The 72,089-nt window shown below is 45.1% G+C and overlaps 1 protein-coding gene across 1 annotated transcript; it reads left to right on the top strand.

Moving 5' to 3' along the window:
• The first annotated feature begins 23,590 nt into the window (after nucleotides 1–23,590).
• On the top strand, nucleotides 23,591–32,347 carry LOC141107142 (olfactory receptor 1L6-like). Its single transcript, XM_073597891.1, has 2 exons — nucleotides 23,591–23,912; nucleotides 30,714–32,347. The coding sequence occupies exons 1-2, from the start codon at nucleotides 23,591–23,593 to the stop codon at nucleotides 31,313–31,315; spliced, it is 924 nt and encodes a 307-aa protein (XP_073453992.1). The 3' UTR covers nucleotides 31,316–32,347.
• Nucleotides 32,348–72,089: the final 39,742 nt, after the last annotated feature.

Consider the following 72,089-nt stretch of genomic DNA (forward strand, 5'->3'; position numbering starts at 1 on the left):
AGACATGGCCCCGGAAACCACGAGAGGCGGCCATCTTGATCCACCCAAGCTGCTGTATCCACAAACGCTCCTGATTTCCTTCACCCCTCTGAGCCTTGATCACTACCTGCACAGCCACAAGAGTAGCCCAGCAAGGTCAGCGCCCACCTGTGGTCCCCGTCCGTACAACTCTGCAGAGAAGCGTGACCGACCATGTCTGGCTAAAGAAATGAGCTGCTGAGCTCCATGGCTGCCTGTAGCAGACAGGCTATACTTCAGCCATCGCACATCCTTGAAAAGCATGTCCACGCATAGTTCTCGATCTACTGAGTCCATGGATCTACAACACAACACAATCCAGCGATACCTGCTCTGCACATCTCAACCCGATCCCCGCACTCCCAAAGACAAGATGACGCCCGCTTGAAACCCAGGGAAGGTCAAGCCTCCTCCCCCCGCTCAGCCGGCGACAGACAGCAGCGAGGAACCAGATGACCCCCCAGTCCGGCACTCTGACCTACCAGCTGTAGCGTTCAGATCTGGGACCTCTATTGCCCCACTTCCGGACACAGGCCCTGGAGATGTGGCTCCTCAAGCCTCAGGAGAATTGCCTATATCTGAAGCCTCCACCCTTCTGGCGGCCTTCCGAGCGGAGTTTGAGTCCTGGGCGGTCAAAATGGAGACCTCACTCCACAAGGATCTCCAGGCCCTCCAGCAGCAGGTCTCCACTAATCAGACCGCAGTGTCTGCCCTAACTGACATTCAATCTGACCATGCAGCCCGCATCACATCCCTCGAGCGGGCCTCCAAGGAGCACTTGCACCGTATACGACAACATCAACTACGCATAGAAGACAGAGAAAATAGGAGCCGCAGGAATAATATACGGCTACAAGGCATACCGGAGGCCACGGCGGGTACAGACTTGAAACCTTCTGTCACTGCCATCCTCAACCAAGTCCTGGGAAGAGAGGCTTTGTCCCCTATTGAACTAGACTGGGTGCACAGAGTGGGGGGGCCGAGGAGAGAACATAGTGAACATCCACACGATGTCCTTTGCAGGGTTCACTATTTCACCCTCAAAGAAGAACTTATGTGCAAGGCATGGCGTTTGGGTCCAGTGGACTTTGATGGTTCTGCTATCCACCTATACCCAGACCTCTCTCGCAACACTCTCCACATGCGCCGCATGGTCCGCCCACTGCTAGCCCTGATACGTCTAGCCGGAGCAACCTACACATGGGGACACCCCTTCAGTATTAAGGTGAACAGGGCTGAGCATAAATTTGTCCTCTCCGACCCGGATCAACTCCCAGCCTTTTTCAGCTTTCTGCAGCAAGACCCAACTGATGTACCTAACTGGCTGGACCCGCCAGACGACCGTGCCAGGGTGCAAACATGTGACCCTCTCCCACAACGACACAGGCACCCGAGGTACGGATCACACTCTATTGAGCCTAGAGCACATCATCCTACCTCTCCGGAAGATTAAGGTAACTCTAAAAAGTTGCTTGAAGCCACTTCAACGCTCCCCATATGGCTAGCACCATCCTAGTACACTGCTTATCTTTTGTCTCCTGGACAGGTCAATGTTTGGAACCCCTCCCCCCAAAGAATTTTTGGGGGGGTTTTTTGTTTTCTTTTTACATTTTTCCCCATCTGTTCCACCTGATTACAGCCGGATATGTTACGATGGGAGACTAGATGGCCTGATACGTTCCCTAATGCCTTAGGACAGCTGGTGCACCAAATTGGCAGGCCTTCTCCCTGCCCTTTGCTAGTGTGCTGTACCTAGCCGGGGTTCGGGAGAGGCTATGGGACTGCAAATTTCTAATTTTTGATTTGGATATGCAATTGTTGAGCTTCTGAAATATTTTACCGCACTGGTCTAATCTCTATGTGTTTAGCGGAAATGTCCCACCTGTATACGGGTGGAGGGGCCGACAGATGGACTGACTGGGTCCACGGTCTCTTGCCACTATCCACGTGGGCTCCTATAGCTCTCAGTATACGGTTTCTCATACACCGACTAGTCTCACTTTAAAATGTTATTACACATTGTTACTGTTTACAGTGTTACTACACAGATTTGTTTCCCTGGGCCCCCTGTTGGGGTCTATGGATAGTATGTGTTGAAAATGTTTGCTTTCCCCTCATGATATTATCTCACGGATTGATATCTCTTCTGTGAAGGAGAGAGGGTTGGCTTATGTGGAGCTATTTGCCCACGTGGACCGCCACCCTCCTTCACAGATGATCTGTTGTGTGTTCTGCTGTTTAAATGTCTTGTTACACTGATGTGCCTCAGTTAAGCTATATATGCCTGTTATGCTACTGGGCTCACGGCTCAGATTCTCCATCTCGACCTCCCACCCCCCCTACTATAATCTGACTTTCTTTTTCTCATTCCACTATGGCCCACATAGTACTATCTCATCCTCGCCTGAAATCTTGCTCCTACAATGTAAATGGCCTCAATATTGCATCCAAGAGAGGGCAAATCCTCTACCAAATGCATAAACAACAGGTCAATGTGTTACTGTTACAGGAAACTCATTTCCACACAAATTTCACCCCTTACTGCTCCAACAGGTACTTTAACAAATGGTTCCACAGTACAAATCCCTCTCAGAAAACCAAAGGCGTTTCTATTGCCTTTCACAAAACGCTTCCGATTGACCTGATAGACCAGCTTTTGGACCCCCAGGGAAGGTATGTGTTCGTAAAGTTCTCCTTATGGGGCACGAAATTCACTATTGCCAACCTTTACCTACCAAACACTAATCATATATTGTCTGCTCTGCAGTACATGAGGATTTTGTCAGAATTCGCAGAAGGTAAACTAATCATAGGCGGGGATTTTAACACCCCCCTGGATCCATTCTTAGACTCATCAACCTCTCTCTCATCCATCTTCTTTACCAAGCTAAGGGCATTCAAATGGGCTATTTACGACCTTTGTTTAATCGACATTTGGCGGGTTCTGTGTCCAACAAATCGCAACTATACCCACTTGTCACAGGTCCGTCACTCTTATAGTCGTATTGACTATTTCCTTCTTGACCATAGCTGCTTGGATTGGTCACCTGAATGCAAGATAAATTCAATGGTCTGGTCTAACCACTCACCTATCTATCTGACACTATTGATCCCTTCCACACCAGTGAGGGAATGGACGTGGAGTCTGAATGATTCCCTTCTCAAGAACCCTGACTGTTCCCACAAGGTTTCAGAAACCATTTCTAATTTTTTAATGGATCATGCCTCGGACACTACCTTGCTACCCTTACAATGGGGGCACTTAAAGCTGTCCTGCGAGGTATTTTTATTCAGATGGGGACTCGCATGAAAAAGGCTTGATCAGCCGCAATAACCTCAGTAATTCAAAAGCTTTGAGACCTTGAGACCCAACATAAACGAGCCCCAACGGTGGTGACTCTTACAGAGGTCTCAACGGCTCGATCCCAACTTAAGGACCTGTATGAGGCCTCAGCTTGTACCTATGCGGACAGACTTGCCTTACATCAGTACCGATTCCGATATAAATGCGGTAGACCATTGGCTCGCACCCTACACTACCCTAGCCTGTCTATATATTACCCTAGCCTGTCCATGTACTACTCTAGCCTGTCTATATACTACCCTAGCCTGTCTATATACTACCCTAGCCTGCCCATATACTACCCTAGCCTGTCTATACTACCCTAGCCTGTCTATACTATCCTAGTCTGCCCATATACTACCCAAGCCTGCCCCTTGGAATTGAACATAATGGTATGTCATATAATTTTGCATATAGACAAGGTGCTGTTGCATGTAAATCTGACTTCCTGATAAATTAAATTTTAGTTTTAATTATCATGATATAAAATAATGGATGTGGGGGCCTTTTGGTGGCATAAAGGGTATCCACACTTATTTCTAAAGACTCCATGCAGTGGGCTGAGTAAAAACATACTGATATGCAGGGCTTTTTTTCAGGGGGAACTTGGTGGAACTCAGTTCCACCGCCTCAGGCTCAGACCCTTGGGGGGGCCTACTCACCACAATCACTTGTAAACACAGAAGTCCTGTTTCTGTGTTTAAAAGTGACAGCTCTGCACTCTGTGTGTAACATCCCTGAACTCTGCACTCTGTATGTAATGCAACCCTGGTATTTATTGCCCCTTTAAGACCCTCCTACTGTTCGTGAAATTTGGCTGACCACACCCACTATTTAATGTGATTTGGAGGGTGTTTGCGGGGGGAGGGGTTTTGGGGGGTCGTGGTTGAGTTCCAGCACCTAGTGTTTGAGAAAAAAAGGCTAATGAGTATGCTAATGCACAGGAAAGCGCTACCTATTTTTCTAGCACTGTGACCTCAAGATTATATGAGTGTGAATTTACCAATGCTGCAAATATAAAGGACTATTTTCTTTCTCTAAGGCCACACTACCCAGATAGCAAGCAATTGAGCTGCAAGCTTGAAAATGACTTGCTAAGCTATTACTAGACTTGCCAGGCTTCACAAGTTTGTTGCACAATTGCAGCAAGTCTGCATTGGATGACTCCAGATCAACTTTCTTTGCAAACATTCTGCAAGACTGCTGCGAGTTCTGGTTCAGTTATGTTGTGGAATTGTGATCCTACCAAAGGAGTCACTGTGACCTGCAGAGCTCTTGCTGTAGACTCACCATTGCAACTTTTCTGTTACTGGAGACTTGCCATGCAAATTTGCTTCAAAGTGGAAAAGTGTCAACTAGAACTTGTGCTTCAGGTGCTCTGTAAGTGTACAACTTGCCAGTGAAAATGTGCAGCAAGTTAACAAGACTTATAATTCAACACTGCCACAAATTTGTGGCAAGTTATCCTTGCTATCTGGCAGAGGGGGCTCTAGGCTTTGTGGGCCTTAGGCAAAACTTAGACATGCGTCCCCACTCACGCCCATAATGGTAAAAATAATTCTGCAAGGCTCGCTTAACCACTTTTCGACCAGGCCACTGCTGAATGACAGCTACAGTGCGGTCGGCAAGTTCTGGGAGGGCATACATTGACGTCCTCCTGAACTCGCGCTTCCCACGCACCCACTGGGGCACGCATCTAGAAGTGTCCGTGCTTGCCGGGTCCTCCAGACCCAGCGCATCATGGATTGGGGTTAAAAGCCAATGACAGCAGCCCTTTACCACGTGATTGTTTCATCCAATGATGGAGCGATCACTTGCCAACAAACCAGCACATGTCCGGTTTAGCTCTCTCCTCACACCGATGGGTACAGCATGTGAGGAGAGGAGGGAGCCAGTGCAGCAGCGCAAGTAGGCTGGATCTGAAGTGCCCACAGCGCTGATCCATGCCCAATGATGCCTCATTAGTGCCCATCCATGCCTCATTTGTGCCCATCCATTCCTCATTAGTGCCCATCCATGCCTCATTCCAGCCCATCCATGCCTTATTCGTGCCCATCCATGTCTCATTTGTTCCCATCCATGCCTCATTCCAGCCCATCCATGCCTCATACATGCTCATCCATGCCACATCAGTACTCATCCATGCCTTATCCGTGTTCATCCATACCTCATCCGTGCCTCACCTGTGTCCATTCGTGCCTCATCCAGGCCACATCTGTGCCCATCCATGCCTCATCCGTGCCTATACATGCCTCATCAGTGCCTAATCCATGCCAAATCTGTGCTGATCTATGCCACATCCGTGCCTCATCCTAGCAACATCCGTGCTGATCCATGACCATCCATGCCACATCAGAGCTCATCTGAGCCTTATCCGTGTCCATTCATGCCTTATCCATGCCACATCAGTGCTCATCCATGCCACATCAGTGCTCATCTGTGCCATATCCATGCCACATCAGTGATTATGCTTCGTTCATCCATTCCACATCCCTGCCACATCAGTTCTCATCCATGCCTCATCCGTGCCACAACAGTGCTCATCCATGCCTTATCCATTCCACATCAGTGCTTACCCGTGCCCATCCATGCCTCATATATGCCACATCAGTGCTCATCCATGCCTCGTCTGTGTCCATCCATGCCTTATCCATGTCACATCTGTGCTCATCTGTGCCTTATCTATGTCCATTCATGCCTTATCAATGCCACATCAGTGCTCATCCATGCCTTATCTGTGCCACATCAGTGCTCATCCGTGCCACATCCATACCACATCAGTGCTCATCCATGCCACATCAGTGCTCATCCGTGCCACATCCATGCCACATCAGTGATTATCCTTGCCTCATGCATTCCACATCCATGCCACATCAATGCTCATCCATGCCTCATCCATGCCACATCAGTGCTCACCCGTGCCCATCCATGCCTCATATATGCCACATCAGTGGTCATCCATGCCTCATCCATGCCACATCAGTGATTATCCTTGCCTCATCCATTCCACATCCATGCCACATCAATGCTCATCCATGCCTCATCCATGCCACATCAGTGCTCACCCGTGCCCATCCATGCCTCATATATGCCACATCAGTGCTCATCCATGCCTCATCTGTGTTCACCCATGCCTCATCCATGTCACATCAGTGCTCATCTGTGCCACATCAGTGCTCAACCGTGCCACATCCATGCCTCACCCGTGCCCATCCATGCCCAATCCATGCCACATCCGTGCCATATCAGTGCTCATCAGTGCCATCAGTGCCCTACAGTGGCTCACAAAAGTGTGATAATTAGTCATTAAATTAGAAGTGTATTTTATGTCCCTAGAACACCTGAGGGTGCTCCCTGCATGTTGGGCCTCTGTATGTGGCCAGGCTGTGTAAAAGTCTCACACATGTGGTATTGCCATATTCAGGAGGAGCAGCAGAATGCATTTTGGGGTATAATTTTTGCTATGTGCATGCTATGTGTTAGAAATATCTCATAAATTGACCACTTTGTGTTAAAAAAAAATGAGTTTTTTCATTTTCTTTTTACATTTTCCAAAAACTTGTGAGGAAAAATGACATGTTCAAAAGACTCATTGTGTCTCCTAGATTATGTGTTTGGGTGTTTGTTTCTATTGCCCTGGTGCTCCAGTTCCTTCAAAAGTATAATAGGTAGTCAAGAAATTAAATGTGTAATTTATGTCCCTAGAACACCTGACGGTGCTTCCTGCATGTTGGGCCTCTGTATGTGGCCAGGCTGTAAAAAGCTCTCACATGTGGTATCGCCATATTCAGGCAGAGTAGCAGAATATGTTTTGGGGTGTAATTGTAAGCATGTCATGTGAGAGAAATAACCCATTAATATGACAATTTTGTGAAAAAAATATATATTTTTTTAATTTTGCAAAGTATTGTGGGAAACAGTTACAACTTCAAAAAACTCACCATGTCTCTTACTAAATACCTTGGGATGTCTATTTTCCAAAAATGGGTCATTTGGGGGGTATTTGTACTGTGCTGGCTTGTTAGAGTCTCAAAAAATGAGATAGGCCGTCAGTACATCAGGTGTGATCAATTTTCAATGATTGGTACCATAGCTTGTAGACTCGAATGCCCCGTACACACGATAGGATTTTCAGACGGAAAATGATCTATGGGAGCTTGTTGTCGGAAATTCCGACCATTTGTAGGCTCCATCGGACATTTTCCATCAGAATTTCCGTCACACAAAATTTGAGAACAATTCCAACGCACAAAGTTCCATGCATGCTCGGAATTAAGAATTTTTCTCGGCTCGTCTTACGTGTTGTGCATCACCGCGTTCTTGACGTTCGGAATTTCCGACAAGATTTGTGTGACAAGATTTGTGTGATTGTCGGAAAATCCTATCGTGTGTACAGGGCAAAACTTTCACAAAGACCAAATAATATACATTTATTTGGGGTATTTTTACCAAAGATATGTAGCAGTATAAATTTTGGGAAAAATGTATGAAGAAAAATTACAAATTTGCAAAATTTTATAACAGAAACAAAGAAAAATGAATTTTTTTACAAAACTTTCGGTCTTTTTTAATTTATAGCGCAAAAAAGGACAAAAATGTATTATGGCTACAGTATTGCATGGCTGAGTAATTGTCATTCAAAATATAAGAGCACTGAAAGCTGAAAATTGGCCTGGTTAGGAAAGGGGTATAAGTGCCCAGTGGGCAAGTGGTTAAGGGAGACAGGCTCTTAACGTTGCACAGCAGCATTAAGGTCCCTTGTCCCTCAAATCCCTCCCCATTGGAGGGTATTGGTGGAGTTAATTAACCCATTTGTGCTGCATTAGGGGCCACTTGAAGTGTTTTTTAACCCCTTCATAAAGTTGTTAATTAACACTGATGGCACTAATGCAGCACAAAGGGGTTAAATAACTGTCACCAGTCACTATTGGACCAGTGACCAGTGTCAGAACATTAACCCCTTCTTGCTGTGCTTTACTGACTAACGAAATTGTTAATGAATGAACCCCTTTATCACCTCCAGGAGTTAACTAATCCAGTTCACAAGAAAGAGAGACGGGGTGAGGGTAAAAGAGAGAGAGGCAAATGGGGTGAGGGGTGAGGGTGGGGTGAGAGAGAGAGATTGTGGCTGAGAGGGAAAGGGGGTGAGAGAGGGGTGAGAGAGATAGAAGGGTGAGAGAGAGGGAGGGAGGGGAAGAGTGAGGGGGAGAGAGAGAGGGGGGCTGCGAGGGAGAGGTGAGAGAGAGAGTGGGGGCTGAGAGAGAGGGGGGTGAGAGAGAGAGGGAAAGGAGGTGAGAGAGGAAAGGGGTTGAGAGAGTGAAAGGGGAGAGAGAGGGGTGAGAGAGAGAGAGAGAGAGAGAGGGTGAGAGAGAGAGAGCGAGAGGGGGGAGTGAGAGAAAGAGAGAGGGGGTGAGAGGAAGAGAGGGGGAGTGAAAGAAAGAGGGGGGGTGAAATCTGTCAGAAGACAGAATAATAGCAGCAGACAAATCCCTGTTCCCCAAATCTCTGGAAGAACATGCGAACCAATATGCACCGGAATGTGAATAAATATGCACATGTGCGCACAAATGTGCGTGGCGCATCTTGTGACAGATAAGGGCGCCAAATGGACTATTTAAGCTAAATCAGAACCCAGGATCAGTGCTGTCTCGTCTACAGCGTTCTGTGATTGTCTTATTCCCTGTTACCTGCATCCGCTCTTGAAATACTGAACAGGGGCCAGAGTCAGAGGTGTAAGAGAGGCCTTCCTCTGCATAGACCAGGCTCTACCCACCAGGTATGTGACTGGCAGTGAGAGGGGGTAGTGAGAGAGAGAGGGGGTGAGAGAGATGGGGGGCTGAGAGGGGAGGGAGAGAGAGAAAGAAAGGGGGTGAGAGAGAGGGGGAGTGAGAGAGACGGTCTGAGAGAAAGAGGGGGAAGGGGTTTGAGGGGGGTCAGAGAGAGAGAGGGGGGGGCTGAAAGGGAGGGTTGAGAGAAAGGAGGTGAGATAAAGAGAGGGAGGCTGAGAGAGGGAAAGGAGGTGAGTGGGAGGGGGAAATAAGAGAGAGGGGGAGTAAGTGAGAGGGGGTGAGTGAGAGAGAGAGAGGGGTGAGAGAAAAAAGGAAAGGGGATGAGAGAGAGGGGAGGGCTGAGAGAAGGGGTTTGAGAGAGGGGAGGGCTGAGAGAAGGGGTTTGAGAGAGGGGAGGTTAGATAGAGAGAAGGAAATAGTAAAAATTACCCAATGCGGTTTTAATGCTAGCAAGACACATGATTGAAGAAGATATCTCTTTATATCAAAAATGTTTTATTATAGTAAAAAATGTTCTAAAAAAAACACACAAAGACATTTGATGTATTAAAACATGAGCTGAAAAAGCGTACACAGATAGAGAGAAGGGGCTGACAGAGAGGGGAGGGTGAGAGAGAAAAGAGAGTGAGAGAGAGAGGGAAAGGAGGTGAGAGAGAGAGGGGCTGAGAGGGAGAGTTGAGAGAGAGAGAGAGTGGGGGGCTGAGAGAGAGAGGAGGTTGAGACAGAGAGAGGGAATTGACAGAGAGAGGGGGGAGTGAGAGAGAGGAAAATGGGGTGAGAGAGAAGGAAAGAGGGTGAATGAGAGGGGGGAGTAAGAGAGAGGGCTGAGAGAGAGAGGGGTGGTGGGAAAGAGAGGGGAGGTGAGATAGAGAGGGGGCTGAGAGAGAGGGGGTGGATAGAAAGAAGATGGCGAGAGGAAGAGAGAGGGCAGTAAGAGAGAGAGGGAAGGGGGTGAGAGAGAGAGAGGGGGAGTGAGAGAGGGGGCTAAGAGAAGGGGGTGAGAGAGGGGAAGTGATATAGAGAGAGGAGAGGTGAGATAGAGAGAGGGGGGCTGAGAGAGAGAGAGAAAGAAAGGGGGTGAGGGACAAAGGGAAAGGGGGTGAGATAGTGAGGGGGAGAGGGAGTGAGGGAGGAGGGAGAGTGAGAGGGGAGAGAGAGTGGGGGGCTGAGAGGGAGAGGTGAGAGTGGGGAGGTGAGAAAGAGAGGGGCACTGAGAGAGGGGGGTGAGAGAAGGAGGGAAGAGAGAGAGAGGAGGCCGAGAGAGAGGGGGGAGTGAGAGAGAGAGGGAAAGGGGTTAAAGAGAGGGAAAGGGGTGAGAGAGTGAGGGAGAGAGGGGGGCTGAGAGGGTGAGGTGAGAGAAGGGAGGTGAGAAAGGGGGGCTGAGAGAGGGAGGGAGGGTGAGAGAGAGGGGTTGAGAGAGAGAGAGGAGGACTGAGAAAGGCGGTGAGAGAGAGGAGGGCTCAGAGAGAAAGAGGAGGGTGGGAGAGAGAGAGGGAAAAGGGCTGAGAGAGACCCCTAGCCCTGTCCCTATCTGCAAAGGCAGTGCCCAGTCTCCTTCTTGATCGGAGGTGCTCTGCTCCTTCCAGCGGCTTCCTGGCAGCCTCCTGCCCATCCTCGTCTTCAAGGCCTCACTGTTGATTTTGGGGCGGAGAGGAGGTTGGAGGAGTCCAGGTTCTGTGATGCGACTGGGATGCTGCACCACCTGCTGCTCAAATCTTCAGGGTCGGGGAGGCAGTGGAGCTAATTTCCCTCCCTGGTTCTCACAGGCCTAGCTGCCCTCACTGTCCACCTTCCCTGTCTGCGTCCGTCTGCGGGACTGCCTGGCGCCCGCATCCTGATGACGCCACTGTTTGCTGCCACCAAACTCTCCATGACAACAAGGGACTCAAAGGGCAGTGCATTTGGCAAATTAGGCGGCCGCAATTCCCCTGTGATTACGAGGCCTTAGGCGACCACCTAATTTGCCTAATTAAAGAGCCGCCTCTGCTATCTGGGTAATAGCATACTATATGAATTCCTAACCCTTATGCTAGTACTAAACTAACCTTAAGCCCAAAATGATCCCTTCCATCAAGTTGCATCAAGATGAACTTCAGCCAAAAACTATTTTTGATGTGTACTTTAAAAATAAATGCACACTTATGAAGCATGTCCCATGTGTCTAGGTTGCAGTGTTATGTACAACTCTGACTTGTAAGTTGCAATATATGCCACATTCTGATTTTTCCCCAGAAGAGGAATACAGGAGAAATCGTCCAATGTGGAAGCTACACTATATTACCAAAAGTATTGGGACGCCTGCCTTTACATGCACATGAACTTTAATGTCACCCCAGTCTTAGTCCGTAGGGTTCATTATTGAGTTGGCCCACCCTTTACAGCTATAACAGCTTCAGCGCTTCTGGGAAGGCTGTCCACAAGGTTTAGGAGTGTGTCTATGGGAATGTTTGACCATTCTTCCAGAAGCGCGTTTGTGAGGTCAGGCACTGTTGTTCGAGGAGAAGGCCTGTCTCGCAGTCACCACTCTAATTCATCCCAAAGGTGTTCGATCAGGTTGAGGTCTGTGCAGGCCAGTCAAGTTCCTTCACCCCAAACTCGCTCATCCATGTCTTTATGGACCTTGCTTTGTGCACTGGTGTGTAGTCATGTTGGAACAGGAAGGGGCCATCCCCAAACTGTTCGCACAAAGTTGGGAGCATGAAATTGTGCAAAATGTCTTGGTATGTTGACCCCTTAAGAGTTTCCTTCACTGGAACTAGGGGACCATGCCCAAAAACAACCCCACACCATAATACCCTCTCCACCAAATGATTTGGACCAGTGCACAAAGCAAGGTCCTGACCTCAACTGATAGAACACCTTTGGGATGAATTAGTCCAGGCTCTGGGAGGTGCTGGGGATGCTGCGCCTGCTGCTCACCTCTTCAGGGGTCAACACTCGCCGTGTGGAGACATAGATGCCCGCACCCCGAGGATGCTGCTGTTTGCAGCCACACTTTCACCACCACCGGACCTGGACTCTCAATGACAAGGGGCTTTTGCCCCCCACATTAAAGGTGGCCCTGGGACCCAGCACTCTCGGAAACAGTGCCCCTCTAAATTATGCTCCTTGGGCGGTCGCCCTGATTCCCCCCCAACCTACACCACCGCTATTAGCTAGGGCTAATAGGCCAGCTCTTGTCAATAAAAGGCATGGGTAGCTGGGCACTGCCATGTGGGACATGAACCAATTTCAAAGTTTATAAAAAAAATTATCCTTACACAGAATTGCCAATTCTCGCTGACAATATGGCTTCTGTGGGCCCAAATTTTATAGATAGGTGGCTGAGTTATCCATCCCTTTAAATTATTGCCTCTTGTACCTCAGATGACCCGGGGAAAAGGCTTTTAATTCAAAAAAAATTGACTAATCTGATCCTCACCCCTAAATCTAAGATTAATATGTGAGTATTAGAACAAGGACTCACTCCTCTTCTAATCAAATAATGATTTGTTTTCCATGTATAGCTGACAGCGAGGAATTATAATTGTGCCATGTGGGAGATGTTGAGATCTCTGAGGATTCCAACTGTCAGATGTGACAAGAAGATCTGTGTCCTGTCTGTTCTATAAAACCAGCGGAGGGTCAGACATTACTTTGAATGCTTCCCATTCCCACATGTTGTGTATAAAACTGCAGTACAGACCTGGGAGGAGAGGAACATTACAGAGTGCTACAGACAATAACTCAATGCCCAGGCCAATGATAGGTAAACAAAGGAGGGGGGGGGGGGGTCAATGATAGGTAAGCATCTGAATTATGATGCTAAAAGGTTAAAACATAGAGATCTTTTAGACAGGCAACAGTGCTTACTGCCCTCTGAAAAGCAATCCATGGTAGATCGCTCTTCAGAGGGTGGTATAGCACTGGCTGACAGGACTTGAGGGGATGCTATTGCCACCTCCTGGTGCCTTTTTTTATTATTCTTTCTTAATTCCTTAATGGCAATTTTACATAACTGTGACTGTGAGCCAAGTGTTTGGCTCACGGTTGCGGTGGGACCCCATTGATCTCAATGGACGAGCTTGACAGGTAGTGTCGCCTGTCAAACTCTGCAGCCTAAGTTAAAAATTCCACAGGCCAAGAAGCAAAGCATCGCAGCCGTGGTTTGTACACAACCCTGTTAGGCTGTAATGTTATAATTCAGGTGGGCGGCCGGGGGTAAAACATCAACTCATCCACCTGTTTTTACTGCTCCCAGCCATCCATGTGAAAGAGCCAAAATATTTATTTTTTGCACAAAAGTTTAGAAATGTAATTTGTTTGTAAGTTATTATAATAATTAAAGAGTATGTATAGCCAAAACTTATTTTTGTTGTGGATAAGGATAGGATATTCTGTCATCTGTATCCCATTGGGCAAATTTCAGTTCACTGATGTGACATTGTACTAATTAAATAGTGTAAACCTTTGCAATGGAGTGCTGGGGATGTCTCATCATTTCACTGGAATTAGAACCGTTGTTACGTTTTTATTTATTCCCCCTCTGTTTGTCCTTGTGACTATTATTACCAAGACAGAAAATGATGAGAGAGCCAACATTTTACACTTAAGCCCCCTATTAGTGTATGTTACTATTTATTTAAAAAGTTTACTTTAATCTATAAAAGTTTCAGGGTCAATCAGCGGATATGTAGAGATCCAAAGCAAGCATATAGAGTGCTTTGAAAAAGTATTCATTCCCCTGTGAAATTTTCCACATTTTGTCATGTTACAACCAAAAACGTAAATGTATTTTATTGGGATTTTATGTGATAGACCAACACAAAGTGGCACATAATTGTGAAGTGGAAGGAAAATGATAAATGGTTTACATAATGTTTTTACAAATAAATATGTGAAAAGTGTGGAGTGCTTTTGTATTCAGCCCCCCTGAGTCAATACTTTGTAGAACCTCCTTTCTCTACAATTACAGCTGCAAGTCTTTTTGGGGATGTCTCTACCAGCTTTGCACATCTAGAGACTGACATTTTTGCCCATTCTTCTTTGCAAAATAGCTCAAGCTCTGTCAGATTGGATGGAGAGCGTCTGTGAACAGCAATTTTCAAGTCTTGTCACAGATTCTCAATTAGATTTAAGTCTGGACTTTGACTGGGCCATTCTAACACATGAATATACTTTGATCTAAACCATTCCATTGTAGCTCTGGCTGTATGTTTAGGGCCCTTGTCCTGCTGGAAGGTGAACCTCCACCCCAGTCTAAAGTCTTTTCCAAACACTAATGCCGCGTACACACGGTCGGACTTTTCGTCTACAAAAGTCCGACAGCCTGTCCGACAGACTTCCGGCGGACTTCCGGCGGACTTTCGGCGGACTTGCAGCAGACTTTCTAACAAACGGACTTGCCTACACACGACCACACAAAAGTCCGACGGATTCGTACGTGATGACGTACACCGGACTAAAATAAGGAAGTTCATAGCCAGTAGCCAATAGCTGCCCTAGCATGGGTTTTTGTCCGTCGGACTAGCACACAGACGAGCGGATTTCGGGGTCCGTCGTAGTTACGACGTAAAGATTTGAAGCATGTTTCAAATCTAAAGTCCGTCGGATTTGAGGCTGAAAAAGTCTGCTGAAAGTCCGGAGAAGCCCACACACGATCGGATTACCAGCCAGCTTTAGTCCGTCGGCGTCCGTTGGACTTTTGTAGATGAAAAGTCCGACCGTGTGTACGCGGCATAACAGGTTTTCTTCTAAGATTGCCCTGTGTTTGGCTCCATCCATCTTCCCATCAATTCTGACCAGCTTCCCTGTCCCTGCTGAAGAAAAGCAACCCCACAACATGAATGTGCCACCACCATGTTTCACAGCGGGGATGGTGTGTTCAGGGTGATGTGCAGTGTTAGTTTTCCGCTACACATAGCGTTTTGCTTTTAGGCCAAAAAGTTCAATTTTGGTCTCATCTGACCAGAGCACCTTCTTCCACATGTTTGCTTTGTCCCCCACATGGCTTCTCGCAAACTGCAAACGGGACTTCTTATGGCTTTCTTTCAACAATGTCTTTCTTCTTGCCACTCTTCCATAAAGGCCAGATTTGTGGAGTGCACGACTAATAGTTTTTGGGTGGACAGATTCTCCCACCTGAGCTGTGGATCTCTTTTTATAACCTAACCCTGCTTTAAACTTCTCCACAACTTTATCCCTGAACTGTCTGGTGTGTTCCTTGGCCTTCATGATGCTGTTTGTTTACTAAGGTTCTCTAACAAACTTCTGAGGGCTTCACAGAACAGCTGTATTTATATTGAGATTAGATTACACACAGGTAGACTCTATTTACTAACTATGTCACTTCTAAAGGCAATTGGATCAACTAAATTTTAGTTAGGGGTATCAGAGTAAAGGGGGCTGAATACAAATGTACACCACACTTTTCAGATATTTATTTGTAAAACATTTTGAAAACCATTTATCATTTTCCTTCCACTTCACAATTATATGCCACTTTGTGTTGGTCTATCACATAAAATCCCAATAAAATACAAATGTGGAAAATTTCAAGGGGTGTGAATACTTTTCCAAGGTCCTGTAATTATCTGTGGACATCTCATTCATAGGTCCAGTCCATGCTGGCCAGCTCATTGGGGTGCAATATCATAACTTCACGGCTTTGTACCTGGCTGTTTAAATAGTTCAGCAAAAGGCATAGCTAATAGCTATAGTCAGAGAAAATCATGCCATTGACATGGGGTCCAGATATACAGGAGGACAAAAGGTGTCTGGCTATACAGCAATTGAAGTGACATGAAAGCAGGGGCGGACTGACCATTGAGCCACTCGGGCACTGCCCGAGGGCCCTGGGCCACTAGGGTGCCCCATCAGGGTTTCCAGCCTCAGTAAAACCAGGACAGTATGTATAAAGCTGTGTTTTTTTTACATCTGTCTGTGTATACTGTGTGTACATGTATGTGTATACTATGTGATTGAATACTGTGTGGCCTCATAATCTCCTATTGCCCGGGGGCCGCATGAGTTATCAGTCCTGCCCCTGCATGAAAGGTTTGGTTCTTAAACAATAAAAAGAACATGTTATACTTACCTGCTCTGTGCAATGGTTTTGCAGAGAGCAGCCCCAATCCTCCTCTTCTCTGGTACTCCCCCCGTGCTCCAGGCCTGTCCTTCCTACCTAGTACCCCCATAGCAATCAGCTTGCTATGGGGGCCCCCGAGCGGGCTAGCTCCCAAGCCACTGCTCTGTGTGTCCATTCACACATGGAGCATGGCTTGACCCCATCCCCACTCTCTCCTCATTGACTCGCTGGCTGTTATTGACAGTATTGGGAGCCAATGGCTACCAATGCTGTCTCAGCCAATGAGGAGGGAGAGACCCAGAAGAGTCAAGGCTCTTGTGCAAATTCCTGGATTGAGATGGGGCTCAGATAAATTTAAGGGGGCTTGGGGGTGCTGCTGCACATAAAATGCATGAAGGTAAAAAACCTTGAGCCTTTACAACCACTTTAATGCAGGTAGCAATAACATTTGTCAAATACATTTGGATGAGATGAATGTATATGCTGTGTATTTAGGAACCTATATACAATTAGCATTGTGTATCACTAGAGAAGCTAGATAATAGAGAGGTGGGGGGGGGGGGCTTGGTATGGGGCCTTATGTGACAGGGGTCCCCTAAGGGTTTTGGTGTAGGGCCTCTTCACACATGGTCCGGATTCTAAGTTCTACCAAATATGTAGGGGGTGGGGGATTGGCTACTTTTCTTGGGTTTATGCTAACAATACACACTTCTGAGGCCACCAAAATGTGTTGTATTTGGTGACATGCACATACGGTGCACTCTCCATAAAAATAAAATGCATTCTAGATCACACAACCAAGCCAGCCAGTAAACAGAATGGCTCTGAAGTGTTTACGCAATTTAAATATACTCAAACAGATGCCATACCCTAATATTTTTTGCTGAGTATCCTTTATAAGATGCAGGAGCCAGGGGTGTGACTACAGGTGATGGGTTACATTTTTTTGGGATAGCCCTAGGTATGTGAGTCTGGGGTGTGGTTGGTTGTCACATCCACCATCATAATTCCCAACTGTCCCTGATTTTGAGGGACTGTCCCTGATTTGGAACATAATCCCTCTGTCCCTCTTTCCTCTTCATTTGTCCCTCATTTTGGTCTGATCTATATAGTTGTATATTAAATGCACTATTTATTTTTCAAAAAGTGTTTCCCAGTGTTAAATTTTTCATCCAATTTCCAAATTGCTGCATTTGTAAATGTTGAAAGCCAATATAAAGGAATACTAGTGGTTAAAAAAAGCACTTGTGGGTTTAACTAATTATTTTTTTTTTTTATAAGTCTCCTTTAAGGGGGCATGGCAGGGGGTGTGTCCTATGTCTACATACCTTTGCTAATAGGTGTCCCTCGTTCCCATCTCAAAAAGTTGGGAGGTATGTCCACCATGTTTCCCTCCTTGTTGGGTGCCAAGCAAGGGTCACACGAGAGGCCTACCCTGGGAGCGGGTTCTTCTGGTGTACGCTAGACACTTAGGATAGGATTCCTGCCTTACACAGTGCTGGAATAGCCAACTGATCTCTAATAAACTGTTTTGATGTTACAGTACATCACCACAGTCATTTGTGCATTTAAGAGGGACATGCAGGGCCCTTGCCCTCACCACCTGTCCAGTGTATCACCGCTCTCCTAGTAATGGTATGGAGTCCTGCCGTATACCTAGCATGGACTCCATGGACACTTCACTTAACTCTTCCTCTTCCATACCTGTGTAGAGAATGAGGCCCTGGTGGTGCAGATCTGCTATGGGAGACGGATCACTGTGAAAGGGGTGGCGACAACATTTCCTTTGGTGCAAGAGGCTATCTCAACTGTCACATGTACACTCTTATGACAGGCTGCTAGAGAAATCTGTGTTGTAACATTGTATTAACTCTTGTACTGTTATCTTCATACCCCAATGTGTTTCGTGACCTATCCTGTTTCCCCGAAAATAAGACCTAGCGTGATTTTTGGTGATGGCTGCTATATAAGCCCTTCCCCCCAAATAAGACCTACCCTGTTTCCCTCGAAAATAAGCCCTACCCTGAAAATAAGACCTACAAGGACTTTAACTAGGGTTTATTTGGGGGGTAAGGCTTATATTGCAGCCATCACCGACAATCATGCTAGGTCTTAATTTCGGGGAAACAGGGTAAGCAGTAAACTATATGTGCTGGTTACTTGCATTACATCCCTTAAGTAACTTCAGACCCAGCAAAGGCAAAGTTTCAAACACTTTACTTGAATAAATTAACATGATAATAACAGATACAGACAACAGTCCAAAATAAAGTGCAGTCAATTCCCTAATGTCCCTAGAGCATAACCTAGGCTTGTGGCTGCCCCAGCATGCCTGCATAGGAAAGAGTCCATTCTTGGCAGAGTCCATGCTTGGTATCTTCAGGATGGACTGCAAGTCCCAGCAATCCTCCTAGGCAGCGGGAACTCCGACCTCGGCATATCACTGGGAATCCAGATTCCAGCTACGGCAGCGAAAGTGTTCAACCAGAATGCACCGTCCAGAACCAAATAGAATAGCAACAGGAACCCCCAAGGTCCTGGGCCTCCATACCTAGCACACAAGGGCTGGGGGGTCATACCCAGGAAAAACCCACCAAGAAAGACCTGGGAAACACAATTAACTCCCAACTTCCCGGCTGGGGCAGAGTTAACCACTACCTGCCTATAAACCTCCCTGTTGTCATGATCTTATCATTAAGTATGTTAAGCAGGCAGCAGGAGAACTGTCAACATAGTCAGTACACTAAGGCCCCATTCACATCTGAGCGTTTTGTAGCTTGAAGCCTGAAGCTACAAAACGCTGGAGGGGAAAAAAAAATCAATTATTCTCTATGGAGATGGTTTACATCTCCATTACAAAACTCTAATAGGGCCCAAGAACTGTGGACATAAATTTTCAGGTAGGAGGGGGCATCAGTATACAGAATTAACTTTTAACCCTTTCATGACTAAGCCTATTTTTGAAATTTGGTGTTTACAAGTTAAAATCCATATTTTTTGCTAGAAAATTACTTAGAACCCCCAAACATTATATATATTTTTTTAGCAAAGAATCTAGAGAATAAAATGACGATTGTTGCAATATTTTTTATCACACGGTATTTGTGCAGCGGTGTTTTAAACGCAAATTTTTGGAAAAGTGACACTTTCATGAATTTTAAAAAATCCAAACAGTAAAGTTACCCCAATTTTTTTGTATAATGTGAAAGATGATGTTACGCCGAGTAAATAGATACCAAACATGTCACCCTTTATAATTGCACGCACTCGTGGAATGGCGACGAACTACGGTACCTTTGAATTTCCATAGGCGACGCTTTAAAAAAATTTTACGGTTACCAGGTTTGAGCTACAGAGGAGGTCTAGGGCTAGAATTATTGCTCTCGCTCTGACGATCGCGGCGATACCTCACATGTGTGGTTTGAACACCGTTTACATATGCGGGCGCGACTTCCGTATGCGTTTTCTTCGCTGCGCGAGCTCGCGGGGACAGGGGCACTTTAAAAATTTTTTTTTTTTTTTTTTTATTTAATTTATTTATTTTTGTACTTTATAAATTGTGTTTAAATTTTTTTTTTTTTTTTTTTACTTTTATTGCTGTCACAAGCAATGTAAACATCCCTTGTGACAGTAATAGGTGGTGACAGGTACTCTTTATGGAGGGATCGGGGGTCTAAAAGACCCCCCATCCCTCCTTTACACTTCAAAGTATTCAGATCGCCGAAAACGGCGATTCTGAATACTGTGTACTTTTTTAAATTCGGCGCCATTGGCAGCCGAGTAAACGGGAAGTGACGTCATGACGTCGCTTCCGCATTTACAAGAAGAAGGCTGGAACGAAGCCGCTCGCAGCTTCGTTCCAGTCCGCCCCCAGCCGCCGAAGGCAGCGGACCGGACACCGGGCCTCCCGATCGCACGGGAGGCCCGGTAACAGCGGCGGGAGGCGGCGGGAGGGGGGGGATGTCCCCTCCCGCTCCTCCGGTATAACAACCGAGCGGCTTTTAGCCGCATCGGTTGTTATATTCGGGTAGCCGATCGCCCGCTGAAAACAACGGTACCGGGATGATGCCTGCAGCTGCGGGCATCATCCCGGTATAACCCCGGAAAGCCGAGGACGCATATATGCGTTCGGTCGGCGGGAAGGGGTTAAACATCATTTTCCAGATAAGTACTCCGTCCTCTGTAGTTTATCAGTCTTTTTCAGCATCTTGGAGTCTTGGTGTAAATTTTTGCTCTCCCACCCCAAGCAAGTGCTGAAAGATGTGGTCTAGTTGTAAGGTGCAGTCAGGGCTGGCCCAAGAATGAAATGCTGCCCCCCCCCCCCCCAAAAAAAAAATATGCCCACCAAAAGGCCCCCACATTCATTATTTTATATCATGATAAATAAAACTAAATTTATCAGAAAATCTGATTAAAAATGCCATAAATCTATTCCCTATTTTGTAGACGCTATAACCTTTACATAAACCAATCAATATACGCTTATTGGGATTTTTTTTAAACAAAAATATGTAGCAGAATACATATTGGTCTAAACTGATGAAGACTTTTTTTTTATAGCCAATATCTATATGAGGGGTTTCCACCATCCCTGCTAAGTTTCATTTTATACAATATGTATTATTTTTATTTTGATGTGTATTATATGTATCAGAGACCGGTATTGTTGTAATATTGAAGCCTATTGAGATTTCCATACATTAGAAGGTTCCACCATTATTGTTAAGTTATTGATCAGTAAGTTAGCGCTGCACTTTTTTTGTGGTGTGAGAAAACATATAACAGTTCTTAGCGGCAGGCCTTTTACTGACACTTTTTTTTTTTACCTCCAGTAGTTTATTGCAAATAATAGTGTACTAAACAATACAATACAATAATAGTATACTAAAGATAGGCATGTGGAATTAATAAACATCAACAGATTTTAGTTGTGCCCCACCAGGCCAGCCCCCCATGGACAATGTGCCTGTCTGCTGAGTTCATCGTCCCATCCCTGCACTCAGTGCACTGATTGGCACTGATTGGCAGCACTGACAGGCAGCAATGATTGGCACTGATAGGCAGCACTGATTGGCACTTATAGAAAGCACTAATTGGCAGCACCAATTGGCACTGATGGGCCCTGATTGACACTGATAGGTGGTACTGATCGGCACTGATAGGCAGCACTGATTGGCACTGATAGGCAGTACTGATTGGCAGCATTTAGTGGCACTGATTGGCAGCACTGATGGGCACTAATTGGCAGCACTGATGGGCACTGATAGGCAGCAATGATGGGCGCTGATAGGTGGCACTCATGGGCATTGATTGGCAGCACTGATGGGCACTAATAGGCGGCCTTGATAGGCGGCACTGATTGGAAGCACTGACACTGATAGGTGTCACTGATTGGCACTGGTAGATGGCACTGATTGGAAACACTGATTGGCACTGATAGGTGGCATTGGTTAACACTAATATTAGGCAGCACTGATTGGCACTGACAGGTGGCACTGACTGGAAGCACTGATTGGCACGGACAGATGCCACGGATTGGAAACACTGTTTAGCACTGACTGGCACTGACAGGTGGCACTGATAGATGGCACTGATTGGAAGCACTGATTGGCACTGACAGGTGGCACTGATTGGAAACACTGTTTGGCACTGACTGGTGGCATTGATTGGCACTGACAGGTGGCACTGATTGGAAGCACTGATTGGCACTGACAGGTGTCACTGATTGGAAACACTGATTAGCACTGACTGGCACTGACAGGTCGCACTGCTTGGCACTGACAGATGGCACTGATGGGAAGCACTGATTGGCACTGACAGGTGGCACTGATTGGAAACACTATTTGGCACTGACTGGTGGCACTGACAGGTGGCACTGATTGGAAACATCGATTGGCACTGACTGGTGGCACTGATTGGCACTGACAGGTGGCACTGATTGGAAACATTGATTGGCACTGACAGGTGGCACTGATTGGAAACATTGATTGGCACTGACAGGTGGCACTGATTGACACTGACAGGTGACACTGACACATGGCACTGATTGGTACTGACTGATTGGCACTGGCAGGTGGTACTGATTGGCACTGGGAGGTGGCACTGATTGGCACTTACAGGTGGCACTGATTGGCACTGACAGAAGAGAAGGAATTTCACATTGAGCCAATACTGACGCTTAGTGAAATTGTGCGTGACACTGTCATATAATGTAACTGCATGCAGAGAGAGACCAGCTGACAAAATTCAGCGGTGATGTCGGGGGTGGGCGGGACATGGGGTGGGTGGGACCCAGCAGCTATCAAACACCAGCCAATGATTGGACTGCTTAAGAAAGAGGGTGGGGCCACATACACGTAGCGGCTCGCCCCGTCCACATCGCATTGGCTGGTGTTTGATAGCTGCTGGGTCCGGCCCACCTCTGACATCAATGCTCAATTTTGACAGCTGGCCTCTCTCTGCATTCAGTTACATGACAGATTCACACACTGAGCGGCTCTGGCAAGCATCAGTATCGGCTCAGTGTGAAACTGTCTCACAGGCAGCAGGGGCTGCACACTCATTGGATGCAGCCTTTCACAGCAGTCCGACAGGCAGATCTTGGGAGACAGCTGGCACGGGTGACCGTACGGGTACAACTTGTCACTGCTGCCCCTCTTAAAATGCAACCTGAGACCATGGGCCCACTGGGTCCCATGGTAGGGCCAGCCCTGGGTGCAGTAGTAAGTAGAAGAGTTTTAGTAGCAATAATAATGACCACTGCAATATTTTATAGTATTAATTAAATAAAACTTCCTAAAGCTCTTGTTTTTTTTTTTTTTTTTTTTTACAAACTGCTGTCTTGTCAATTTTTAACTGAGGAGACACTGGGATTTTTACAGTCTGAAGAAGATTGCTTTAGACATATGCAGTTCATTTCAGTGCTGGCCGGCTTGACCCCAGTGAAATAAATCTACAGGACAGCAGCAGCTAATCAAATTACCCTTCCTTCATAGCTTGTAAAGGGGATCTGCGACTAGTGGAAACGGTTCTGCGGTTTCCTCCTGTACATCTGCTGTCTTCAGGGTACAAGGTCAGTGTCAACAGCATATTCTCAGATCTTTAAAATACAGTACTGAATTTGTGATATCTTCAATATTTTCTATATTTAATTTGCCTCAACAGCTCCCTTAACGGGGATCAAGTCCACCCCCAGGCCCCACAGAAGTTGTATGGATTGCTATGACTATTGAAATCCCTCTCGCAAAAGCTTACATAGCTCTCACCTAATAAGTACTGTACATGTGTGACTTGTTCTTCACTGTTTTTGACTTTGGTTTGCACTTTCATCCGATGTGCTGTATCCTGTAATCTTTGTGTTTTTATCATATACACATGGAGCTTCATGAAAATAAGACTTTTTCTGGTTTTGTGCTGTTGGGATTTTCCGATACACCTCATCTTATTTTGCCTGTCCTCTGTTTCTTCTTGGTTGCATATATCCTCTGCATTGCAGGAAATCTGTTTATTTTTGTGCTGATTGTGTCACAGCGCCATCTTCACACACCAATGTACGTCTTGATGGGGAATCTTGCCTTTGTGGATGTATGTTTTACCTCTACAATCATCCCCAGGGCCTTGCATGGTCTCCTGTCTGGGGACACCCACATCTCTGTCCATGACTGCTTTCTCCAGCTTTTTCTCTTCCTATTAGCGGGCACTAGGGATGAGCTTCGTGTTCGAGTCGAACCCATGTTCGACTCGAACATCGGCTGTTCGATCGTTCGCCGAATTGCGAACGTTATGGGCCGTTCGCGCTAAATTCGTGTGGCGCGTCACGGCCCATAATTCACTGCGGCATCGCAGTGCATTGCTGGCTGATGATTGGCCAAGCATGCACTATGACCCGCATGCTTGGCCAATCACAGCGCTGTCAGTAGAGAGAGCTGTAATTGGCCAAAGCCAGGGTGGCTTTGGCCAATTACGGCTCAGGGCATTTAGTACACACCCCACACTATATAAGGCCGCCTGCACGGCGGCCCTGTGTAGTGTGTGTTCCGGTGTGCTGAGAGATAGAGAGAGAGAGAGACAGTGTCATTTGATTTGAGTTAGATAGATTAGGCAGAACAGTCAGTCAGTTAGCTGCACTTACAGTGTATTGTGTATATATATGCATCCCAGGTGTTGCATATATATATATACACTGTATTCAGTTTAGCTAGATCCGTTCCTGTTATCTTCTATCTAGACTATTTACATTTAATGCAGTGCGTCCTGCTCACAGTGTTCAGCTAGATCCGTTCCTGTTATCTTCTAGACTATTTACATTTAGTGCAGTGCGTCCTGCTCACAGTGTTCAGCTAGATCCGTTCCTGCTATTTACATTTAGTGCAGTGCGTCCTGCTCACAGTGTTCAGCTAGATCCGTTCCTGTTAAATTCCTACTGACCGGCAGGCTTGTCTGGTTACAGTATATAAAGCTACCTGAAGAAAATTACAGGTGTTCTATTTGATCCTATTAGTACCACGGTCAGGCAGCTAGACTATTTACATTTAGTACAGTGTGTCCTGCTCACAGTGTTCAGCTAGATCCGTTCCTGTTAAATTCCTACTGACCGGCAGGCTTGTCTGGTTACAGTATATAAAGCTACCTGAAGAAAATTACAGGTGTTCTATTTGATCCTATTAGTACCACGGTCAGGCAGCTAGACTATTTACATTTAGTACAGTGTGTCCTGCTCACAGTGTTCAGCTAGATCCGTTCCTGTTATCTTCCTACTGACAGGCAGGCTTGTCTGGTTACAGTATATAAAGCTACCTGAAGAAAATTACAGGTGTTCTATTTGATCCTATTAGTACCACGGTCAGGCAGCTAGACTATTTACATTTAGTACAGTGCGTCCTGCTCACAGTGTACAGCTAGATCCGTTCCTGTTATCTTCCTACTGACAGGCAGGCTTGTCTGGTTACAGTATATAAAGCTACCTGAAGAAAATTACAGGTGTTCTATTTGATCCTATTAGTACCACGGTCAGGCAGCTAGACTATTTACATTTAGTACAGTGCGTCCTGCTCACAGTGTTCAGCTAGATCCGTTCCTGTTATCTTCCTACTGACAGGCAGGCTTGTCTGGTTACAGTATATAAAGCTACTTGAAGAAAATTACAGGTGTTCTATCCCAGCTTAGTGCAGCTACAGGCCATTAGTATGTCTGGAAGGCCAAGAAGGAGAGGCAGACAGTCACAAGCCAATAAGAGAGGGCAAGCAGGCTCTGTGTCTAGTGCTGGTCGTGGAGACGGTGCATCCTCATCAGCACGTGGCCATGGGACACGCTTGGCCTTTTTTTCGGCAGCTGGCCATGTTGAGCCGCAACATGCGGAAGACTTGGTCGAGTGGATGACCAAGCCGTCCTCATCCTCCTCATCCTCTCTCACCCATGCCCAGGGTGCTTTGTCTGGCAAAGCAGCGGCCTCTTCCCTCAGCTCAATGTCATCAGTGACTCCTTCCCTAGCTCCACCATGTCCTCATGAGGATTCCCTCGAACTGTTTGACCACAGTGTTGGGTACATGCTCCAGGAGGATGCCCAGCGTTTGGAAGGCTCTGATGACGATACTGAGCTCGATGAAGGCAGTAACATGAGCGCGGACAGAGGGGGTGCCCAAGAAGGACAGCAATCTGGCAGTCATGCTCCCCCTGCTGCAGCATACTGCCAGGTTTGCTCCAGTGATGAGGAGGGAGGGGATGATGAGGTCACTGACTCAACGTGGGTGCCTGATAGGAGAGAGGAGGAGGAGGAGGAGGAGGAGGAGGAGGAGGAGGAGGAGGCGGCAGCACATCACCAACGAGGCAGGATGCCCTCCAGGGGCCAGCCTAAGGGCAGCACATTGACTGCATCACACCCCAAAGCTCCACATGTGCAGGGCGCTGCAGTCTCTGCGCGTTATTCAAAAAGTTCTTTGGTGTGGGCCTTTTTTGAGACGAGTGCATCAGATCGCACCGCTGCTATTTGCAACATATGTCTCAAGCGTATCTCGCGTGGCCAAAATATCTCCCGCTTGGGTACCACATGCTTGACCAGACATATGTTGACCTGCCATGCAGTTCGTTGGCAAGCGTATCTAAAAGACCCACACCAAAGAACAAAGAGGATCTCTCCTTGCTCCTCATCAGCTGAGATTTCCAACCCCACTAGACCTTCAGTCCTCTCTGAGACCTACAGTGAGAGGAATGAAGGTGTAGAATTAGGTGTGTCACAGCCAAGTACTTGTGGGCAATCTGCTTTTGGTACACCGACGTCAGATTGTACCAGGCAAATTTCCCTGCCCCAGCTGCTGCACCGCCGAAAGAAGTTTGCTCCCAGCCATCCACATGCCCAGCGGTTGAATGCTAGCTTGGCAAAATTGCTAGCACTTCAACTGCTGCCTTTTCAGTTGGTAGACTCTGCCCCCTTCCGTGAGTTTGTGGAATGTGCGGTTCCTCAGTGGCAGGTACCCAAACGCCACTTTTTCTCACGGAAGGCGATTCCGGCTCTCTACCGGCATGTGGAAGGCAATGTCCATGCCTCGCTGGACAGGGCGGTCAGCGGTAAGGTGCATATTACCGCTGACTCATGGTCCAGCAGGCATGGACAGGGACGTTACCTAAGTTTCACGGCGCATTGGGTGACTCTGCTGGCAGCTGGGAAGGATGCAGGACAAGGTGCAGTAGTGTTGGAGGTTGTTCCGCCACCACGCCTCCAAAATGCTGATTGTGACACACCTCTCTCCTCCACCCCCTCCTCTTCTTCTTCCTCCATGGCCTCTTCCTCGGAACCAGCGGTGCTCCGTAGGCGTTCAAGGGGCTACGCAAGTACGCAGGCCAAAAGATGCCATGCGGTGCTTGAGCTGGTGTGCTTGGGGGACAGGAGCCACACTGGGGCAGAGGTTCTGTCAGCTCTGCAGGGGCAGGTTCAGAGGTGGTTGACGCCACGCCAACTTAAGGCAGGAATGGTGGTTTGCGACAATGGCACCAACCTCCTCTCTGCCCTCCGACAGGGACAAATGACCCATGTGCCCTGTTTGGCTCACGTCCTTAACTTGGTGGTGCAGCGGTTCTTGGGCAGGTACCCGGGCTTACAGGATGTCCTGAGGCAGGCCAGGAAAGTCTGTGTGCATTTCCGCCGGTCATATAATGCCAGTGCTCGGCTGACGGACCTCCAAAAGGAGTTTAACCTGCCCAAGAACCGCCTAATCTGTGACATGCCCACCAGGTGGAACTCAACGTTGGCCATGCTGCAGCGGCTGCACACGCAGCAGAGGGCCATCAATGAGTACCTGTGCGACTATGGCACCAGGACAGGGTCAGGGGAGCTTGGTTTTTTTTCCCCACGCCAGTGGGCCATGATCAGGGATGCATGCACTGTCCTGTCACCATTCGAGGAGGCCACGAGGATGGTGAGCAGTGACAGTGCATGCATCAGTGACACTGTCCCCCTTGTCCACCTGTTGGAGCACACGCTGCGTGGAATAATGGACAGGGCACTTGAGGCAGAACAGAGGCAGGAAGAGGAGGACTTCCTTAGCTCTCAAGGCCCCCTTTATCCAGACAGTGTTCCTGCGTGCCCGCCGATCACACAGGAAGAGGACGAGGAGGAAGAGGAGGAGGAGGAAGATTGTGTCAGTATGGAGGTGGAGCCTGGCACTCAGCATCAGCAGCAGTCTTTAAGGGATCAGTCCCAAGAAACACATGGACTTGTACGTGGCTGGGAGGAGGTGGCTGCGGACCATGTCGTTCTTAGTGACCCAGAGGACTCCGGACCGAATGCCTCAGCAAACCTACGCTGCATGGCCTCCCTGATCCTGCAAAGCCTGCGTAAGGATCCTCGTATTCGTGGTATCAAGGAGAAGGACCAATACTGGCTGGCAACCCTCCTTGATCCACGTTACAAGGGTAAGGTTGCGGACCTTATCTTGCCATCGCAGAGGGAGCAGAGGATGAAACATCTTCGGGAGGCCTTGCAGAAAGGTCTGTGCAACGCGTTCCCAGAGACTGGGAGGTTACAAACTCCTGTTTCTGGACAACGTGTTGCTGAGGCTTCGGTCAGTCAAAGAAGGAGCGGTGGAGAAGGTGGCCGTCTGACCGATGCGTTCAGACAATTTTTTGGTCCGCAGCCCCAAGGTATGATCGGTTCCAGCAACCATCGCCAGCGTCTGTTTTACATGGTGCAGGAATACCTAGGGGCAAGATCAGACTTGGACACCTTTCCCACCGAAAATCCTCTGGGTTACTGGGTCTTGAGGATGGATCACTGGCCAGAGCTTGCACAGTATGCAATTGAGCTACTGGCCTGTCCTGCATCCAGCGTTCTTTCGGAACGCACATTCAGTGCTGCTGGAGGCGTGGTAACCGATCACAGGGTGCGTCTGTCCACCGACTCGGTCGATCGGCTGACCTTCATAAAAATGAATGAGTCTTGGATCACCACCAGCTACCAAGCACCTGATGCTGATGTAACCGAATAATTTTTTTTGAAATCTCAGATCCCTTCAAAGACTGCCTATGCTGATGCTGAGTGACTATCCCTGAGTAATTATCCTCTTCCTCCTCAATCATCACGCTGATAGCTTGTAAGAACATTTTTGGTTCTGGGCGCCACCACCAGTGCCTAAGGCACAATTTTTCAGCCCCTGTTTAACAGGGGCGTGTAATTACAATTTTTGATGTAATACTTTGCAGCAGGGCTCGTTCCTGCATTCCAACTAGAGTGTCTGTGAGGGGTTGCAGTGTTGTGGCACCAGCACCAGTGCCTAGGGCCCAATTTTTCTGCCCCTGTCTAACAGGGGCGTGTAATTACAATTTTTGATGCAATACTTTGCAGCAGGGCTCGTTCCTGCGTTCCAACTAGAGTGTCTGTGAGGGGTTGCAGTGTTGTGGCACCAGCACCAGTGCCTAAGGCCCAATTTTTCTGCCCCTGTCTAACAGGGGCGTGTAATTACAATTTTTGATGCAATACTTTGCAGTAGGGCTCGTTCCTGCGTTCCAACTAGAGTGTCTGTGAGGGGTTGCAGTGTTGTGGCACCAGCACCAGTGCCTAAGGCCCAATTTTTCTGCCCCTGTCTAACAGGGGCGTGTAATTACAATTTTTGAAGCAATCATTTGCAGCAGGGCTCGTTCCTGCGTTCCAACTAGAGTGTCTGTGAGGGGTTGCAGTGTTGTGGCACCAGCACCAGTGCCTAAGGCCCAATTTTTCTGCCCCTGTCTAACAGGGGCGTGTAATTACAATTTTTGAAGCAATAATTTGCAGCAGGGCTCGTTCCTGCGTTCCAACTAGAGTGTCTGTGAGGGGTTGCAGTGTTGTGGCACCAGCACCAGTGCCTAAGGCCTAATTTTTCAGCTGCTGTTCAACAGGGGCATGTAATTACAATTCTTGATCTAATATTTCACAGCAGGGCCCTGTGAGGGCTTACAGTGTTGTGGCCACAGCAACACCTAAGGCCCAAATTTCTGCTGAGTATATAGGGCAGGACCCTACTTTCAAACATCTAACTTACAAACGACTCCTACTTGCAAACGGAAGGAGACAACAGGAAGTGAGATGAAATCTACCCCTAGGAAGGGAAATTCTCTCCTGTAAGAGTTAATATGGGAAAACAAGTTCTCCTTTCCACTGATGCTTTCCAATCCTTGTTCCACAAAAAAACCCAAATTTTCAAAAAACATTTTTCATTGGGACAAAAAAGTGAGGTGAAATCTTCTGAAGAGGAGGAAAGACAGCAAAACAAATGTCACAGGGGTGATAACCCTTCCCTATGTTTTCCAAAAAGCTTAGAAAAGATTTTTTGGCTGGAGCTAAACACGTTAAAAATGTTCAAAATTACAAACAGATTCTACTTAACAACAAACCTACAGTCCCTGTCTTGTTTGCACCGCCTGTATACTGCTGTTCAGAGTATATAGGGCCTGGTGGCCCCACACCTTTCCTTATTTTAATTTGGGTGCGGGGTTCCCCTTAATATCCATACAAGACCCAAAGGGCCTGGTAATGGACTGGGGGGTACCCATGCCGTTTGTCTCACTGATTTTCATCCATATTGCCATGACCCGACATGACATTAAACCCGCAAGCAGTTTTAAATGAGATTTTTTCCTTTAAAAATGACATTTGGTGCAGGGACTGTTCTAAACATGGGAAACACGCGTCACTTTACAGGCATACTATAGACACCCCCCAGGTACGATATTTAAAGGAATATTTCACTTTTTTTTTTTTACTTTAAGCATCATTAAAATCACTGCTCCCGAAAAAACGGCCGTTTTTAAAAGTTTTTTTTGCATTGATACATGTCCCCTGGGGTAGGACCCGGGTCCCCAAACCCTTTTTAGGACAATACCATGCAAATTAGCCTTTAAAATGAGCACTTTTGATTTCGAACGTTCGAGTCCCATAGACGTCAATGGGGTTCTAACGTTCGTGCGAACTTTCGGTCCGTTCGCGGGTTCTGGTGCGAACCGAACCGGGGGGTGTTCGGCTCATCCCTAGCGGGCACCATGGATAGTTTTTTGTTGGCCATCATGGCCTTGGATCGCTACTGTGCAGTTTGTTTTCCCCTACAGTACTCTTTGATGATGAACAAGAGAATTTGTATTTGTCTGCTGGCTTTTTCTTGGATTTGTGCTTGCCTTCACTGTACATACACCATTTGGCTAGCTTCTTCTCAGCTGTTCTGTGGTTGGGTAATCCAACACTTCTTCTGTGACTATCCCGCCATAATCATTCTATCCTGCTCTGGCTTGTCAGTCACTATGCTGACAGTTGACTTCATTGAAATTTCTATTGTCACTTTTACCCCAGTGCTTTTAATCCTCGGGTCCTATGTACTTATCATCAGAGCAGTGTTGACTCTAAAGTCAGCCCAAGGAAGTATGAAGACCTTCACCACTTGCTCATCTCATCTCACCATGGTCATCCTCTTCTACAGTACAATAATATTCATGTACTTTCGACCAAGCTCCATCTACTCACCAACCTACGATCGAGCCATCAGTGTAGTCTTCGCTATCATCAACCCAGCACTCAACCCATTTATTTACAGCTTGAGAAATAAGGAGATCAAAAGCTCTTTAAAAAAAATTCTAGGATAGAATTTAAAGCCGAACTACACCTTTCTACCAAATAAATACTGTAAACAGCATATTTTTCTTCTGTTTTGAGGCAATAAAACTTTGTTACTATTAAAGTGTCTGTTGTGCCCTGTAAGAAATATTTACAGTTGATCATGTGAACAATGTTCCATTGCCATTGGTCACCACAGTTTTGAACCTACTTTTGCCAAATGCCTACCATTGCATTATTCAAAAACCACTTGCATTCTTTAAAATGTATCTAATTGCAAAACATTTTTTCAGTTTTGGATACAATAGTGCAGAACCATTCTTGAGTTTTTTTAGCTTTCTGAATGGGGAAATTTTCCCTCTCTATTTCTCTTGGTGGCCATTGACAACGGGATGTTCTGGTCATGAATAAAAATAAAGTAGCGGCACTCTAATATGTCAAGATTTTGATTAAAAAAAAATAATAATAAAAAAAAATTAACAATAAAAAAAGTTACATACAAAAAATATAAAAAAAAAAATAATTAAAAAAAAAATTAACAATAAAAAAGTAAAAAATAAAAAAATGTAAAAAAATGTAATAAAATGATCTCCTCCAGATGAAGCTACATGGGAGGTGGCGAAACTAGTAGAGGTGGAGCCTGGTGGTGGACTGATCGACATTGAGTGAGACTGTTCAGATTTGTTTTTCCTATGCTTTTAATCATTTTAATAAATGTGAGGTTATTGCTAGCTGGGGTGGAGAGGTTTTGTTATTTAACCCCTCGGATACTGTACTATAGGAGGCACTTTTTTCTTGTTCTTTCATATGTATTTCCACATTTACTGGTCTTAAACGTGAAAGCAGTACAGTGGATGGAACTTATGCTGGCAATCAATCGTGTTGTTAGAGCAGAGTAAAGATCACAGAGGATTCCCTGAAGAGTTTATTGGCACTAAGTGCAAAGGTGTTTTTGACCCCTTGGGGTCGCATAAAATAGGTGAGCGGCCATTGCATGCGGTGGTGGGAGCACTCAGCATAAAGAGTTTTTTTAGAAGAAATATCACTGTGAAGGATTCTCCATATATAGATCATTGGACTTTTTGCACTTTATACTGCATTATTCTATCTTTTTGCACATTATACTGTATTATTTTATTTTTTGTATATTGCACATCAGTAGTAGTTTTTCTTGGCATATTATATATTTAATTATTGCAGCGCTGTCACACTTTTTTCATTTTTATATGTTCTGGTGACGGCTCTCTTGGAGTGAATTTCCCTCACTTTGTAAAGATTTCTTCTACCTTCCTTTTGTGTCTACAAGACAGGGAGTAAAGAGATCTCTTAGATGGGACACATATTGCAATAAATGCCTTAAAACACTTTACCTATTTGCCGCTGTCTCCAAAATTGTATAAAAATCGATGTATACAGATACTAATATAGTTCATGTGTGCAGGGGCGGACTGATAACTCATGGGGCCCCCGGGTAATAGGAGATTATGGGGCCCCCAGGCAATCAGAGATTATGGGGCCACACAGTATATACACACACAGTATACAATCACACAGTATACACATACATGTACACACAGTATACACAGACAGATGTAAAAAAAACACAGATTTATACATACTGTCCCTGGTTTTACTGAGGCTGGCAGCCCTGATGGGGCCCCCTAGTGGCCCAGGGCCCCCCTCGGACAGTGCCCGAGTGGCTCAATGGTCAGTCCGCACCTGCACGTGTGTACAGTATAATGATAACATGAGCTTTGTTACAGCATTATAAAGGTTTATAAACAGATGCCCGAAATGCCTGAGTCTGCATCACGCTTGAATTACTCACCTTTCGTCAATTTGCAGGCTTTTTTTTTTTTAGCATTTCCACAGCTGTTTTTGTGGGTGCCTGATACTTGAGAGTTGGAGCTAGTTACTAGGGAAAGAAATACACAATACATGCATTTTCACCTAATTTTGTTCATGCGTGTTTGCTCGTTTTTCAGGAGCTTCGATTTATGTTTTCTGGGGTTAAAAGTGCTTGAAACTTAATATAAGTAGTTCAAAAGAAGGCCATGTACTTATTTGAGCTAAAAGCGTCAAGCAACACTATCCCAGATAGCAAGGATAACTTGTGGCAGTGTTGAATTGTAAGTCTGTTAACTTGTTGCAAATTTTCACTGGCAAGCTGTACACTTGCTGAGTGCTTGAAGCACAACTTCTAGTTGACACTTTTCCAATTTGTAGCAATTTTGCATGGCAAATCTCTAGTAAGAGCAAAGCTGCAGTGGTGAGTCTATATCAAGAGTAGGGATGAGCTCCGGCGTGTTCGCATGGCGCACGTGCCGAGCCCGCCAGGAAGTCGGCACGGCGCAGCGCTAATCACAAGCAGTGAGACATTTCCCGATGTGCGGCTGCAGAGATCGGGAAATGTCTCCCTGCCTGTGATTAGCGCTGCGCCGTGCCGACTTCCTGGCGGGCTCGGCACGTGCGCCATGCGAACACGCCGGAGCTCATCCTTAATCAAGAGCTCTGCAAGTCTACAGCATGAAAATTCAGCCACAGTGACCCCTGTGGTAGGAATGACTATTGCACAATGTAACTGAACCAGAACTTGCAGAAGACTTGCAAAATGTTTGAAAAGAAAGTTTCAATTGTGCAACAAACGTGTGAAGCCTGGCAAGTCTAGCAATAGCTTAGCAAGTCAGTTTCAAACTTTTCACTTTTAAAATTGGTTGGGGGGGGCAGCAAACGGTGCACCCCCCCCCCCCCATTGCGGTGGGTTGGGGCCGGAGCACTTACCCCATCTATGGCAGGCATCACGGGCGGCGGGTAACTTCCCCTTCTCTCCTCTGCGGGCATCACGGGTGGCGTGCATCATAGGCAGCTTCCCCTGCTCAACGGCTTCCGTCTCCTCCCTCCTCCTTGGCGGCCAACTGGAACACTTCTCCTTTCAGTCAATCAGGACATGGGTCTCAGACCAGCTTCCTGATTGGCGGGGAGGAGTTTCAGTGTGAATATAGCGAATATTCATTCGCTATTGTCACACAATTGGGTGAGCTCAGTTAGCAGTGCTCTGCGTCTCGAGCCCACCCTATTTTGAAGCCTATTAGAGCCTCTGGCTCTAATCACGTGCTTTAAAAAAAATGGAATTCATGCATCTGGCGTCCTGCAAGGGGCCAGATGCATGGATAGGTTGCGGCACCCTTGCACCCTTAATGGACGGGCAGCCCCTGTAAGTAAGTTAGATTTTGGATGCTGAGTTTCTTTGGAGCTTCGAGCTACAAAATGCTTAGGTGTGAATGAGGTCTTAATAACTGGCACTGACCACAATGTGGATGGACATTGCATAAAGGGTATCCACACCTATTTCTGAAGACTTCATGCAGTGGGCAGAGTAAAAATATACCAATGAGTATGCTAATACACAGGACTGCAGTACCTATTTTTCTAGCACTGGGACCTTAAGATTATATGAGTGTAAATTTACGAATGCTGCAAATGTAAAGAACAGTTTTCTTACCCTAAGGCCACACTACCCAGATACAGTGCCTTGAAAAAGAATTCATACCCCTTGAAATTTTCCACATTTTTTCATTTGCAACCAAAAACGTAAATGTATTTTATTAGGATTTTATGCGATAGACCAACACAAAGTGGCAGATAATTGTGAGGTTGAAGGAAAAAAATTTTTACAAAAAAAAAATGTGAAAAGTGTGGCGTGCATTTGTAATCAGCTCTCTTTACTCTGATACCCCTAACTAAAATCTAGTGGAACCAATTTCCTTCAGAAGTCACCTAATTAGTAAATCGAGTCCACCTGTGTATAATTTAATCTCAATATAAATACAGCTGTTCTGTGAAGCCCTCAGAGGTTTGTTAAAGAATCACAGTGAACAAACAGAACCATAAAGGCCAAGGAAAATGGAAAGAGTATGGCACAACTGCAAACCTACCAAGACATGGACATCCACCTAAACTGACAGGCCAGACAAGGAGAACATTCATCAGAGAAGCAGCCAAGAGGCCCATGGTAACTCTGGAGGAACTGCAGAGATCCACAGCTCAGGTTGGAGAATCTGTCCACAGGACAACTATTAGTCGTGCTCTCCACAAATCTGACCTTTATGGAAGAGTGGCAAGAAGAAAGACATTGTGGAAAGAAAGCCATAAGAAATCCCATTTGCAATTTGCGAGAAGCCATGTGGGGGACACAGCAAACATGTGGAAGAAGGTGCTCTGGTCAGATGAGACCAAAATTGAACTTTTTGGCCTAAAAGCAATGTGTGGCAGAAAACTAACACTGCACATCACCCTGAACACACCATCCCCACAGTAAAACATAGTGGTGGCAGCATCATGTTGTGGGGATGCTTTTCTTCAGCAGGAACAGGGTAGCTGGTCAGAGTTGATAGGTAGATGGATGGAGCCAAATACAGGGCAATCTTTGAAGAAAACCTGTTAGAGTCTGCAAAAGACTTGAGACAGGGGTGGAAGTTCACCTTCCAGCAGGACAACGACCCTAAACATACAGCCAGAGCTACAATGGAATGGTTTAAATTAAAGCATATTCATGTGTTAGAATGGCCCAGTCAAAGTCCAGACCTAAATCCTATTGAGAATCTGTGGCAAGACTTGAAATTTGCTGTTCACAGACGCTCTCCATCCAATCTGACAGAGCTTGAGATATTTTGCAAAGAAGAATGGGCAAAAATGTCACTCTCTAGATGTGCAAAGCTGGTAAAGACATCCCCAAAAAGACTTGCAGCTATAATTGCAGTGAAAGGTGGTTCTACAAAGTATTGACTCAGGTGGGCTCAATACAAATGCACGCCACACTTTTCAGATATTTATTTGTAAAAAAAAAATTGAAAACCATTTATCATTTTTCTTCCACTTCACAACTATGTACCACTTTGTGTTGGTCTATCACATGATATCCCAATAAAGTACATTTACGTTTTTGGTTGAAACATGAAAAAAGTGGAAAATTTCAAGGGGTATAAATACTTTTTCAAGGCGCTGTAGCAAGCAATTGAGCTGCAAGTTTGAAAATGACTTGCTAAGCCATTGCTAGATTTTCCAGGTTTGTTGCACATTTGCAGAAAGTACACATTGCATGACTCCAGATCAACTTTCTTTAAAAATATTCTGCAAATCTGTGGCAGTTCTAGTTCAGTTATGTTGTGCAATAGTCATCCCACCACAGGGGTCAGTGTGACTTGCAGAGCTCTTGCTGTAGACTCACTACTGCAACTTTGCTCTTCCTAGAGACTTGCCACGCACATTTGCTACAAACTGGAAAAGTTTCAACTAGAACTTGTGCTTCAAGTGACACACAAAATATAGCAGTGCAGCGCTTATTTAAACAAATACATGTGAAACATATACATATAAATTGTATGAGGCAAAGTCCCAAATTATATCTTAATCCGAGGAGATGGATGGCTGTCCACTAGCTGAAAGGAAATTCCTCAGATGGTAAGAAAGGGTGCAGTGATAAGATAAACTTGGCATTCGTGTATCAACACCACTGTGTTCCACCACCAGAAGTCTAGGCCGCTCACCTTATTGAGTAGACCTTCTGCACAGATAGGTCACTCATGCAGTCCCTTCCATAGTGTAAATATAGAGATGGAGGAGGCTGGCCACATATATTTCCCAAGACTTTCAGTATCCAAATGTCAATCTCATCGGCAGGTATATATCATGTTAAAACAAAATAACAGGACATAGTGCTCTCCATACGATAAATATTGAATTTATTGAATAAAAAACATTACTCCCAAAGATAGCACTGAGCCCCAGTGCAGGAGTATAGGACATATATGAAATAAAACCAGATAGGTGGCTGTACTGACGTCACGGAGCCCCTCACATGCTTATCGTCCATAAGGACTTCCTCAGCGAATCTGATTAGGGGCCCGTACGTCAGCTCTTATATTTAGTACTGGTTCATCAAACAATTCATCAGGAAAAAGACACCGCCCTTCCTCCAATCGGAACCCAGATGAATGGACATACCTTATTGGTGGTGGGGTCTAAAGGCATAGACATAACAGAGGATCTGATAGGGCACAGATGAGTGAACACCTCCGATAGCCTCCTGACTACATATTATATCACTATCAGCTGCCATGCCTCCCATAGCCTAAATGCTATCATTTCCGGGTGGAGGGAGATCCGCATCCTCCAATGACAGCTGACGTTAATTCTTCCTAAGGGCGAGCCCGCCCTCTGTTTAACCGTTTCCCTGGGAACGAAGACAGAAGGCGAGATCGTACTAGGCGATCCGCCCCTATCATCCACGTCACTCGTAGGCTCAGCAGAACTGTAAACATTCAAGCCGGTCTCCCCAGCAACGCCGTGTGCGTGCTCAGAGGTCACCATGGTGACGGGCAAGCGGCACTGAACTCAGCCGCAAACCGAAGATAAGTGCAGAGATAACAAAAACGACAACGTTTAAAAAAATAATATAATAAAAATACTAGAAGGATGAGGGAAATGACCCAAATAGACACGGGGACAGCCCAAAACAAGCTAGGCAATAAGCAATTGGGAAAAATAACTAAAGAGGTCACCCCCGTGCCATCAAGATCAATTAGCCGTGAGCCAACATTCACCCACTTCCTGATAGAAAGTGTGAAGCGGAAACACATATAATTCCCACCACGTAGTCACTAAAAAGAAACGTGAATGGTGGAATACCAGCAATAGGACTCTGATCAAACTATCCGCTGGTAAATAAACAAACACAATCACCAATCCATATAATTCCACGATCAAATGCCGTGTTATATATGCAGTGACTTTAAAATTAAAAATAAAATAAAAATGACATCAGTACAACCACCTTATCCGTAGACAAATATAATTCAATTAAAATGTGCAAATATACGTATACCAAAAAAATAAATAGATAAATAGATAAACAAGGAATATGCAAACTAGATACCCTCATGTCACTAACGATCTGAAATAAAGTAATTGAGGTCGAACTCAACGTTCAACCCCAAAGGGACCCCCACCTTTGTCTCAAATACACAGAATGATTCCCGTCGACTAAGCTGCCGTATGAAATTCCCACCTCTCCAGTGCTTAGTTACCTTCTCTATTCCCCAGAACTTCAGCCCAGTAGGGCTGCGATTATGGAAAAGTCGGAAGTGCTTGGAAACGTTATGTGTACAGAGACCACGTTTAATGTTGTTAACATGTTCTCCAATCCTTACATGGAGGGGCCTCAAGGTCCTCCCCACATATTGGAAGCCACATTCACATTGCAGCATGTACACAACCCCTACGTGGTGGGAATTATATGTGTTTCGGTTTCACACTTTCTATCAGGAAGTGGGTGAATGTTGGTTCACGGCTAATTGATCTTGATGGCACGGGGGTGACCTCTTTAGTTATTTTTCCCAATTGCTTATTGTCTAGCTTGTTTTGGGCTGTCCCCATGTCTATTTGGGTCATTTCCCTCATCCTTCTAGTATTTTTATTATATTATTATTTTAAACGTTGTAGTTTTTGTTATCTCTGCACTTATCTTCGGTTTGCGGCTGAGTTCAGTGCCGCTTGCCCGTCACCATGGTGACTGGCCTAAACACTCAAGCTGACTCACTTGTGATGTGAACTTTGGGGGCGGACCTCTGAGCACGCACACAACGTTGCTGGGGAGAATGTTTAATGTTGAATGTTGACAGTTCTGTTGAGCCTACAAGTGACGTGGATGGTAGGGGCGGATCGCCTAGTACGATCTCGCCTTCTGTCTTCGTTCCCAGGGAAACAGTTAAACAGAGGGCGGGCTCGCCCTTAGGAAGAATTAACGTCAGCTGTCATTGGAGGATGCGGATCTCCCTCCACCCGGAAATGATAGCATTTAGGCTATGGGAGGCATGGCAGCTGATGGTGATATAATATGTAGTCAGGAGGCTAGCGGAGGTGTTCAGTTATCTGTGCCCTATCAGATCCTCTGTTATGTCCATTCATCTGGGTTCCGATTGGAGGAAGGGCGGGGTCTTTTTCCTGATGAATTGTTTGATGAACCAGTACTAAATATAAGAGCTGACGTACGGGCCCCTAATCAGATTCGCTGAGGAAGTTCTCATGGACGATAAGCATGTGAGGGGCTCCGTGACGTCAGTACAGCCACCTATCTAGTTTTATTTCATATATGTCCTATACTCCTGCACTGGGGATCAGTGCTATCTTTGTAAATAATGTTTTTTATTCAATAAATTCAATATTTATCGTATGGAGAGCACTATGTCCTGTTATTTTGTTTTAACATGATATACACCTGCCGATGAGATTGACATTTGGATACTGCAAGTCTTGGAAAATATATGTGGCCAGCCTCCTCCATCTCTATATTTACACTATGGAAGGGACTACATGAGTGACCTATCTGTTAGCGCAAGCGAAGGTCTACTCAATAAGGTGAGCGGCCTAGACTTCTGGTGGTGGAACACAGTGGTGTTGATACACGAATGTCAAGTTTATCTTATCACTGCACCCTTTCTTACCATCTGAGGAATTTCCTTTCAGCTAGTGAACAGCCATCCATCTCCTCGGTTTAAGATATAATTTGGGACTTTGCCTCATACGTTTTATAAGTATATGTTTCACATGTATTTGTTTAAATAAGCGCTGCACTGCTATATTTTGTGTTACTTTTAAGGATTTTATATTGGCCTTCAGTGTCCAGCTGCTGGGTTTTCATTTTTTGGTTTTGCGCTGTCTGTTTTCCGCTGTGTTGCGCTTCACGTGCTCTGCAAGTGTACAACTTGCCAGTGAAAATGTGCAGCAAGTTAACAAGACTTATAATTTAACACTGCCACAAATTTGTGGCAAGTTATCCTTGCAATCTGGGTAATAGTATCCAATATGAAATCCTACCCCTTATGCTAGCACTAACATTAAGCCCAAAATGATCCCTTCCATCAAGTTCCATCAAGATGAACTTCAGCCAAAAACAGTTTTTGATGTGCACTTAAAAAATAAATGCACACTTATGAAGCATGTCTAGGTTGCACCATTATGTACAACTCTGACTTGTAAGTTGTAATATATACCAAATTTTGAATTTTCTCGGGAAGAGGAATAAAGGAGAAATCATCCAATGTGGAAGCTAGTTCAGGTGACCCTGGTGACTACCAGAGATTTCCTTCACTTTGGAGGTATTTTCTCTCACTTCCTGTTTGAGCTATGGGAAAGTTAATGCCAGATTGCTAAATGGTTATTACCCTATCTTACTCTCTTCAAATGAAAAAACACTTTGCCTTTAATTTTACTTTAAAGTGTATGTTACCCTAAATATTTTTTTTCTAGGTGTGTGTGCTCACTGCATTTATTATAGACATCAGTAACATTTGTAAATGGCCAAGCATACACAGGGGACAGAGATATAAAACCAGTATTGGTGTCTATTATTCCTGTAGTGCCAGTATAATGGGGAAACTAAAAAAAATTTATGTAAGAATTTTGAAAACACTCAGACCCTAACTTACCGAACAGCAGAGGTAAACACCAACGTATAACCTGAAAATGATGGTGCCTGGAGTTGGGTTTCAATAAAGGCTAACATATGGTAGGCATGTTTTAGGCAGAACTATTTGTTTAAGAAGTTTAAAATGGCTGAAGAGAAAATACAACTACAATATTCCCACGCAGGGGATATAAGCAATAGACACATTGTGGAATAGCATGAGTAACATAGGATGTTCAAAGGAATATGAACTGTCAAACAACAATAACCTTCCGGCACGGGCCGGGGGTCAACACTGGATGCCTGTGTTCTGAGACTCAGGGGCTGGAATGGGGTTTGGACTCACCGGTCCACCTTGAAAATGGGGTGAACGTGAACAAAACAAACTCAAACAAAAAGCAAAAAAAGAAAGAAAAAAATAGGGGAGTTGGGAAGGGGAGAAAAGAGGAAGGAGTGAGAAGAACAAGGCATAAAGTTAAAAAAGATAGGAAGCAAGCCAGAAGAAGGGAGTTCCCTCAGGCTAGAGGGTGAGAGAGATTAACCAGGAATACCCAAACTGGTCGGTTGCAGAGTTGGAAGAGTGTAAGACCACTATGGGGCCCACACCCTGAGAAACTTATAGTGGGAATCATGGAGGATACTGGTGATCTTTGAATTGACCATTAGGGTCGCCAGGATGCTCTTTACTTCTGCAAATGGAACAGTGGGTTTTTTCAGGCCCTGGCTATTGCACGCTTGGCAGATATAAATAGGTAAGTGGCCAATTTCTGCTGATAGGAGAAAAGGCCTGGGATCAGACAGTGAAGGAATGCTAGTTTGCATTCTTGCCAGAATCTCACCAAATGGGGGCAGGACCACCAAACATGAATTTTGTCTCTTCGCGGACCACAACCCCAACAGCATATATCACAATATGAAGGATTTGAGTTAGCAATGCAGACTGAGACTCAGTACCAGCAGAGATGGACCTGATAGACAGCCTCCAATGTGACAGTATCAAAAGAGCACTTTACTATAATAGAACAGGCTTTGCCCCAATCTTCAGCATCTATGATGGATAGGTCTTTTTCCCACTTGAGCACATAGGGCAAAGATGCCAGGGCACCACTTGTGTTTAGAGAGGACCAGACCATGGTCCTGGAAAGTGCAAACAGGTATCTTTGAAGGCTGTTTTCTGATACGGATAAGTGTCATTACATCTGAGAGATGCTATCCAATGGCGTAATTGAATGTAACAAACAAATTCGGCGGAAGGAGCCTTGTGGGTGTCTTGGATCAAGGATCAAGAGGGAAAGAAGCGAGACCTGAGAAAATGTTGCACCTGTCAATACTTGTGGGTGGGACACTACAAAATACATGTGGTTGCTCACAACACAGAAACGGGATTATTCAAGAGCAGGAGAAGAGGAACTGCAGGGAGACTCTAGCCCGAGGAAGCAAGAGGAGAGAGAAGAAAAAGAAGGAGAAGGAGGGGGGGTGAAGAACAGTAAAAGGGCTGGGAAAAAAAGGTAATAAGGAAATACATGGTATAAGCCACTGCGAGAATGGGCCACATCTTGAAAAAAGATGTGCAAGGCAGGAGAGCTCTGCCGCTGGACACATGGCTGCTCCAGACTATAATGGCCTTTGATGTAACAAGATGTGGAACGGGGGGGGGGGGGTAATCCTGACCAAGTCAGGAAAAATAAGCAACAGGCAACGGTAAGGCCGACACAAAGAGAGCTTAAGTCCATGACCATACTGGGTTGCCTGAATGAAAAAAAAAAGAAAAAAGGGGAGGAAAAAAAGGGGGGTGGGGGGAGAAAAAAATGTGTACACCCCTTAGGGTCGACAAAAGTGTCAAATATGGAATCCCCTGCTGGCAGGGTGAAATGGACCTATGTTATGGACCACATAAATCAGCATATAGGGTAACACGGATATAATAAACCAAGTTTAATGATGTCTGAGAACAACATGCAAAGCAACACAAGTAAATAGTGGACGGGTCTGTCAGCGCCCATGGTAAGCTATTGAAGGCTGAGCAGTAGTGTGGAACCCATAACCCGAGTGGTTAAGGGGGGTAAGCATACAATCAGTCAGGGAGTCTCCCGAAGCTAGCCCCATCCGGAGAAGGCAAGCCATTCAGAGGGCATGACGGGCAGGTTGTACAGAAGAACAATGTATAAAGCATAAACCACCTGTAAGGCTCGCAGGCAATAGCTCGGTGTGTAAATCATACAGATAAGAGGAGGGGATGAGGCAGGGGGAAAGGGGGGAGGAGGAAGTATGGCTGGGGGGAGAGGGAGGGGGTAAAGGAAGGTGGAAGGGGTGTGGAAGCCTTACATGTGAGTCTACAAGTAACCATACATTCAACACAATAACAATCCCCTCCAAAATGGATGACTTTCAATCCCAAAAATGATCAAATGGATTAACACATTTTCCCACCATACGTTCCATATAAATAAGATGTATATATCAATATAACATATTTACATTTATAAATACAGTGCCTTGAAAAGTTACTCATACCCCTTGAAATTTTCCACATTTTGTCATGTTACAACCAAAAACGTAAATGTATTTATTGGGATTTTATGTGATAGACTAACAGAAAGTGGCACATAATTGTGAAGTGGAAGGAAAATGATAAATGGTTTGCAAATTTTTTTACAAATAAATAGGTGAAAAGTGTGGGGGGCATTTGTATTCAGCCCCCCTGAGTCAATACTTTGTAGAACCACCTTTCACTGCATCTACAACTGCAAGTCTTTTTGGGGATGTCTCTATCAGCTTTGCACATCTAGAGAGTGACATTTTTGCCCATTCTTCTTTGCAAAGCAGCTCAAGCTCTGTCAGATTGGATGGAGAGTGTCTGTGAACAGCAATTTTCAAGTCTTGTCACAGATTCTCAATTGGATTTAGGTCTGGACTTTGATTGGGCCATTCTAACTCATGAATATGCTTTGATCTAAACCATTCCATTGTAGCTCTGGCTGTATGTTTAGGGTCGTTGTCCTGCTGGAAGGTGAATCTCCGCCCCAGTCTCAAGTCTTTTGCAGACTCTAACAGGTTTTCTTCTAAGATTGCCCTGTATTTGGCTCCATCCATTTCCATCAACTCTGACCAGCGTCCCTGCTGAAGAAAAGCATCCCCACAACATGATGCTGCCACCACCATGTTTCACGGTGGGGATGGTGTGTTCAGGGTGATGTGCAGTGTTAGTTTTCCGTCACACATAGTGTTTTGCTTTTAGGCCAAAAAGTTACATTTTGGTCTCATCTGACCAGAGCACCTTCTTCCACGTCTGCTGTGTCTCCCACATGGCTTCTCGCAAACTGCAAAAGGGACTTATTGCTTTCTTTACACAATCGCTTTCTTCTTGCCACTCTTCGAAAAAGGCCAGATTTGTGGAGTGCACGACTAAGGCCCCATACACACTATTGGATTTTCTGCAGATTTTTGTCTTCAGATTTACAAAAACTATGTAATATGAGGTCAAATCCTAATGCCTTGTACACACGATCGGATTGTGGGCCAACAAAACCGTGGAATTTTGTCTAAAGGTTGTTGGCTCAAATTTGTCTTGCATACACACGGTCACACAAATGTTAGCCAACAATTACGAACGTAGTGACGTACTAGATGTAATCCCAATGGAGCATACACACGGTCGGATTTTCCCGCCAACAGCCTGACAGCCAACATTTCCCGTCGGAAAGTCCAATCGCGTGTCAGGCAGGCCCTTGCACTACATGGTTTTGGTAAATCTGAAGACAAAAATCTGCAGATAATCTAATAGTGTGTATGGGGCTTTATAGTTGCCCTGTGGACAGATTCTCCCACCTGAGCTGTGGATCTCTGCAGCTCCTCCAGAGTTACCATGGGCCTTTTGGCTGCTTCTCTGATTAATGCTCTCCTTGCCCGGCCTGTCAGTTTAGGTGGACGGCCATGTCTTGGTAGGTTTGCAGTTGTGCCATACTCTTTACATTTTTGGATGATGGATTGAACAGTGCTCCGTGAGATGTTCAAAGCTTGGCATATATTTTTTTTATAACCTAACCCTTCTTTAAACTTTTCCACAATGTTCCTTAGTCTTTATGGTGCTGTTTGTTCACTAAGGTTCTCTAAGAAACCTCTGAAGGCTTCACAGAACAGCTGCATTTATACTGAGATTAAATTACACACTAATTAGGTGACTTCTGAAGGCAATTGGTTCCACTAGATTTTAGTTAGGGGTATCCGAGTAAAGGGGGCTAAATACAAATGCACGCCACACTTTTCAGATATTTATTTGTAAACAATTTTGAAAAACATTTTCATTTTCCTTCCACTTCACAATTATGAGCCACTTTGTGTTGGTCTATCACATGAAATCCCAATAAAATACATTTACATTTTTGGTTGTAACATGGCAAAATGTGGAAAATTTCAAGGGGTATTAATACTTTTTCAAGGCTCTGTATTTAATATTAAGTAGGTTGCCATTCCATTTAGAGGTAAACATGGTTGAGACTTCCAGAAAATTGTGATAAGGTGATTTACCTACAATTAACAGGAACCAATGAAGATAATTTACTAGCAGCGCTGTGTTTGCACTCCAGAAATATATATATATATATATATATATATATATATATATATATATATATATATATATAAGAATTCTATATGTTTAAAGAAAATAAATTAGTATACATCAATCCATATATGTGATAGTCAAACAATATTAGAGTCCTCAAAATACCATATGCCCCGTACACACGGTCGGATTTTCCGATGGAAAATGTCCGATCGGAGCGTGTTGTCGGAAATTCCGACCGTGTGTGGGCTCCATCGGAGATTTTCCATTGGATTTTCCGACACACAAAGTTGGAGAGCAGGAGATAAAATTTTCCGACAACAAAATCCGTTGTCGGAAATTCCGATCGTGTGTACACAATTCCGACGGACAATGTGCCACGCATGCTCAGAATAAATAAAGAGATGAAAGCTATTGGCTACTGCCCCGTTTATAGTCCCAACGTACGTGTTTTACGTCACCGCGTTTAGAACGATCGGATTTTCCGACAACTTTGTGTGACCGTGTGTATGCAAGACAAGTTTGAGCCAACATCCGTCGGAAAAAATCCTAGGATTTTGTTGTCGGAATGTCCGAACAAAGTCCGACCGTGTGTACGCCCTATTAGTGTATCTGTTGAGGACTCTAATATTGTTTGATTAACACTATACTGAAAAAGTACTGGGACACTTGCCCTTTACACGCACATGAACTTTAATGGCATCCCAAGTCCGTAGGGTTCAATATTGAGTTGGCCCACCCTTTGCAGCTATAACAGCTTCGACTCTTCTGGAAAGGCTGTCCACAAGGTTTAGGAGTGTGTCTATGGGAATGTTCGACATTTCTTCCATAAGAGTATTTGTGAGGTCAGGCACTGATGTTGGACAAAAAAAGGCTTGGCTCGCAGTCTCCGCTCTAATTCCTCCCAAAGGTGTTCTATTGGGTTGAGGTCAGGACTCTGTGCATGCCAGCAAAATTTCTCCACCCCAAACTCGCTCATCCATGTCTTTATGGACCTTGCTTTGGGCACTGGTGCACAGTCATGTTGGAACAGGAAGGGGCCGTCCCCAAACTGTTCCCACATAGTTGGGAGCATGAAATTGTCCAAAACGTCTTGGTATGCTGAAGTCTTAAGAGTTCCCTTCACTGGAACTAAGGGGCCAAGCCCAACCCCTGAAAATCAACCCCACACCATAATCCCTCCTCCACCAAATGATTTGGACAGTGGTGTTATAAATAATCGTACTTTAACACATTTAGTATTTTAATTTTATTTTTAACACATTTTTTGGGGTAACCTTAGCGAGGAGTAGGGTTGTTGTTTTTTTTCATTTACCTACAATTACCGTGACAGTTTTATTTCTGTGAACACTAATATATTTTGGGTGGAGAAAAGCCAGGCACACTGCAGGATATAACCATTGCTTCACCCTGGAAGTCCTTGAAAGTGCACTGACCCTTTAAAACTTTGCTGCTTATGTTTTACATGTTTTCTCATTTTTATTCCTGTTAAATATCACGTGTTTGAATACCAGCAAAAAAAAAAAAAAAAAAACATAATAATAACTTGGTACCTAATAAAATTCTGATTATGTTTATCTGTACACCTGCCAAGCAGGGTGTATAATTGTGCCATATGGGGGAAATCTTGGCCTCTCTGGGATTTTGTGCTGTCGATAAATTATTCTCTGATCCTGATTTTGACAAAGAGAGCAGAGAAGTCATTTGGAGTCATGGGCAGACACTATCCTTGGATGCTCACATACCATATACAGATATGCAATAAATTACAAATTGTAAACATCAAAGGTAAACTCCAACCAGTAGCAGGTAAGTAGCCGTGCCCTGAAGCACTTTCATGAAAAACAGAAAGCCTTTTTTCTCCTAATCATTTTATTCTTACCAGAAAATTCACATCTTATTTGATTCTTGAGTTCTGGCAATTTAATACATTTTGTAATTTTTATTCTAATTTCATAATTGATACAAGGTAATGTTTAGTAACAGGCCAAATTGGGGGACATTTGATTGTATATTTCTTATGTCCATGCATGAAGATTGGACCAACCACATGCACAGATGTCCTAAGTCTCGTTATCCCCTTTTGGTCTGTATTTACAGTAAGTCTCAGTGTTAACATCCCGCATGAGCCTCATATCCCCAGACGATGCTGGTTACAAATAAACGCGCTGGGAGGGGCCTCACACGTAGCGTTATTCAGTAAGTCAGCCTGACCGCTTGGGCCTGCTGGTTGTTTGTAACACATGCTGTGTAATTCCTTAAAAATTGTAAGTGTGATTTTATCATGTTATTAAAATCTTGGTGAAATACTACACTATGTGGATTCACCTCTGTACTTTAACTTCCTCCATGGAGATTATCTTGGCTTAGGATGATCGCAGAACCTTTGTATGCAAGATCGTGGTGTATATTGCTGCTATGCAGCCAGGGCCGATCCTGGGCGGGTGCACGGGGTGCATCGCGCCCAGACGCCGCAAGCTGCTGCAGAGGGGGGGCGCCGAAACTGTGGCAGATCTGATTTTTCTGACTGAGATCTGACCCTTTTCTTGCACCGTCCGCACTCTGCTGCTGGCCTTGGCTGTGCGCCACACTGGTTGCTAGAATCTCCTGCCGCCCGGCGTCTAGCAACCAGTGACACCAGAGGCTGTGGCTGCCCCAGCTTTCAGAGCGCACTTACATGCAGCCTCCCTCCCTGTCTCTGTGGCCGGGGATGCGAGATTTGGCAGTGCATGCACAGTGAGCTCCTGGGCTCGGGAAGGCTTCAGGTGCAGGACTGCAGCGAGCGGCGTTTGCGCACAATGGTCACATCGGCAGGAGTAGCTGGGGTTTGCCGGCGCGTGCGTAGTGAGCGAGAGAGGCCAGAACAAGTCTCACGATACTTGAGCTGCAGCCAGCCGAGTGTGCGATGTGTGAGCTTGCTGAGGGAAGCAGCGTTTGCTCTATTTTCTGTTGTGCTCGCATGTTTCATGTTAGTTATAAATGAATGTAAAGTGCTGAGGAAAGTAGTAGTGCTGCACATATGTCTGGGGGGATGTTTGGACTGCTTTTATTTGTTACATTAATCATACTTGCCAACAGTCCCAATTTTCCAGGGACATTCACGGTATTCAGACCCAAATCCCGGTCTTACCGTGTCCCAGGAAAAATCATGGGAAATTGGTTTGTCCCAGTGTTCTGTGTATCGCCAGAGCCACCGCTAGAGGTCCGGGGTCGGCACTGGTGATTTTTTCTCCGCCGCCATTTTAGACCAGCACTGGTGGGGGCCGAGGAGAAGAAACAAGAGGCGATGAAAGCGGCTGCCAATAGAAATGGAGCTGCCGCTAACCCCCTGCCCTGCAGCCTTCTGCCGGTCTGTGACCTGTTGTGGGCCAGGCTGTGGGGTGGAGGGTTGGCAGCAGCTCCATTTCTATTGGCAGCCACTTTCTTTGCCACCCGGGCTTTGCCTTTTGTTTCTTCCCCTCAGCCTCCACGAGAGCTGGGCTTCTCTAAAATGACAGCGGAGCCAAAATCACCAGTACCGACCACGAATCTCTAGCGGCGGCTCTGGCAATACACAGAACCAGGGACAAAGCCAATTTCCTGTGATTTTTCCTGGGACACGGTAAGCCCGGGATTTGGGTCTGAATACCAAGAATGTCCCTGGAAAATCGGGACTGTTGGCAAGTATGCTTAATGTAACAGACAAAAGCAGTCCAAACATCTGACCTCACCAGACTGACCCCGGACCTCTAGTGGTGGCTCTGGTGATACAGCAGCATGGAAGTCTCATAACAAATCTGTTGGCAAGCTACATCTGGTGCCAAGTGACACAAGCTGCATCTGATGACAATTGAGCGCTGCATCTGGTGACAAGTGACGTGGCACGCTGTATCTGGTGGCAAGTGACGCGGCAAGTGAAGTGACAGGTGACGCGCTACCTCTGGTGGCATGCGACACGGCAAGAGACAAGCTGCATCTGATGGCAGGTGACAGGGCAAGTGACATGCTGCATCTGGTGACAAGTGACATGGCAAGTGACATGCTGCATCTGATGGCAGGCGATGTGGCAAGTGACATGTTGCATCTGGTGACAAGTGACATGGCAAGTGACATGCTGCATCTGATGGCAGGCGACGTGGCAGGTGACATGCTGCATCGGATGGCAGACGACGTGGCAAGTGACATGCTGCATTTGGTGAGAAGTGACATGCTGCATCTGGTGAGAAGTGACGTGGCAAGTGACATGCTGCATCTGATGGCAGGCAACGTGGCAAGTGACAAGCTGCATCTGGTGACAAGTGACATGGCAAGTGACAAGCTGCAGCTGGTGGCAGGCGACATGGCAAGTGACACACTCGGGGCTCCCACTGATTCTACATTATGGTGAGTTGAACTATTTCATTTTATATTACAATGTAATATAAGAAATAATGCGCTTCAGACTCATTATCCCCTATATGTGACACTGCTCTCACTGCACCCCCAGATTCATCATAAGTCATATATGACACTGTACCCCCAGACTCATCACCCCTCATATATAATTTGGGCCCTTTACTTTAGGGCAAACAGTCTACAGAAGGATCCGCTCTGTTTACCTTTTCCCCTCCCAAAGCACAAGCAGCCAGGACCCAGCCCCAGCAGCCACGAATCAGGACCAGCAGCCAGCCCCAGGAGGACCAGCAGCCAGCCCCAGTACCCATTATTTAAGATAAGTGAAGTCTTCTAGGGCTGTACCTGGGCATCAAAGTGCTATTAATTAATATAATATTGTTTATTTTTACTGTTGTTCAGTGACACTCTAATGTAGTCTCTCATGGGGCCTGGAGGGGACTCTTTCTATCAGAGACTCTCCAATGGTCACAGAGAGGGCCTCTGTTAGATAGACCCCCCCTCCAGGTCCCATTAGACTCTGTTGTAGTCTCGAATGGGGCCTGCTGGGGGCAATTTCTAACAGACTCTCAAATGGACACAGAGAGGACCTCTGTTAGATAGATCCCACTCCAGGATACATTAGACCCCATTCCCATTGTAGTCTTTAATGGGGCCTGGTGGGGGCTCTAACAGACTCTCTAATGGACACCAAGGGGACTTCTGTTAAAGAGATCCCCCTCCAGGTCCCATCATTAGTCTCTAATGGGTCCTGATGGGGGCTCTTTCTAACAGAGGCCCTCTCTGTGCCCATTAGAGAGACCCCCCTCTGGGTCCAATTAAAAAAAGGGGAGGAGTTAGTAAGATGACCACGCCCATGTGGGGGCGCCAGAAATATTTCTGCACCCAGACGTCTGTGACCCCAGGATCGGCCCTGTATCCAGCAAGGCGTCTAATGGTCCCATTGTGGGATCAGAATAGCTGGCAAGGAGCTCATTTAATCGTTTGTGGTGAATCTATTTGGAAGCACTTTTCTTTCAGTGGTGAACATTATCATCATTCCTTCACGGTAAGAAAGAGGAATTATTAATGTTTAGAAAATCTTTTTTATGCATACTAGGATGAGGTTATCTGTGGGAAATGATTTGTGTATTTTTGATTTTTCAATAAAAACTATCTGATTGAAAAAAAATTAAAAATTCTGAACACCTTTTTTTTTCTTGTTATATATATTTTTTTATAATAATATTTTTTTGCACATTGTTTGCACAGTTTAAATGGACTTTATTTGCACAGGAATTTAGGATGAGTTCATCATATGTTTAATGCACTTTTATTGTGTCTTTTACTGTATGTTATTTAACTTACTTTATTGGTTGGAGCTTGTCACACATCCTACTCGGATTGGTGATTTAGATGCTGCTGTCCATTTGATTTAATTGAGTTTTTATTGTATTTGTTTTACTCAGTTTTTTTGTCACTAAGGTTTACAGTTTTTTATTGCAAGCGCACAAATATTATTTTGGGTTTAGCAGTCACGGCCATGTTTGCCAAACAATTGAACCAAAGGGACACATTTCTTGGGGTATCTGAAGACTTCTCTTTCTGCTGATTATTAAATAATAATGAAGAACTGAGTTAAAAGGCCTGATTTCACTCAACCAATTATACTGTATAATGCTACGCACTGGCCTGTAATAAATTCAAATATTAATAATCGAAAATATAAGCAAAGGTAAATAACTGAAAATTGTGTAACACATTAAAATGGTACCAACATCATACACACCTAAAAACATGCATCCACCTCTCACACTGTAAACGGTATACTCAATGGGCCCCTACCAAAAAATCAATACATGATATACAGTGCCTTGCAAAAGTATTCACCCCTTGGCTTTTTACTCATTTTGTTATATTACAGCCTTTAGTTCAATGTTTTTTAATCTGAATTATATGTGATGGATCAGAACACAATAGTCTAAGTTGGTGAAGTAAATTAGAAAAATATATACATAAAACTATTTTTCAGAAATAAAAAACTGAAAATTGGCATGTGCGTATGTATCCCAGCCTCACAGATCAAAACAAACAGGCGTAGTTCCTGCCTAAATTTACCTGCACTGGCCAAAAATCTAACTCTAGCACCTACCTAAGGTAGAGGGTGCTACACTCACCCCCCACCAGAAATTAGTTGGTCCCTCAGGTGAGAGAATATAAAAAAAAAATGGCAAGGGCATCCCATAAGTTAAATTGGAAGGGGGATGGGAAACAACTTGGATGGGGAACTGTACAAATAAATTACGCACAAAAATAGCTCTATACATTTCTGATGAGTATTTACATCCAATCCTCTGAAAAAAAACTAAAGTAAAAAACAAAACAAAATTACAAACAAGCGGGCTCTTTGTTACAGGAGAGACATCTTATGCATACTTCCAAAATTTTGAGAGGGACACCTATTAGCAAAAATATGCACTGTGATAGCAGGAGCATGGTGGCATCTGGAAGGCTTGTTGCTATTAGAGTCCTATACCCTAACCCTCTCTCCCTGTGAGTTGGCACAATAAAACTTGCTACAACACATTTGCTTTGGATCAGCACTGCCGTAATGCAGGCGTTACTGCAATGCACTGTATTCAGAAAGTTTGACACCAGCTGAATTCTTTATGCTGGTACCTTACCGCTGCATCAGAAATCCCCTTTAGGTTGATCATTTGTGATTAAAGAATGAAAAAAAAAAAACACAAAAAACAACCTTACAAAATTGGGCACAGGCCCCCTGCTAACCTGCGCTGTCACTGGCTACAGAGGAATTTTGTCAGCAGGTACCTGCCAATGATTTATGGCTGAGACCTGCTGATCGGCTGTACGAACACACAGGGCTTTGCACACAGATCAGCGATGTGACTGTTTTGTCCCCCTGCAAAGCAGGGAGAAAAAAAAGACAGGTCTGTTAGTAAAAGCAGCACATATTACACAGATTACACTTGTTAGGCACACAGTTAACACCTTGATTTCCCCTTTGTTGTAACTCCTTCCCAGCCAGTGTTATTAATACAGTATTATATCTGATCACTGTATTTGTGTCAATATTGATGTCAGTGTCAGTTAGTCAGTTAGTGTACCTCCCAGCGAGAGCTTGTTAGTGCAAGATTGCCCACCACATTATAACAGGCCATAAAAGTCGCTGGTCACTGTCATTACCAGTATAGCGTCATTGTGGTGTAAATTCTAGTATATATACCATCGTTTGTAGACGCTATAATTTTCACACAAACAAATTATTATACACTTACTGGGATTTTTTTACTAACGTCATCTAGCAAAATACACTTTGGCCTAAATTTATGAAGAGATTAGATGGTTTTAATGTTTTATGACAGAAAGTAGAAAATATTATTTGCTTGTATTTTCCAAAATTGTTTGTCTTTTTTGTTTATATAATAAAAAATAAAAAACCTAGTCATGATCAAATACCACCAAAAGAAAACTCTAATCGTGTGAAAAAAATTACATAACTTTTATTTGGCTACAGTGTTGCAAGCCCGTACAATTGCCAGTTAAAGTAGCACAGTGCTGAACAGCAAAAATGCTTTGGTCATGAAGTGTGTAAAACCTTCCGAAAGGTCAAGTGGTTAATCACGTAAAAAAGACCATAAAAATAATGTCCATAGTATATTGTGTAATAATAAGAGAGCTGAGCTTATATAGACATGGTAACATTTGCGTTGTGCAGCAGCAACTTATAAAAACCACGGCGGGGACCCCAAAGGTGTGGTGAAGAGCTTCTGACCAGCAGATGTAGCAAAATCCACAGGTCCGGATGCACAACAAAACTAGATGGACAAGAACCATCCAGGACACCAGAACTGACGCATCAGAAGTAAGTTTGTCACTGCAAAGCAAAGGTGGTATGAAAAGCACCAACAGAAAGTCCTCAGGAGCTGAAGACTTCTCTAGTCTCCAAGACGACGCGTTTCAAGGCATGGGCTGTTTGTCAAGTCTTGGAGAAGGAGACCAGGGGCGGGATTAAATAGTGGTTGATTGGACCAGGGGTGAAGACAACCTAACAAGAGTCTGCACACCACATCCGCCATTACATTGGAGCCTGATTAAAACAAAAGACAAATGGATGGCAAACTAAACATTTTAAATTGAAAGACTATTAAAATCACAATTCATACAAAGTAATATACAGTACACTATTATATAAGTACTGGTTTACAATAAATGCAACTACAATCATCATGAGAGGGCAAATTTAAAGGGGCTCAGAAGTCCTAAGAGCACACTAATAACTAAACAATTCTCAAATTAAAAATTTCAAAAATTAAATAAGTGGGAGACTGGGGCCTAATTATGGATCAAGTTGTAGGATGTGCCAATGTTTTTTTTTTATAAGCTCTAATGAGCAGGGCCCTCTGATTCCTACTGAATTAAAGTGTATTGCATTTGTACTGTCTACCCTAAAGTTGTAAAGCACTGCGTAAACTGTCGGCGTTATATAAATCCTGTATGATGATAATAATCATTTTGGCTAAGGCATGATTGTTAATATTAAACCTGGTTAAAAACCTCACATTATTATTTTACTATTAGTATTGTGTAATGACCACCTAGTGTTAGGCTGGTAGTCCAAATATCTTTCATAGGTACCTCTGACCAAATCATCAGGATAACCCCTCTGCATAAATGTCTCCATCAGTGTCAAACTCCACCAAGATGGATGATGGCAACTCCATAATGTCAGATAGGAATTGCCACTAGTTGGTTTGTTGTAGTTTCTAGTGAGCATGGTGTCACCTTCATAGAATAATTCCAGATCTAAAATTACCAGCTTGTAAGGATTGATGACATGAGTGAACAGTAGACCAAAGTCATTATTATTACAATGGGCTACAAAGCAGGTAAACCACTCCATATTCCTGTTCCAAAATAAGTAAAGTGTTGTCGATATATCGACTATAATAGATGATGTATCTAGAAAACGTTTTGTTATGCCATATTGTGTACTCCTCTCAAAAGCCCATAGTAATATTTGCATAACAGGGTGCATAATGAGCTCCCATCGCCTTACCATATGTTTGCAGGTAAAAATTGTCTAGGAAAAGAGGCTGCACCTTGAAACATTTTGTCTTGAAGACCAGAGACATCATAGGCTTCTGGGGACATTCTATTGGTGCTTTCCACACCACTTCTGGTTTGCGGTGATGCACTTCCGGTACGGCAGTTCTGGTATTCCTGTCAGTTCCTGTCCATCTGGTTTTGTTGCGCATCTGGACCTGTGGATTGTTCTACACCAGCTGGTCAGGTGCTGATGTGGAAATTTGAGCCCTGAAAATGATAGACTTCATCATTAATGTGACTTACAGTGAACTTTTGATGACTCTAGAGTTTCAGAATACTGCTTGGACATGTTTAGAAGCAACAGAGACACCATACCCAGCTGTGGAATTTTATCTGGAGTAGCTATCTGACAAAAGCCTCTTCCCTGGCCATTTGGTAGCATAATCTATGGACTAGTTTGAATGTCACTTCAAAAGAAAGTGGGAGGTGGAAGGGAATAATAATTACTTGACTCTAAATGGCAGCTGGTGTGTTAAAAGTGACCTTTATTAAGATTCTTTTTTTTTTTTTTTATTGAAAGCCTATGGCGTGCAAAACACACCCAAAAACTTCACCCGGTGCATAAAAAATGTGCACACACATAAGGAGTGTTCACAAAAAAGTGCCACGGGTACACAAGACGTGCCAATTCCCTGATCCCCCGGGGCGTTAGGCTCCTGCGGGGACAAAGGTACTTACAATGGTCCATCTGGCCGAAACCAGACAGACCCCGTTCTCTGGAGGGCCTGCCGAGACAGGACCCACCCAAGTACTAGGTGGGGCTCCCCCGAAGGGAGACCCCATGAGAGAGGGCGAACTAAGCCAAAAGGCCATGTCCACCCCTTCCCAAGACTTTCAGGGCTGGCCCGAGGACCCGCATCCTTACTCATCACAACACACAGTGGGACAAACGTGTAAAACAAGATGTGACAACACAGGATTTCAATCAAAAAAGAAATAAAAAAGTGGGGAAGGGATAGTGGAGAGGAGAGTGAAAAGAAGTGGCCATTGTGTAACACAATGACCAGGCCCTCCGGCCAGGAATAAAAAATTCCTCTGGTCCTAGCCAAAAGGCCCGACCCAAGAGTCAGGTGCAAAAAAAGCTGTGTTATGGTGCAGTGACCATGGTGCCCAAAATCAAAGTGTCTGCCACACACAGTGATTCTATGGCACCCCTGGACTGCCACTCCAGGGGCACTACTCCATAGGCTTTCAAGACCTACCCTGGCCCGCAGCCTAGACCACGGCAGCCCCCACCGCAGACAGAAAAGGCATGAGGTTCAGGAAGCTTGGTGAGAGCCCTTGCCCCGAAGGCTCCACCATCACTCCCATCACCCCTTCCAGTTTCACATTTGGGTAAATGGATACTAGCCACTCCCCCCCTCCAGCAAAAGGGGAGTAAGCATTCTCCTACCCAAATAACTGTCAGCAGCTAGAGCTACCACAATCCAGGCCAGAAGGCCAGGGGACCCGACCCTTCGGCCAGACCAAAATGCAGCACCCATCCCTACCAGGAGCACCCTTCCAGACGGCTCAGACTCAACCATTGGCCGGTCCCCAGTATACTTTCGGGCAACTCGGCATAGTCCCTGCTGAGTATCGCCTTTCCAGGTACTATGACACCATTGGATTTGCTGGCCCTCCCCAACGAGAGTGACACAGCGCCTCCTCTGGAAACTGATAAGAACAGATTTTTTTTTTTTTTTTCCACTCAGATTGAATCACATAAACTCAGCAAAACAAACACACGAAACTTACACTGAGCTGTGTTCCATTCATCATAGTGGCGTAGACAGTATCAAAAAGATAAAATCATTTAATATAAAAAAACGCTCTATACATTATTCATAAGGAACAAATACACACCACACTTAACCTTCACCCACCCGCCACCTAACAAAATTCCAGAAACCATCCGCCTCTTCCACCCCCATACTTCTTCTTTCTACCGCCAAAACAAAAAACATTTTTGCCATCACCCACTCCACACAATCTTTTTCAAGCAATACCAATTTCTTTTTTACCAAGGCACATCGAGATTCCCACAACACTTCTCTTATGACAGCAGACAAGACAAACATCTTACGTTGCTTCCCTTTGCCACCTCCCACCACACCAAGAACACCAGACTCAAAAGACACTCCATCAATCCCCACCACCCGTTCCACAAAACCACACAGCAAACTCCAAAAATTCCTTGCAAAAAAGCACTCCCAAAATAAGTGTCTCACAGTCTCAGTCCCAGCACAACCTTCCCTAGGGCACACCTCCCTCCTTACCAAGTCTCTAGACTTTAAAAAGGACATTGTAGCCAAGCAATTGTGCAGCGACAGCCATACCACCTCCCTCTGTTTGTTTGTAATGCCCTTAACCACTTGAGCCCCGGACCATTATGCTGCCTAAGGACCAGAGGTCTTTTTCCAATTTGGCACTGCGTCGCTTTAACTGCTAATTGCGCGGTTATGCAATGCTGTACCCAAACGAAATTTGCGTCCTTTTCTTCCCACAAATAGAGCTTTCTTTTGATGGTATTTGATCACTTCTGCAGTTTTTATTTTTTGCGCTATAAACGGAAAAAGACCGAAAATTTTGAAAAAAAATGATATTTTCTACTTTTTGTTATAAAAAAAATCCAATAAACTCAATTTTAGTCATACATTTAGGCCAAAATGTATTCGGCCACATGTCTTTGGTAAAAAAAATGTCAATAAGCGTATATTTATTGGTTTGCGCAAAAGTTATAGCGTCTACAAACTAGGGTACATTTTCTGGAATTTACACAGCTTTTAGTTTATGACTGCCTATGTCATTTCTTGAGGTGCTAAAATGGCAGGGCAGTACAAAACCCCCCCAAATGACCCCATTTTGGAAAGTAGACACCCCAAGGAAATTGCTGATAGGCATGTTGAACCCATTGAATATTTATTTTTTTTGTCCCAAGTGATTGAATAATGACAAAAAAAAAAAAAATATTTACAAAAAGTTGTCACTAAATGATATATTGCTCACACAGGCCATGGGCCTATGTGGAATTGCACCCCAAAATATATTCAGCTACTTCTCCTGAGTACGGGGATACCACATGTGTGGGACTTTTTGGGAGCCTAGCCGCGTATGGGACCCCGAAAACCAATCACCGCCTTCAGGATTTCTAAGGGTGTAACTTTTTGATTTCACTCTTCACTGCCTATCACAGTTTCGGAGGCCATGGAATGCCCAGGTGGCACAACCCCCCCCCAAATGACCCCATTTTGGAAAGTAGACACCCCAAGCTATTTGCTGAGAGGCATATTGAGTCCATGGAATATTTTATATTTTGACACAAGTTGCGGGAAAGTGACACTTTTTTTTTTTTTTTTTTTTTTTTGCACAAAGTTGTCACTAAATGATATATTGCTCACACAGGCCATGGGCCTATGTGGAATTGCACCCCAAAATACATTTAGCTGCTTCTCCTGAGTATGGGGATACCACATGTGTGGGACTTTTTGGGAGCCTAGCCGCGTACGGGGCCCCGAAAACCAATCACCGCCTTCAGCGTTTTTAAGGGCGTGAATTTTTGATTTTACTCTTCACTGCCTAACACCGTTTCGGAGGCCATGGAATGCCCAGGTGGCACAAACCCCCCCCAAATGACCCCATTTTGGAAAGTAGACACCCCAAGCTATTTGCTGAGAGGCATGGTGAGTATTTTGCAGCTCTCATTTGTTTTTGAAAATGAAGAAAGACAAGAAAAAACTTTTTTTTTTTTTCTTTTTTCAAATTTCAAAACTTTGTGACAAAAAGTGAGGTCTGCAAAATACTCACTATACCTCTCAGCAAATAGCTTGGGGTGTCTACTTTCCAAAATGGGGTCATTTGGGGGGGTTTTGTGCCACCTGGGCATTCCATGGCCTCCGAAACTGTGATAGGCAGTGAAGAGTGAAATCAAAAATTCACGCCCCTTAGAAAGCCTGAAGGCGGTGCTTGGTTTTCGGGGTCCCGTACACGGCTAGGCTCCCAAAAAGTCTCACACATATGGTATCCCCGTACTCAGGAGAAGCAGCAGAATGTATTTTGGGGTGTAATTTCACATATTCCCATGGCATGTTTGAGCAATATATCATTTAGTGACAACTTTGTGCAAAAAAAAAAAATTTGTCTCTTTCCCGCAACTTGTGTCGCAATATAAAATATTCCATGGACTCGACATGCCTCTCAGCAAATAGCTTGGGGTGTCTACTTTCCAAAATGGGGTCATTTGGGGGGGTTTTGAACTGTCCTGGCATTTTATGCACAACATTTAGAAGCTTATGTCACACATCACCCACTCTTCTAACCACTTGAAGACAAAGCCCTTTCTGACACTTATTTTTTACATGAAAAAGTTTTTTTTTTTTTGCAAGAAAATTACTTTGAACCCCCAAACATTATATATTTTTTTAAAGCAAATGCCCTACAGATTAAAATGGTGGGTGTTTCATTTTTTTTTTTTCACACAGTATTTGCGCAGCGATTTTTCAAACGCATTTTTTGGGGAAAAAACACACTTTTTTAAATTTTAATGCACTAAAACACACTATATTGCCCAAATGTTTGATGAAATAAAAAAGATGATCTTAGACCGAGTACATGGATACCAAACATGACATGCTTTACAATTGCGCACAAACGTGCAGTGGCAACAAAATAAATACATTTTTAAAAGCCTTTAAAAGCCTTTACAGGTTACCACTTTAGATCTACAGAGGAGGTCTACTGCAAAAATTACTGCCCTCGATCTGACCTTCGCGGCGATACCTCACATGCATGGTGCAATTGCTGTTTACGTTTGACGACAGACCGCCGCTTGCGTTCGCCTTAGCGCAAGAGCAGGGGGCGACAGGGGTGCTTTTTTTTTTTTTTTTTTTTTTTCTTTATTATTTTTTTGCTTTTTTATCTTATTTTTAAACTGTTCCTTTCATTTTTTTTTTTTTTAAATCATTTTTATTGTTATCTCGGGGAATGTAAATATCCCCTATGATAGCAATAGGTAGTGACAGGTACTCTTTTTTGAAAAAATTGGGGTCTATTAGACCCTAGATCTCTCCTCTGCCCTCAAAGCATCTGACCACACCAAGATCGGTGTGATAAAATGCTTCCCCAATTTCCCAATGGCGCTATTTACATCCGGCGAAATCTAAGTCATAAAATGCTCGTAGCTTCCGGTTTCTTAGGCCATAGAGATGTTTGGAGCCACTCTTGTCTCTGATCAGCTCTATGGTCAGCTGGCTGAATCACCGGCTGCATTCTCAGGTTCCCTGTTGAGACAGGAGAGCCAGAGAAAAACACGGAAGACGGTGGGGGGGGGGGGGCATTCCCTCCCACGGGTTGTAAAGGCAGTCTAGAGGCTAATTAGCCGCTAGGATTGCTTTTACATGAAAGCCGACCGCTGGCTGAAAAGAATGATACCAAGATGATACCTAAACCTGCAGGCATCATTCTGGTATAACCACTCAAAGTTGTGAATGGCGTACCTGAAGACAAAAAAATGGTTAACAATAAAGCACAGTAAACAATAAAGTATAAATAATTACATACCTGAAAAACAAACATGATAAAACATAATAACAATAACAATAACAATAAAACACTGCAGAATAGAATACAGTAAAAAAAGAGCAGAACAATAGAGAGAGAGAATAGAGAGAGAGAACAATAAAACGACAACTATTTTTTTTTATTTTATATATATTTTTTTTTTTTTTACACTTTTTTTGTAACTAACTTTTATAACTGTAACCGGTTCCAGGTTCGGGTCTCTCAAAATGCGATGGCATCTTGGGAGACCCTGTGAAAGTGTGCCTAGTCTGTGCAATGCTGTACCCTACGCTAATACTCAACTAGTGTATGGTAGCGTTCAAAACATTCACCAATGCAAAGACCAGGATTGTCAGGACAGGAGGGACAATAATAGCGGGTGTCACGCCTATATCCGCGTTTGCTGCAGACACAACATCTTTTTGGGGGGGGTTCGTTGGGTAGGGGTACTCGGGAGCACATAAAAATGCCTCTCATGCAGCCGACTGCATTTCGTTGGGGGATGTGAATGGGGGAAGTACGGGCGCTGCAGAAGTGGTGGGTTCCCAATTAGGATTGGCGAATGCAGCAGGAAGGGCACTATGGGCACGACGGGCCTGTGTTTGTCTTTTTGGTGGCAGCGGGACACTACTTGTGCTTGTCACCTCACCAGCTTGAACTGCACTTATGGGACTCGCCACGTCACCAAGTGTTACTGCAGTGCTGGTTTGACTACGACCGGGGTGTACTAGGCCGCTGGTGCTTGCCAGTTCAATAAAAAGCTTCCAAAAAAACTGTTAGCGATCGCAGGGATCAGGCCTGACTCTGCAAACGCTGCAGTTATGCGTTTAGTGTTTTGTAAGTGACAGTGATCGATCGATACTGCACTTGGGTGGGCTGGACTGGGCCGGGCGGAGGGGCAAAACGCAGGTGCTAGCAGGTATCTGGGTTGATCCCGCTAACACTGCGTTTTTGGGAACCCTAAACTGCTGGGGACGCTAGTATAGATCTGATCTGATCGGATCAGATATTGATCCGTTCAGATACTATACCACTAAAGGAGGCGTATGCTGCGTGCGTGGGTGTTAGTGGTACTGGCGCTAACCTGACGCTGCCTGGGGCCGGTGCTTGCTAGTTCACCAAAATGCTACCAAAAAAACTGTTAGCGATCGCAGGGATCAGGCCTGACTCTGCGAACGCTGCAGTTATGCGTTTAGTGCCTTGTAAGTGTCAGTGATCGATCGATACTGCACTTGGGTGGGCTGGGCTGGGCCGGGCGGAGGGGCACAACGCAGGTGCTAGCAGGTATCTGGGCTGATCCCGCTAACACTGCGTTTTTGGGAACCCTAAACTGCTGGGGACGCTAGTATAGATCTGATCGGATCAGATATTGATCCGATCAGATACTATACCACTAAGGGAGGTGTACGGTGCGTGCGTGGGTGTTAGCGGTACTGGCGCTAACCTGACGCTGCCTGGTGCTTGCTTGCCAGTTCACCAAAATGCTACCAAAAAAACTGTTAGCGATCGCAGGGATCAGGCCTGACTCTGTGAACGCTGCAGTTATGCGTTTAGTGTTTTGTAAGTGACAGTGATCGATCGATACTGCACTTGGGTGGGCTGGGCGGAGGGGCAAAACGCAGGTGCTAGCGGGTATCTGGGCTGATCCCGCTAACACTGTGTTTTTGGGAACCCTAAACTGCTGGGGACGCTAGTATAGATCTGATCAGATCAGATATTGATCCGATCAGATACTATACCACTAAGGGAGGCGCATGCTGCGTGCGTGGGTGTTAGCGGTACTGGCGCTAATCTGACGCTGCCTGGGGCGACGCATATCACCGCCGGGCGATCAGGGGGCTAAACCTTTATTAGGTAATAAACGGCGGGTGCCCTGACACTATAAAAAATAAACGAACTAACCTGCGTCACCCGTAACGGTTATACGGTGATCAGTGGTGAAAGGGTTAACTAGGGGGCAATCAAGGGGTTAAAACATTTATTAGGTAGTATATGGGGGTCCCTGTCACTATAAAACGCTGACGGCGAACCTAAATATTTACCTCACTAACTAGCGTCACCAGCGACACTAATACAGCGATCAGAAAAATGATCGCTTAGCAACACTGGTGACAGGGGGTGATCAAGGGGTTAAAACTTTATTAGGGGGGGTTAGGGGGGTACCCTAGACCTAAAGGGGGGTGATACTCACTGTCCCAACACTGTAACTGTCACAAACTGACACTATGCAGTAATCAGAAAAAAAAAAAAAAAAAAAAAAAAAAACCTGCTGGTGTCAGTTTGTGACGGGGGGGGGGGTGATTGGGGGGGGATCGGGGGGCGATCGGGGGGGGGATCGGGGTGTTTTGTGTGCCTGGCATGTTCTACTGTGTGTGTGTGTGTTGTGCACTCACATTGATGTCTTCTCCCCTCGGCGCTGGAACGGAAAATACCGAGCCGAGGGGAGATGACATCATTTCCTTTGCTGCTGTTTAGCATACAGCAGCAAAGGAGTGTTCCCATTGGCCGGCGGCGATCGCGAGGGGGGGGCCACGAACGGATGGCCTCCCCCTCATCTCGGATCGCCGGGGAACAGAACGGGACCGCTTCGGGCACCGGGGGGGGTCCGATCGGACCCCCCACCCGCGAGAGGCAAATCACGTACATGTACGTGATTTTGCCTGCCCGTGCCGCCTTGCCGACGTAAATCGGCGTTAGGCGGTCCTTAAGTGGTTAAATAATAAATTCTTCCACACAGTCTCCGCTCTCTTAAGATTTAAACCAAAAATGTTCGCCGGCAGCTCATCCTTTCTCAACCATGCCCATAATGTTTCTTTCTTCCGAGAGCCTTCCCCTAATTCCTGCAAATGATTTTTCTTAAAAAAGGCAGACATTTTTAAATAGTACACAGGGGATATCATTGACATTGGCCTAGTCAGATCCCTTCCACACCACCCCCACCTCAGTAAAGGCCATCCGATCAGGTAGCGCATTAACGCTGCAGTTTTCCCTCCTGCTAAGAAAGTTCTGAGATGAACCATCCACCACTGAACCTCCAGAAAACGTTCAATATTAGGGAAGTTATACCCACCCTGTTGTACTTTCTTCATAACCACCTCTCTGGCAACCTTCTCCATCTTAGAACCCCAAAAAAACATAAACAACATTCTTGTAATCTTCTGAACCCACCTCTTGTTTGGAGGAAAGATTACAGAAAAGTACATTAACAAGGGGAGAATTACCGCCTTAGTAATCAAAGTTTTGCCAGAGAGAGAAAGTTTTCTAGTTTTCCACAAACTTAGTTTTTTACAGACCTTTTCCACCCCTTTAGCCGTGTTTACCTGGTTCACCAAGTTTCTCTCGAAGTGCACTCCCAACACCTCCATCTCCTGCACACTCTTCAGCTTACACTTAGATACCTCACAAGAGCCACTTAACACACAGATACTACTTTTTCCCCAGTTAACACGCAGACCAGAAATTGCACCAAATATACCAAGTTGCAGCTCTGCTCTTGTCACATCCCTTGTCGAATTACAGAGAAAATTGACGTCATCCATATAGCAAAGGGTTTTAACCGGCTCATTCCCACCTCCTGGTACAAACATACCCTTAAAACACTTATCCTTCCACACATGTCTTAGGAGAGGTTCTATTACGCAAATGAATGCAACTGGTGACAAGGGGCACCCCTGCCTCACCCCAGACATCACTCTGACCTCTTCGGACAAACCACCATTAACGAGGATCTGGCTACTAATCCCTTGGTATAGACATTCTACCACTTCCACAAACTCTTCAGGGATCCCCATCTGCCTCAATACTATGAAGAGAAACTTATGAGCAACACGGTCATAAGCCTTCTCGAGGTCAATGCTTGCCACCGCCAAAGGCAAATTGTTGCACTGAGCATAAAACACCAGGTCCCTCAAGAGGATCAGATTATCGGAAATCCTCCGCCCAGGCACAGCACAGACCTGCCACTCTCCAATAACACTTCCCACTACTCTCCTCATTCTGTCCGCCAGAACTTTAGCTACAATCTTGTAATCGCTATTGAGCAGGGATATCGGTCGCCAATTCCTGATGTCACGCTGGTCACCTTTCTTTTTATACAGTAGTGTAATGATACCTTTCTTCATTGATTCTGAAATCCTCTTCTCCTTTATACAGGTCCTTATAACCTCACACACATCGTCCTTCAGGGTTGACCAAAATTCAACATAAAAATTCAGCCATCCCCACCAGGAGTCTTATTTTTCTTCATCTTCATCACCACATTCTCCACCTCCTCTTCCTCCACCGGGTCTAACAACATCTCCGCATCTTCAGTCTTCAAGTTCCCCCTCACCACCTCACAGTACTCCCGCATTTCTTCTTCTGTTGCACCACCTCCGCCACCATACAACTCAACGTAAAAGGACCTAATGGACTCCACCATTCTTTCCCCGCTCACCTCCTCCTCGCCATCCAAAACAGACTCGAACATCTTCCTTGGCCCAAAGGATTTCTTAAAAAAATACGCAGAGCATTGCTCATCCTCCTCCAACTCTTGTACTTTGGATCTAAAGATAATCCCCTTCCCGCGATCCTTAAGCATAGCATTCCGTGCCTCCCGTACTTCTCTCAACTCCTCCTCCACCTCCACCCCCAGTCTCTTACATCTAAATAGGAAATGCATCCTGTCCACCAACCTCCTTGCATCTTCACGCCTTCTTCCAGCCGCCTCCACACCCAATTTCTTAAAGAAAATACTTATCCTAACCTTTGCCCAATCCCACCACTCCAGAACATCCCTGAAGCTATGCTTCTTGAACTTAAGCCACTCATAAAACTAATTAAACTTAACAGCTACCCCCTCCTCCTTCAAACAAGAACAATTAAGTTTCCATGCACCCTTCCCACACATTCTAGTACCATCAAAAAGGAAGGAACAAGTAAGCAAGGCATGGTCCGAAAATGACACTAAAACAGTCTGATATCCAGTGATCTTTAAGGCAGGAGAAGCAAACATAAAATCTATCCTCGAACGCACTGACCCTTTGTCTGAAAAAAAGGTAAAGGAGATATCATTCCCCTGTACCACCCAGGCAGCATCTTGAAAATGAAGATCACAAACTATTTCATTTAACACTTTAGATGTTACATCAGCACTGTTTCCCTCACTCACACCCTGCCTTTCCTCACTTCTTCTCACACAGTTAAAATCACCAACTAACATTGTTGGGATTCTACCGGGCAACCACATTTTGAGCACTTCCAAAAATTTCACACGCTCCTTTTTTTCAGCAGGTGCATAAACATTAATAATTCTTATTTTACTCCCAGCCACCTCCAAGACAACAATCTGCATCCTCCCCGGCACCACCACCTCATGCGACACACACTGAACATACGGATTTTTCACGAGAATCCCAACCCCTTCATTTCTACATTCACATACAGGGGACCACATAGATATACCATATTTCCATTCATCACATAAAATCCGTTCATTACCACACTCCTGCAGACAAATTATATCAGACTGAATCTTCTCTAGATAATCAAAGACAGCCGCCCTCCTCCACCCTGAACATATACTTCTTACATTAATCGAACTCACAGTCAAAGCCATCATGAGGAAAAACCCAAAGATTTGCACATCCATTACAAAAACTATAAGTGATGCCTAGCCTCTTCCATCCCTTCCCTTGCTACATTAGCGTAGGTTAACCTCTTCCTCCCAAATGGAGAACTGGCAGACTCGGAACCCGAGCCTCCATCAGGAAAGGGTAGACCTTCCACCCCCTCCCCTGCCCCTTCCTCCCGTCCCCTCTTTATAGAGGACTGAGAAGTCTCGTCCATAGCAATCATTAGCCGCTGTCCACATTCAAGACTCTCGTCACTGTCCATCTCCTCGTTCTCATCCTCTTCTTCCTCCTCTTCCTCTTCTTCTGATGACAAACCACTCATCAACTCTGATAAGCGTCCCGGACTTATAAGTACCTCACTCCTCCGTTCCTCCTCCGGTCCCCCATCCTCCTGCCTCACCGGGGCATCCTGCACCTCCTGACGATCTGGAACTGTCCCACCTTCCCCTACCACAGTACCAAGACTCCCAGGGTCCGCACTAGCTCCCGCCACCACCTCACCAGTAGCAGGGCCAGCAGCGCCTTCCCTGCTCATCGCCTTTTCCTGCTTAGTAGGTACAGCATCATTGGCCTGGTGCTCCGAGGATGCAGCAGGTCGCTCCGCATCAGCGGACCCAGCACTGCCACCTTCCCTCCGAGCCTCAGCTCTCTGCCTCTGCTGCGCACGTCTGGCCTGGGTCTTATTCAGTACATCATGGAACTCCGCTTCACTCTTAGCAGCAAAATATTCTTCGCATTGCCTCGCAAGGTGACCTGGTCTTTTGCAAATATCACAGATCCGTGTATGCTTACATTCTTTCGAAGGATGGTCCTCGTTACCACAAAATCTACACTTAATATTGCGCTCACAGTCCCCGCTTGCATGCCCGTAGACACAGCACTTCCTACAATAAACCGGCTGCCCAGGGTAAAAGAGGAACCCCCTCTCACCCCCTATGTTGAAAACAGCCGGAGGCCTTCTCACCCCACCAACACAGCCAAGATCAGTCCGAAACCTTCCATAGAACCTGTACTTTCCAGACCAAATTCCAAATTTGTTCAGTACCTTGTCACCACCCCTTAATTCTTCGCAGTAATTTTTCAAAAAGGCCCTAACCAAGTTCACATCTGAAAACGGGTTGTACATATGGACAATAATAGCCTTTTCTTCCTGCATAAAAAGTGGTATAACATCCATTTTCTGCAAAAATTCATTCTCAGCACTCCTCATCTTCTCGTAGACCTCCCAGCATATCTCAACAGAAAGAAAGGTAATGTCATATAACCTTTGTTGCGGAAAATCCTGTAAGCAAACAATATCTCTTACCCTGAGGTTGAGAAATCCCATCAACACGTCCACCACGATAGTCCTCAAATTGATCTCTCCCTTGAATTCAGGTTTAATCAAAAACCGAATGGAATCCCGCATCCCACGGACCGCCATTTTTGTACCGGATGGTACCTCGCCTCTTCCTCCGACACAGGGTACCCCCGAAGGGGCCCCACCCGCTGACACCGAATCGCCTTAAGAAGGGCGATCGCTCCTCGTTGTCTGGGGACTAGGCCTCGGGCCAATAGCAGCAAGGGGGGGCCCTCCGAAAAGGGACGCTCCCCCCAAGGCCGACCTCCGGGTACCCCAGACACCTCTTGACCAAGTCACACACAGTAAAACTGCACTGGATCTTAGCCAAAAGGCCGAGAAGCGATTTATTAAGATTCTGTCCTAGCCGAAGAGAGCCCCCCAGCCCCATTGGCTCAATGTAGCAGTCTTAGCATATGGAAGAGGGGGTGTTTCTACCTGGAAGGAGTTAAGGAGAGGTGGGCTTTTGCAAGGGTATATATTAGAACACAGATCACTGGCCTCGCTCTCTTCCTCTCGGTGTGCCCCCTGCAAGCATGGTAACATAAGGTTTCTGTTTATTATATTTCCATTACTGTAGTCCCTTTACTTTCTTTGTGTGTAATGTAAATTATCTTTGTCCATTGGCCAAACTGTATTTGTAACATCACGGCTTCTCTGTATTTGTATCATCTACGTTATATTCGGTAACATCTGATTATTCTAACGTTTCTTTTCCGTATAAATAAATTAGATCTTTGTATTTTTGCACCATTATCATTTCCTTATTGATTTAATGGGTTGTAGCTGCAACCGCATTGGTTGATTCTTATATAGACAAGGTTGTAATCACCTATGGCAGGGATATGCAATTAGCGGACCTCCAGCTGTTGCAGAACAAGTTCCATGAGGCATAGCAAGACTCTGACAGCCACAAGCATGACACCCAGAGGCAGAGGCATGATGGGACTTGTAGTTTTGCAACAGCTGGAGGTCCGCTAATTGCATATCCCTGACTTATGGTATATATCGGCAAGCGTATATGTGAGGTAGGTAAAAATCGCCATTACAGTGCTTAGTATCTTTGCCTTTCCTTTTTGGTCCCCATAATGGTTATTATATGTTTTTGCTGCCACGTCTAATTAAGCTCTCCTATTACACAATAAACTATGAACATTGCTTTTATCATCTTTTTTACATGATAAATAAAGCCATTATTGTGGACATTTGGACTGCCTTAATGTGGATTTATCTACTTACCAATTATCTGGTGCTTTGGATGATGCCATTAGGTACATGCTTTTTTAATTCATTATCATTTTTTAACTCATTATCATTTCCCAAGATCTCTATGGGTTGAGAACTGTTGTGCTGCTGTAAAATAACATAAAGGGATGACAATAATGAGGTAATGCACTCACATTTAAAATTCTTAAATACCACATATCAATAAACAAACTCAGCAAGGATGTCCGACAAGGGGCTGTCTCCCAAGTGACTCCAATGGGCATATGTTGTGAGCAAAGGAGACAAATGGAAAGAGAGTGCACCACTTTCAGTGTAGCATTTATTGATCATAAAAGAGATAAAAGGTGAACAATATTGCACTCATGTTTAGTTAGTTGGTTAATAGCATTATGATAAAAGTCCAGCAGACTTCTAGGTCCCAGTAGGTGGCAGCATAGGGATATGATAGTAAGCTCTCTAATCTGTTGCCTCACAGGTAGTGATGCAGAGGGAGCCAAGAAATCAGGAAAAGTTGACTATGTTTATGCGGTTGGTGGCTGCTGTGGACCACAAGGAGGCAGATGGCCGCCAGAAGCGGCCATTATGACGTCACATGTAGGTGAGCGAGACAAAGTGTTTCAACTGTTGGTTTGAGAAAGGGGACTCTGCCCCAAAAAGTGTTGCCACGCCCATCTACAGATGACTTCATAATGACCATCATCTGCCTCCTTGCTGTCCACAGCAGCCACAAACCACATACATATGGTCACTTTTCCTGGTTCCTGGCTCCTTCTGCATCACTTGCAGGACAAAATATCCTGTTTACAGATTAGGCCTTTTATTTGGCAGGTAAGGATACATGCAGGAGGCATGTAAATCCTTAGAGATAAGCACTATGGAAGTAATTTAGAAATGATGAGAGTGGCTTTACATACACTTTAAGGTTGACCTGCTACTGTATGTCCACTGCGGTTTGCGGAATTCCCTATTTCGCTGTTGGGCAAGCTGGGGCCTCTGGCCTAGGTGTCATGTTTAGACTACAAAGTGGTGGCCTAGGAAATATCTCTGAGTTTGAGTGGTCTGCCATGGTAGGCGATTCCCCGTTTGGACAATGCCTAAAGTTTTGAGTTTTCTCTGCGAGCCTCTCATCAGTGTACTTAAAGTATAAGTGGCCTGAAATGAAGGTGACAGATGAACCTCCTGGCAGGGGTTGTCTTAAGCCGTGTACACATGACCGGACTTTTCGACCGGATTGGTCCGACGGAACGAATCCGTCGGACAATCCGACCGTGTGTGGGCTTAATCGGACCTTTAGCAGACTTTTTCTGTCGAAAATCAGACAGACTTTAGATTTGGAACATGTTTCAAATCTTTCCGACGGACTCGAGTCCGGTCGAAAAATCCGTTCGTCTGTATGCTTGTCCAACGGACAAAAAAGGACGCAAGGGCAGCTATTAGCTACTGGCTATGAAATTCCTTATTCTAGTCCCTTCATACGTCATCACATTCAAACCAACGAACTTTCAAACGGACTTTAGTCCGTTCGTGTGTGGGCAAGTCTGGTCGTTCGAAAGTCCGTCGTAACTCCGTTGAAAGTCCGTCGGAAACACTGTTGGACCTTTGATGCTGAAAAGTCTACTCATGTGTACGTGGCATAACACCTGGTTTTAGCCTAGGAAGTGAAACCTTTATTAGCAAAGCAAAACCAGGACCAGAGAACCCCATGGATTTCAACAGCACATAGAGGATTGTCAAGCTGGACTTCTCCTATTACACTGGCCAGTCTAGAATCCTGGGATAGATTAAACATCTGTAGCGCCCCTGCCCTGAGCTGGCTGCTTCTGGAAGTATGTTCCAGAAATAGTGTGAGAGAATCCTGGGTAATGAATAGTTATCTGGACGAAGCCAATATCTGGGAGGCTGACCCAGGGGGCCTGGATCCTGGGTAATTAATAGTTATCTGGCCCAAGCCAATCCCTGGGAGGTTGACACAGGGGGACTGGCTCGGGAGAAGATAAGTATTTTCGAGGACTTATTCAGAAGTCTCTTGCCCTGTGGCCTTTCCCCTGCGGGAGAGCATTTGTATGTGTTCCAGAGATGCTATAGCTGCTGGGCCTCAGCATGTGTTATGCCTGGGAGCCTGAATAAAGCTGTACTTAAGGGAACTTGCTGAAGGAAACTTGCCTGTGGAAGTTCAGCTGGAGAGGTGGGTGCCTTTCACCTGAAGCTCAAAGTACAGAACTGCTTACTCAGGAAGAGACACCAGAGATTGTTGCTCCCGGACTGTGACTGCTCACGTAGGGTCTCAGATTTTCTGGCTGTACCCTCTTCCTTCAGCATTATATTTGAGGCTGCTACTGAAGGGCCAATTACTACTGGAACAGCATTTTTCAAGGAAGCTGTCCTCCAAGATTTTGTGCCTTGAGTATCCTGTAGTCCTAAACCCTCCTTACTACCTATGTTCAAGATCTGCAATAAAAATTCAAAAGACACCCCCTAGACTAAGTCTGAATTCCCTCGGTTTGCTTCCGAAGCTTGTATCAGGGCTGGCAGCCTATGAACAGGTAAGAGAGACCTGGTCTATTTCCAGTGACTCCATAGGGGGTAAGCTCTAAATGTCAAAGGCCAGTTAGCCCCGGGAAAAGATTTAACTTACTTTAAACTGTAGGGGAGAGATGGGACTATCAAATGTTTAGCATACCCTCCTCTTTTACCAACACTCTGTAAAAGTCTGGGAACCGAGGAGACCAGTTGCAGGAGTTTTGGGAGAGGAATGTTGTCCCATTCTTGCCTGATAGAGGATTCTGACTACTCAACAGTCCTGGGTCTTCTTTGTCTTATTTTTCATTTCAAGATAAACCAAATATTTTCCACTGGTGAAAGATCTGGACAGCAGGCAGGCCATTTAAGCACAGACCGCAGTAAAACCTGACAGGGATTCTAATGCCTCTCCATAATACTGTCTATGAAAAAAAAAAAATTTCCTTTAACTATGATATTTTTCATTTACCAAGCCAGTTTGATTAATGTGGGGGGAGGACACCTAGGAACGCCACACAATTACCCCAGACAGTCCATAAACGTGTGCTGACCCTTTAAAAACTCTCTTTTGATGTTTTACATTTTTCTGTTTTTTATTCCTGGTAAATATCAGATGGGTTAGATTACCAGCAAAAAAAAAAAAAAAATACCTTGGGACCAAATAAAATTCTGATTATGTTTATCTGTACAGCTGGCAAGCAGGGTGAATAAGTGTGCCATTAGAGGGAAATCTTGTCCTCTCTGGGATTTTGCGCCATCTATAAATTGTTCTCTGATCCTGATTTTGACAAAGACAACAGAAAATTCAAACAGCAAACAGTGCTATCCTTGCTCATATACTATATACAAATATGGAATAAATTACAGATTGTGACATCTAAGATAAACTCTGACCAATAGTAGGTAAGTAGTCATGCTATGATGCTGTCTCTTGAAAAACAGAACGCCCTTGTTTTCCTCTTAATCATTTTATTCTTACCAGTTATCAAAATTTATATGTTAGTTGATTCTTCAGTTCTGGCAAGGCAGCAATCACATTTATGTCTGTAAAAAAATCTTT

The sequence above is a fragment of the Aquarana catesbeiana genome, linkage group LG09, assembly GCF_042186555.1.
Source record: "Aquarana catesbeiana isolate 2022-GZ linkage group LG09, ASM4218655v1, whole genome shotgun sequence".
Lineage (NCBI taxonomy): Eukaryota > Metazoa > Chordata > Amphibia > Anura > Ranidae > Aquarana > Aquarana catesbeiana.

What these genes read in the sequence shown, in the direction of transcription:
- LOC141107142 (XM_073597891.1), top strand. Translation starts at nt 23,591, where the DNA reads ATGGAGCTTCATGAAAATAAGACTTTTTCTGGTTTTGTGCTGTTGGGA. An exon ending in TTTTCTCTTCCTATTAGCGG is followed by an intron (nt 23,913 to 30,713) that starts GCACTAGGGATG and finishes GCTCATCCCTAG; the next exon opens with CGGGCACCATGGATAGTTTT.